Here is a 71293-nt window from a genome sequence, read left to right as displayed (position 1 = left end):
CCAGGTAGCTGGCAGGGCATGACATTTATCTGAGACAGTCACTTCAGATGTGACATCCTTGTGCCTGGCAAGACTGCTTTGGAGGAGGGGAGGAAAGATCCCTAACTTAGAGCAGACTTTGCTCCTAAGATTGTGGGTGAAGTGAGAAAAATTTAAAACAAAGAGGGCTTTGCCTTTGGGGTGTGGTGCCAAGAGCAGCTCTGTGTTTTGCAGCCCACAGAAGAAGGAGCATTTTGGGACAGGAGTTATCACTTCGGACTTCCTTAAAACGCTCCCATGTGTGGAGAAAGCTCTGTATAAACACTGTGCCCTTTCCAGCAGGGATTTTTGCCAGAATCCTCTGCTAGAGGATGGTGTAACCTAGGACTGCAACTCACAGAAGTCTCAGAGTCATTTTTTTCCCCTCTGCTATCTGGAAGGAGACATTTGCCCACCCTGCTCGTGCAGCTCCCACCACAGATCCTTAGCAGCACACCTAGATGCAAAAAAGGATTTTTGTTTTTCCATAGGCTTCTTCTCCCATGCCTGCTCCCCACAAACCACTACTTCTTCTCCGACTGCATTATTAAAAAGAAGTTATTGCTGAAACTGAAGATACTTGTCCACAAAAGTTCCTTCTGTTCTTAAAAAAACAAACCAGCTTGAAATAGGGGCAATGTGATGCATTTTCTTTTAAAGCTTGTCTGCAGAGTGAAAAAGGATCTGACATCCCTAGAGTAGCATCTTTGGATGTCTAAGTGTTGAATGTACTGAAAGAATAGGCAGGTGACATAAAGGGATCATGAAGACCTCTGTTAGTTAATCGCTTGGAGATACCTTGCAGCAAAAGTCAGCAAATCAAATGTGCCTCATTTATTTTTGACAGCTGTTAGCATTTGCAAAGTCACAGAAAATATTAAAGTCATAGGAGAGATAATGAAAGCACAAAGGCCTAATGTGATTTTCTTCAAGGTTGTCGTGAATTGCTTATGAAACCAGCACTGTTGCATCTGATAGAAAGCAGCAGATGTTTGCTGTCTCCTTTGTACACACAGATGTGGTTCTGCTCATCAGGTACATTTAGAACCTAGAAGGACTTGACACTACTCACAGGGATTCAGTATGAAGTATCTGCAGATTCTTCCCTCCTAATTTGTAGAAATATAATTAAAATGTAAGATAATACAGTTGTAATGATATGGCTAAAATGAACATAATTGTGGCAACTATTTAATGCTGGATTAAGGTATAGGATTATTAAATACATTAATTTGCCTAACAGAAAAGTTACTGTTTTCTGCCTACTGGAAGATGTCATGCCTTTGCTAGATGCACGTTCTCAGCAATCCATGCTCCCATAATTGCACCTTTAGTCACCGTCACCGAAAGATGGCAGATGGCCTGTCTCTCAGTAAAGATATGAGATACTGGGTGACTGGGACATGACTCATATTTCTAAAAATTATTTTGCAAAATATCTTACAAGGTATCACATCCTGTAGTGGTCAGCACTGAAATGTCAACATCTATGGTTTGAACTTGGTTTGATTTCTGCCGCATTTCAGTTGTCTGTGCTATTGTGCCAATGCTGAACACTGTCATGGTCCTGGGGCCCCCCAGCTGTCCCCAGGAAGGTGCCAATTCTCAGGGTTGTCCCACTGCCTGGCTGGGGTGGTGGGGCAGGTCTTGCCTGCAAAGTCCTGCCCTGCTGCCTCTGGGTAGCTCCTGTGGTCCTGGACCTCAGGGAGCACCCAGCCCCCATGATGTCCTGGCAATTACTGCATATTGACTATTAAAATTTATTGTACTATTTAGTTTTTTAAATAATAAAAAATAACTACAGCTTGCAAAATAAATAAGCTAAGAGTGTGAGCTGCTTTTGGCTGGGATAGGGTTAATTTTCTTCATGGTAGCTAGTATGAAGCTATGTTTTGAATTTGTACTGAAAACGGTGTTGATAACATCGGGATATTTTTCTTATTGCTGAATGGTGCTTACGCAGAGTCAAGGTCTTTTCTGCTTCTCACACCACCCCACCAGCAGGGAGGCTGGAGGTACACAAGAAGTTGGGAGGAGACAGAGCCAGGACAGCTGACACCAGCTGACCAAAGGCATATTCCATACCATATGATTTCATGCCTAACATGTAAAGCTGGAGGAAGCAGAAGGAAGGGGAAGAATGTTTGGAGTGATGGCATTTGTCTTCCCAAGTAACAGTTACATGTGATGCTTTCCCAGAGCTGGCAGGACACCTGCCTGCCCATGGGAAGCAGTGAATGAATTCCTTGTTTTGTTATGCGTGCATGCATGACTTTCGTTTTACCTGTTGAGCTATTTCTATCTCAACCCATGAGTTTTCTCACTTCTACCCTTCCAATTCCCTTCTCCCTGGGGGAGAGTGAGCGAGTGGCTATGTGATGCTTAGTTGCCAGCTGGGGTTAAACCACAGCAGAGTGTTTTCCAATGCACTATCCTGGCCTTACTTATGTGTGTGTGTATGTGTCTTTGCTGAATTTTCTGAATTACAGTGAGAAAAAAGAACAATTTACAGCAGTTCTTCGTTACTTGTGCCAATTAGTCTGTTTCTAGAGAAGCCATTACTATGACAAAAGGATGCATAAAGGCAAACTGTGCTGGCTTTGTCCAATAAAGGCACATAAAAAGAAGCAATGTCTTCTATCAAATAGTTCATATTTGTGTATATCCCAAGAAACTTTTCCCTGTCCCTCCTGCATCCACCTGATTTAAGAGAGATCACCTAAGAGGCTATCTCTCTTAAAACCTCTTGTTCCTTGTATCCTACACGGGGACCTCCATGAGACATAGTCTGTCATACGTGTTATTTATAATGTTTGTACAAAGCCCAGAATAGTGGAGCCTGAGCGTTGGCAGCCTTTTGTCACTGAACAAAATGCTAAATAAAATGTTACACCCCCTTGGAAATCAAATTGGGAAAAGAGCATCATTGTGCTACTGCGTAAACCACTGGTACTGTGTGCAGAAAGATGTGGAAACAGGCAAGAGGGTGGATCTAAAGTATGGAGTAGCTTACATGAGGGTTTGGACTGAGGCCTGTAAGAGTACAGCCAGCAAAGCAAACACAAACAAGAAATGTTGGGGTTTTTTTACTGTTTCTCATAACAGAGATCATATGACATAAGTGGCAATTAATAAAATGATCAGACAGTAAATTGCCCCAAGCAGAGAATGAGTACGTTGTGGAGATCTAAAGTGAGAATGGGTTCCAAAAGGAATTTGATGAATTCATAGGAAATAGACTCAGTGAGAGATGATGAACATGATGGCCCAGATGCAACCTCTGGCAAGGGGTGACCATGTGCTGTGCATTGCCAAAAGCTGGAAGGGCTCAGCAGAAGAAGGATCCTGCCCTGCTCCTTATGCTCTTTCCTTCAATACTGGAAATAAGGATATGTAAGTAATGACGTAGTCTTGTTTATAGGCTGCAGTGATCCAAATACTAAATAATAATAGCTGGAAGTCCACAGTGAGTATGTGAAGTAGATCTTTTTTCTGGTCGAGTCCTAGTGGGACACTTCCTTGCAGAACCTGCCACAGGAAGCTTCACACAGAGGCAAAGTGCTGTGAAACCCAGGTGACTGCTAGAAGCAAAATATCGGAAATCGATCACCACTTGGGATTAATTCCAAAGGTTTTCAGACCCCCCTCTGTGACATATAACTATTTCCTGCACCACTAAAGAAATCTTTCACTTCCTTTTGTGTGTGAATTTTCATAGAAATTGTAAGTTGTTTCTTAGACAAATGAGATGCTTGAGTCAGTCCTGTATCATTTTCTTTACCAGCAAAATGGAATTTGTTGGGCTTTTCGGAAAGAGGGAGGCATAGTTTTGGTAGCTCTTCCATGAAATCTCCTGTATCGCTGGTTGAAATTTTCAGAATCACACCAAATAAAAGACCAGCAAAACTGTCCATTGTAGACCAAGAAGTGTATTTCTGGCTCTAGCTGTGATGACAGTTGTTTAGAATTTAGCTATTGCATTTAAAAAAATCAGTATAACATCATATACAAATGCAGTTTATAAATAGACACATTTGGGGAAGTGTCTTTACTCCTCATTTATCCAGGGCATATGGACTAGTATGATGATAAACTCAGTACATGCACATTCAGGATCTCTGGTTAGGCTGAGTGTTTGCCTGATTCAGCATAGCATGCTTTAATAACGTAATTCAATTCTTCCTCATTTTTAATGTTATTTCAGCCCGTTAACATAATTTGGTGTGCTATTATAGTTGTTACAGCTGCTAGTTTTGCCCTTAATACTGATTTCACTTATGACCTCAGTCAGAACTAGATTTAAAGTTTGAGATGATGTAAGTGAATAAGGATTATTAGATTTATTCATATGGCAATTTAAATAAGAAACTGCCTGGCTTAGAATGAATGGTAAATGAAAAATGCATGTGATTTATAGACCTGTCCATTTTAAAGATTTATACATAGAGTAGGATGATTAAGTAAGAGACAGACCTGATTATATGAAATGTGTAATTTTTGTAATGCAATATTGGAAGCAAGCTGCTAAACAGCACCAGCATAACAATGATTGCCCAAACAGCTTTTATTACAATATTACTGTACAGCTGGTATGCAGACACGTAAACACAAGCAGCAGGCTCCTGACCATTTCTTTTCCTTGACAATTGGTAGATGGTGTTATGTTCCCATGAAAAGCATCTTCCCCTCTCAGTGACTGCAGTACCATCTCCCATATGCAGGTTGTGGGACTGCAGTGCCGTCCAGGTTTTGTCTACCGCTTCCATTTAAGAGTAGAGTTTTCCTCTGTGCCTCTGCTTTCCTATGCTCAAGCACTTCCAAGGCTGCATGCCAGGATTACTGACCTTCTTGCATCAAACTTTCCTCTATCAGAAATATGTAGAGATTTCTGAGACTTGGCAGAAGCAATCATGCCTCTCCCATAGGACATGAGAAGGTCCAGATGTGTCATCACAGAAACCACAGGACCAGCAAAAATCCTTCCACTCTTCTACAACATACCAGAAAGAACAAGCTCTTCCTTTGCTCTCCATCAAGCATGAAGGAAAAAAAAAAATAAAGTATTTCTTTCCATAGGTTTTAAGGCTGGAAGAAGCTGTTGTAATTATTTAGACTCCCAACCTGTATAATGCAAGTTGCAGACCTCCATTCAGCAGTTCCAGCCATCTTCTCCTTTAGTTCAGGACTGGATGAAGTCCTCTAGCTCATCATTAATACAGTAAAAGGCTTTGTGAACAACACAGTCAAATGATGCTTTAACATCCCTGCATCAGAGCATTGCTACAACCTGTTGTGTCTCCTAAGGCACTATCTGATCACATAAGAATAAAATAGGAATACTACTTGCAGTTATTGTGGCATTTTTGTGCATATAGATGCAGAGATTTGAAGACCACATGGTAAAAATATATACACCCTGTGTAAGGATACTAAGCTCTGCCACTCTGCATGAATTAATACACTTTTTATGAGAAAGCTTAACAAATGTGTTCCAAACCAGGGGGTCTTCTATAACATAATTTGCATGAAACAGAATTGACTCAGAAAATTTTAATCTAAATCCCAATCTGATTTGTATAAAGTAATTTAATTTCCTCCCTAGTAGTTATATGGATTTTATCAATTATACCAATTAAATTGTCAAGCAGATTTATTGACCAGTCATCTACAAGACACTTTCCTTGATGTACTATTCTTATATCATCAACTGACCATGCATGTCTAGTCTTAGTTTTTGGTGTCATTATATGCAGCTGAATACTCAAAAGATAAGGTTCTAATAAATGAGGGGTGTGAACCAAATTGTGAAATGGGGATGGAAAGCTTCATATTTTGAATTGCAGACACAAAATTACAGGTAACAGCAGATGCAATGAATTTAAATGCTTAGCTGCCCTACATGGAAAACACGCATTTGATTTCTGACCTCAGAGTTAGGTCTTAGTTAGAGATCTCCATGCTAATAGCTACTATCTAAATGTAATTATTCTTGCAAAAATGCACATCCAGTTAATTTCAAATATAAAAGCTGAGGCATAAAATTAAAGATTGGTTTTGAACTTGGAAATTCAGTACGTTGGATTTTCTCTATTGCTTGGGTTCTAGACAAGTGGTAAATCTTCCTGAAATAACCCTATTATCCATCTTGAATAATTTCATTATTAAAATACATTTTAATTTGTCAGAACAGACTACTAGAATCAGACATCTTGCTTCCATTGAGTGAGTCACAGTACAAGTTCTGATTTATTTGTAACCTTTTCTTAATTTTCTTCTACAAGTTTGCCAAGAAAATGAGAACAATACTGGAAAAATATAAAGGGTGAGTGTCACAAGGATGGAGTCAACCTCTTCTCAGTGACAACCAATGATAAGACAAGGGCCAGTGGGTACAAACTGAAGCACAGGAGGTTCCACTTAAATAGGAGAGGAAACTTCTTCACAGTGTGGGTGACAGAACACTGGAACAGGCTGCCCAGGGGGGTTGTGGAATCTCCTTCTCTGGAGACATTCAAAACCTGCCTGGACACCTTCCTGTGTAACCTCATCTAGGTGTTCCTGCTCCGCAGGGGGATTGGACTAGATGATCTTTCGAGGTCCCTTCCAATCCCTAACATTCTGTGATTCTGTGAAAAAGTGTCAAGAAATTACTGAGCTTTGTAGCCAAGGAAAAAGGTGAAGTATGTAGTTGCTCAGTAAGGAGATTGCTCTGAAGAAGGTTCAAAAGTCTAAAGAAAAAGGCAAATGCAAATAATGAATTTGATGTCCACTGGAGTGTTTGGGTCCCCATTTGTTTATTGTGGCTAGAAAAGGCACAATGGCACGCAGCCTCCTCTCCCATTAGGTGTTCAGAGAATGGGCACCATAGCCCATAGCATGTTTGGTCTCCTAGAATAGTATTCTAGAACTAAAGGAGTTTTCAGAAATACTAGGCACCCAGCATAAATAAGAGCAGACAGGGTTGTCTACCCTCAATAAAACTAAGCCTTGTGGTGCTGGTTGCAGGGAACCACAAGTCTGGTGGTTGGTGTTTTCTCCTATTACAACTAAACCTAAGATTTTGCTTTTCACTAATGACATAAGAAGCTTGAAGTTTTGGTCCATGCTTACACTCTAGTCCTAAAATATTTTGAGAAGTTTGTAAAAAGCAATAAATGGCATGAGATGGTAAACAGAGATGACATGTGAAAGACAAAGATCTTTTGGAAAGAAAATAACTTGTCGAAGCACTGAAAAGCCTCTTGGACCATTTCAGAAATACTTGGCTACATGCATAATCTTGGTATTTTTGGCAAGCCTGACTGTGAATGAATGCTTTAGCTAATAGTTCTTTGTCACTCCAGTGAACGATGTGATTAAAGATATTTCATGATGAATATGAAAGATAAATAACAGCTGGCTATGTCAGTGCCAAATACAGACCAAATGCACCTCCTTAAATGCTTGATGGCTCAGGACTGTTGCTCTGTCACATTTACCCTTTCCCATTCTGCAGCCATGGTCCCTCCTTTTCTTCTTCGAAATCCCCAACATTTCTTCCGCCTTCACGTACATTTTAAAAATTAAGAATAAGGGAACCAAAAGGTTAACACACAAGCAAACAGTGTGAGAGAAATTTCTTCTTTGGACAGGTAGCTGCTTGCTGACTGTGAGAACAGTTCTGCTAGAGCCCAGGACAGCAGATACAGCTCTGGCCAGGACTATGCTGAGGGCAACAGCCCAAGTGTAGAGCTGCATTAAACCATGCTAAGCAGGATAGGAAATAAAATAAAAAGTTGATCCCAGAGTAATGGTTTCCCTTCATAGGACTTCAGTCACCAGTCTGGTCTCCAATGTGGAGTAGCTGTTTTGCTCATGAAGCACCTGAAGCTGATGGGTGGAAGTGTGCAGGGCAGCGAGAAGTCACACTTGCCCCAAAACAGAAGAGAGCCGTGGTAACGCATATTCCACATGACTCCCTCCACTTTGCCATCTGCTTTGCACTGCTGAAGGAGCAGAGGTACCTTTGGGCCTGCACTGGGGCAAAATGCAGCCATGATATTGTGGAATTAATGACTGTTTTGATCCCATCTAGGAATCCTCTATATATTTCAGGCTGCAGAAACTTAAAGTAAGTGGCAGACAGGCAGTGACTCCATCTCCCTTGCTCCTGAGTCAGATATCTCACTTTGTGTGTAGCAGCAATGTGTTCACTGGTTAGTTTTGTGATGCTTTCCTACTGAAGTGCAGGGGCAGAGAACCAAAGCCTACATGCCAAAATGCAGGCAGCAACTGAGCTCTTGTCATGCAGAAATCCAGGCACTGCACCAGGGACAGCAGAATCAAAAATGTCATTAAACTAGCTGGAGGGTGCCCCACCAGAAAAATAATACTTTTCATTATAAAAACAACACTGTAGCACCCTGAATTTTAGGGAATATTATTTTTTATCTACAGCAATTGAATAGTCTGGGTTTGATTTCTAGCCTTTGCTACTTGACCTAGCTGTAATTACCCAGGACTGTGATTTAAGGAGACAGTATCTCATTCCTTTCTCCACATCTAAGAGTAGCTAAAAAAAAAGCATATATTATTTAAAATGTAGTCAAGAACATACTGATATAATCTGAATGATCCCAGGAGAAGATATGGCAGAGAAGAAAGGACCATTAGTAAATTAACTCTTTCATCAGGTGGGTCAGCATCTGACATGGTGGGAGAAGGAAAGCAAGGTCAGGAGTAAAGTCCTTATCTTGGCCATGAGAACCTACTCCAGGAAAAGACTGACAGATCTCATTCAATCCCAAAGTGATGTGAGGGGTATGAATTGGCAGCAATTCACATCTTGTGCTCTGACAGCTCCTTTTGGCCACAAGCATTGGTGATGTTGCCTTTTGGGCCGCGGAGCTGGCACCACCCAGCAGTGTCTGCTCCCTGCACCCACTCACAGTTCCAAAAGGGACATTTCCTTTTTTGTTGCCTCCTGTGAAGACCCATGCTATTCAGAAATATAAAAAAACCCCTACCAGGTGACCAATAAAAAGGCCTGAGTTTGAAACGGTGTCAAGTTTTCATTAACATTTCTTTCCTTTAACTCTTTAAAGAAGGACAAAGGTTTTGAGAAGTGCCTAAGAAAGTACTGGTTCTACTTTGATTATGGGATTCAGAATCAATTTTATACTCAGGAATAACTTTTACTCTGTTTATTCTGTGGGTTCAATACACACTGAGACAGAGGAGAGTGGTTCAGCCAACATAGCATTGGCACATAAATGCAGGTAGCAGCCTCTGTCACTAGCAGACCCTGGGGGCTTTCTTGACTCTTCAAATATTATTGTTGTTGCTAGTGTCATCATCCTTGTTGGTATTTTAGCAACAGAACCAAATTAAGGGTTTTAAAAGAAATATGAGGTACAGGATCCCAGCAGATATAAGGGGTTTTAGCTTTTTACTTCGGTGTGCATAGCTGGTGCCTTCCCACATGTTCATCACTTTCAGGAAGTGGTGCAGATGCTTTGCAGAAGGTTTTCAGTCTGGCAATGGTGAATTGTGTTGTGTAAGTCATCCCGACCATAAAGGATGCCAGGGGAGAAGACAAGAAGATGCTTGAAAGAAACTGATACTGATGCTGAAAACATATGACAAAACAGATTGAAAAAAAAAAAAAAGAGAGATGCTACCCAAACAGTGTCCAGGTAAACACAGCATTAGCAATGCCTCTGTTTGCAAACAGCTTCCAAGAGAAAAGGCAGTATGATACACACCCAGCTTCAGCATACATCGAGTCTAATCATAGTGAAGATCCAGTCATTGCGAAGGTGGCAGCTGTTGTGCTAATTTAGATCAATACAACATTTTCTAACTTTCCCACCCTTCTTCTGGAGGCGTCCCAAAGACAAATGAGTGGGATACAGTGCATTGTTGGCACACAGCAACCTAGTATGAGACATCCATGAGCCATATAGATTTTGGATATCAAAAAGGAAAAAAGATACAGAAAGAGATTTAGGAACTTTCAAAACATTTTAAAGATACAGTTATGAGAATTTCTAAGCACTAATAGGCACTGAGGTAAGTTTCAAAAATTGGTTCAGGCAAGTAGCAATAATATAAATGCAACTTGAGTAAGGAACCTCAGAGATGAAATTTTTTTTTTTATATGGTATAACAAAATATTTTCTGACCGATGTAGATTTCTAAATGCCTAAGAATCAATCTTTTGAACTGGCATAGACCTCTGCCTAGGAGAAACTCCCACATTCCAGTTGAAATCTTCAGCCTAAGATAAACTCCTAAAATTGCTAAATCATTTAAGATTGAAGTAAGTTTCAGAGCTACACAATTCTTTCTGTTTCAGCAAATCCACCCAAGTCAAAACCTATTTGTCACTTAGCCGTGAACTCCATTGCCGGTTGGATACTATATTTCTAAATGCTGTGTCTGTAAAATACAACACAATCTCCCCTTTCACTTTGCACTATCTTGCCTTTCTACCCTGGGTTTCTACAGTCTTAGTGACAAATTGTTCCTGGCATACCACTGCAACTATAAGTAAAAAGAAACCAAATATAAAAAATATTCATTTCTTCCGAGAGCTTTAGATGTACCTCAAATAGATCTTGAAAACACCAAGTGCTTTTTTTCTATTTCCCTCTGCTTTGGTAGCTAGTAGCCAACAGTAGCTCAGCACTTTGGGTTATCAAGATTATGAAGATCTTGACTGTCTCCAACAAGTCAGGACCTCTTATCCCATCACATATCCTTGTATCCCACAGATGTTACTAGCATGTGACAGCTTCAACTGAAAAATAAATGGAAATGTATTCCCTTCTACTGGTAAGTGTTAGCCATGTGTAGTAAGCAATGGTTTTTGTCCTCTTCCCTTCCCAGTTCCCAAATATATCCGACTCATTCCTGCTACCTGTATCAAATGGTTTTAATTTCTGTATTTTGGTATGTTTTATTCTGTTTGTGACTGTTTAGGGGGTTTTCTCCTTGCATTTTTTTTTTTTTCATCTTCTCTTCCTCATCTTTCAGCTGGTGTCCCTGCTGGGGTTTTTGCTGTAGTCTTTGGCTTGGGGTGTTGGGTTCTTTTTTTTAAGGATCAATGGCTTCTCATTTATCACCCTCTCCAGGAAGAAGGCAAGTGTTCCTCAGGTCACAACTGTTATTTCCACCAGCCCTGCGCTCCGAGTGCATGTCTGTACATGTGTGCAGTCTTTTGCTTTGGCACACGCCATTGTGACTGTGTTGGTAGGAGGAATTCCTGCTGAGCCGCGGCCTCAGCTGGTCCCCAGCTACTATCTGAAGAAGGAAGAAAGCATTAAGGCACAGATTCAAGCACCCATCTGTACAGGGCTGCTACCAACTGTCCTATCACTGATATCCACTGCTGTAATAAAAAGATGCTCACAGGAGAACAAAGAGTGGATTTTCCTGAGCTGAGGCTACTGAGTCAGGGCAAATGGCCTTCCCTTGGAGGATGGAGAGGCAGCTGCATCCTCCCCAGGCACACCTCAGAAAAGGTAATGCTGGACTTGGGATGTCTGCTATTTTTTATCTGTATATCAAGGAGGGGAAACGAGATTTTCCTGGTCTTAAAAGGAACTGACATTTACTTTCTTTTCTCCAGATGGCAGAGAGAAATACGCTAAGTAGGTGGGCAGGGGTTTGGGTCAAAAGAGAAAACCGGGGCCCATCACTTTTCTATGGGATACTGCTGAGCATATGCAAAGTGCCAGCAGGAGTGGGGCAGTTCAGGTAGGGGTTTGGGGGAGAATTGGCAGCTTGCTTCAGTTGTCAGGATGAATCCATGGGACAGACTGCAAAAAGCAAGTGAGTGCAGCTTCACATCACTTCTTGTTGCACGCTTAGCTAGCTGAATCTGTGAATGGGTGGCTTGATGTTCAACGACAAAGCTTTTTACTTTTTCAATATCTTGAACATAATGTCTTTCTCCGTTGAAACATAAGTGACTTCCCACCCCTGAGTATATATATATATATCTGTATAATCTCTTGCAAGGGCATGTACTGGGAGACAAGGCATGAAAACATCTACATGTTACAGACCTGTTTAGGTGGATTTCATGAGCCACTCTCCCATAATCTGTGTCCAGCTCTGTAAACCATGGCTTTGGCAGCACTAATGCAGCTATTTCAGAGCCCTGCCAAAGGATTTGCAGTAAGAGCTTAATAAGATACATCATCCATCCAGTATTTACACGATGATTCACCTGCGTAGTATCTGTGTATCTGACATAAAGGAGAGCTGATTCAAGCCATGCAATAAAAGTGTGATATGTAGAAATATAGGTCCCAGATGTGTGCTCAGCTTGTGCCATTTGATCCAGAATGTGTCAGATCTGGCCACTGTAGTTTCATTCTTTTTTTCTCCTTTCTGACCACACAAATACCTTTAATGAATTACATTTATTCAAAGCACAGAGCAAAAATTTGACAATAAAGTAGCAAAGCAAATATTTTTTTCTATTTGTTTTAAAGTTAATACTGCTAGAACTGGTAACTGAAGCCCCTTATGCATAGAAGAATTTGCAAGACAGTGGTTAAAACCAGTACTAGTTGTAGGATCTCTCATGCTGCAAGAAATATGAAAGTAAGATTATAACAGGGGCAGCCATGAGGAAAACAATTCAAATGTTACTACTTGGTCACACACAGAGTGACAAGATAATGGAATAGCGGGAAACCAGACAGATAATAAAGTAGGAAAATGATCACAGTCTAAAATTAGGTGACAAATTCTTGACATTAGTGTGTTTGTAACTGACAGTACTTGCCTGCTCTGAACAAGGGTCTGAACTTAAACACTGACATCATTGTAGATAGATGCTGCAAGCTTTTCTACTCTATCACAGCTTCCACCATAAACACTTATGCTAAAAAATCCATTTCTCCTTTTCAGTACTGGCATGAAGCACAAAGGCATTCTGGGGAGCAATGCACCCGTCTAACACAGCAGAATCAATACCAAGTAATTGAGTAACATATTTATTAAAGCTGATGTTAATGCTTCTCTGAGAGAAGATTATCTATGAATTGCTTACCTTGATTAAAATTATGTCCCACAAGAAGCAGGTTTATAAATGGAAATAATCAGAAATGATGCATGAAATGTCCCATGGAATTAGCCTTGCCGATGTGTTATTAAAACAAAATAAATTCTTATCAGAATTTAGCAGAAAGGAAAAAAATGAATGGCTGTTTACTAGACTCACTGGATGTAAGACTAGCAGAGTACTTGAAACTATCAGGAGACTTCTCTGGAATAAATGAGTACAGATGTATTTAGGAGCTGTAAACAACTGAGATGTAACCTGACCTTACCTGTAGCTTTATATACAGACACATATGCACACTTCTTTGCCTGGTAATCCTGAGCAGGAGTCTGGTGAAAACACTGTGGTGTGGCATAGGGACCAACACTCCTTTCCTTTTGAGTAACTCAGGAGAAACTCTGTGAAGATACTCTTTTGCAAATTGAGGTAAAAAAGAAGAAAGAGGCATTCTTTATTTCATTGTAGCATTTTTCACAGAATCAGATCAATCTTTTAGTTAGGAGTAGGGAAGTTGGTTGTCTCTTTGCCTTCATCAATGAGCTGCCAGAGCAGAGTGAACTGATATAAACTGTGACATTTGCAGTTCTGCTGAGCTTGATTAGGAGGTCTGCAGACATCTCTTGTTTAAGGGGTTCAAGCTAAAAGAAGCATTCACACTACAACATCATTTATGTAGTGATCTTTGTGTTGATTTATTGGTAAACACACAGAAAATAATACTGACTTTGCTGGTGAGGATGAGGGGCTGACTGCCTTTGTGGACAGACAGAGTGTCTGACATGCAAACCAGCCACAGCTTGGAGAAGAGAAGGCTGCTTGCAAATGTCTCAAGGATGGGTGGCAAGAAGATGGGACCAGACTCTTTTCAGTAGTGCGCAATGATAGGATGAGGGGCAATGGGCACAGACTGAAGCACAGGAGGTTCTGTCTGAATATGAGGAGAAATTTCTTTACTCTGAGGGTGCCAGAGCACTGGAACAGGCTGCCCAGAGAGGTTGTCTCCTTCTCTGGAGACTTTCAAACCTGCCTGGACACATTCCTATGTGCTCTGCTCTGGGAGAACCTGCTCTAGCAGGTGGGTTGGACTAGATGATCTCCAGAGGTCACTTCCAACTACAACCATTCTGTGATTCTGTGATTGTCTGAGGGAGGGCACACAAGCTCCCTGGCACCCACATCTCCTCTGTGGGACACTGCTAACTGAGCTCATCCTCTTTCATTTTTGTTTGAGCACAGGATTTTAATGCTCTGAATCCTAACAACATTCTAAATCTACCACCATAACCTCTCTTCTGAGTGAAAGTTGTCTTTGATTTAAGGTAGCTGGGCCAGCCTGACAGAGGTTTCCATCCCTCTTGTGGCCTGTATATGCTGCTGAGGATCTTAAGGACCATGACTCAAAACTCAGTTCAGATGAAAAGCTGACAGCTAAAAGCAACTGCAACAGTACAGAGCCTCTGTACCCTCTTAACCCTTTAAAACCCACCATCTTGTTAAAGGAAAAGACTAAGCTATTAAATGGCTCTCTTTAATGTACACCATAGTGGCCTGCAGTGGCCAGAAAGAGGCTCTTGTCTCCCTTGAGGAATAGGACATGCCAAGTGCTGTGTCAGGCTGTCACATGGCAGCTCTGCTTCAGGTAGTGCTGGAGGTACACTGGGCATTGTTACTGAAAATATAAAGGAAAAACAATGTTTTCTAGCCCACAGGTGTGTCCAACCACGTGTCTTCTCCCACAGCATGTGCACCAGCACCTTCAAACACACGGCCCTTTTCTTCTCCATTTCTTGCAAGAAAGTCAATAGGCTATATTCAATTGTCATATATTTTCTCATCGTTAGAAGACTTAATCAACAAACTTAAAAGCTAAGTGCAAAGATTTTGGTTGTGCTGAAAAAAAAAGGGTTAATGCCAATGAACAATGTGGAATGTAAGGACTTGTGTTAAATGTCTGTCATGGTATTCAAGCAGTGAATTACAGAGTGTAAATGTATTTAGCCTAAACCACATTTCATTTCTTCTTGCAACAGCAAAATCAACATTGTTACCTTCAGTTACATTTCCGCTTTAAAAACCAGAGATCTTACTCTGACATAGAAAAAATAAAAGTGACAATGGAAGACTGTATCAGATTCCAGATTATTTGGATTTTTTTAAAGAGAACTGTTATTTTACTGGAATTCAAGAAACAAGGTGCAAGAAAATGCTGGGACTATTGTAACACACCCATTGGATAGTATCACACTGAACACAACAAGAAAATGGAAACGTCATCTGTGATACCAGAGAAATGAGAAACTGCACCCATTACATACACAGTTGTCACGGAATAATTGACACTTTGACGGTCTGCCCGAACAGCCTTACACTTTGTAAATGCCAAAACAAGCCTGAAACAGAGAAGTAGAAATGATGAGGAGTGATAAAAGGCCTTTTCAGAAGACAGAAAGAACAAAACAGCTGGAGAAGAGTATGTGAGAGCAAGTTCAAGTAGTGCTAGATATATGTTTTGTGGAAAATGCAGTTCAATAGGTGGGAAAGCAAAGGCATTGGATAGATATTTAGATTCCACATTGACTGTAATTAAAACTCGTAGCTGTTCTGTTGTTGTTTTGTTTGGTCTTCAGGTTTTTAATATTTTGTTTGCTTGTTTTGGTGCGTGTGTTTTTTTGTGTATTTTGTTTTGGTAGGTTGTTTTGTTTTGGTTTTTTTTGAGGGGGGTGGTTTTGGTTGTTTGGGTTTGTTTGTTTTGTTTGTTCCTTTTATTTTGGGATTCTAAAAAACGGGGGGCGGGAAGAGTAGAAGAACAGCTACCACCAGAGGCGGGTGGAGAATTGCTTTACGGTTTAACATTTCTTTTTTCTTCCCCTAGCTACCGTGCTCTCTAACTCGTGTCCTTTATGTCCAGCTCGCTCCAGCAAGAGAAGGCTGTTCCTTCCCCGGGGGACGCAGGAAGCCCCCAGGTCGGGCGCCCGGCCCCGCGGAGCGGCGCTTGGCTGAGCGGCGGTGGGGTGCGGGGGTGTCCGACTGCCCGTGTCCCTGTCCCCCTCCCGGGGGAGGGCCGGTGCGGCGGCAGGAGGGAGGCTGTGTGCGGCGGGGGTAGCGGGGCGGGATTGTGCCTGGGCGGTGGGTCCGTCTACCCCCACGCACCCCAAGAGGCGCGTCGGCTGCGGGGACAGCGGGCCTGCCGACGGGCAGCCATGGGTCACCGACCCCCCCGAGCCTCCTCGGGCTCCGCTGGCAGCCGGACCTGCCCTGGCGGGTCCCGCCTCGGCTCTCGGCCCCGGGGAGAGCGGCGGCGCCCGGCGCTGCCCGCCCCGCGGCCGTCAGCGGGAGGAAGATAGGACGGCGGCGGCCCCATGGCGGAGGTAAGGGGGATGGCCCCGGGGGCGGGGGAGGCACGGGCTGTCCCGGCCGGGCACCGGCAGGATGGAGCTCTCCAAATCTGCCCCGCCGCATCTGCCGAGCGAGGGGGAGGGTGAACCCCGGAGCGGACGGGCGGTCTGGGGATGTAGGGGCGGGCTGCGGGGACGCTTTTCTGAGCCAGTTCCCTCCCTGCAAAAAAAGTGAGTGGAAAGACCTGCAAACGTGTGCGGGACTGGCCCGTGCATTCCCCACTCCCTCGGTGGCCGTCTGTCCCGGGAGAGGCTCACGGGCAGCGGGGGGCGATCGCAAACCGAGCGGCTGGTTCGTTCAGTGGAGTAAAAGCATGCAGCCTTCTGCTAACGGAGCGACCGCCGGTGGTTCCCCAAGCACCCGGGCGGAGTGAACCCTTCAGAGCTGCCCTGGCCAGGGCCCGAGCGTGGCCCCAGCGCCGTTTGTCACCTGCAAGGCAGGGCTGCAAGGACGAGACTGTCGCTTCTGCGTGGCATTTCCTCCTGAAATGAATCGCCTCCGTTTGCTTTGTGTGGGCACACAGGCAGCTCAAGAATGTCATCCGGCTACAGAAATGGAGCTTCTCTGCAATGCATCATGGTGAACATTCAAGGGCAGGCTGGACGGGGCTCTGAGCAGCCTGATATAGTTGAAGATATCCTGCTCATTGCAGGGGAGTTGGACTAGATGACCTCTGAAGGTCCCTTCGAACCTGAACTATTTTATGAGGAACAGAACAGCACCACTCACTTTGGGGAAGGGCACATTTATGTCGTAGTCTGATAACTACACCTGTCAGGAACATTTCTTATGCCTTGGGATTTTTCCTATGCCAGGGCTGTTGTATCCAGCCTTGTTGTATCTGCCTCTGTTATCAGTGTGGCACCATGAACTATATAGTCAGGCAAGAAATACCCAACAGCGATGGCGGATTTCCCTCTTTCAGTCACACAGCTTGCAGTCCGTACCACAATTCTGTCTGCATGCACCTACTCAGACCCTCGTCTGGCGGAAGAGACGTGCATGTCTGTAACGAAGATTAGCCGAGCCATTCAGCTGCAGGGACTGCTTTTCTGAGTTAAGTCACTAGTAGGCATGGAGTTTCATTTTGTCTTGAACAGTTAATGATCTGAGACTTTTGTGATACACTGTGCAGATAGAAGATATAGTAATGCCAGGATGGTGGTTTTGTGACTCTGATGTTTAATATGTTTTGAAATATCGAGTGGAACTACCAACATTTTTCAAGGTTTTTTTTGAACCAGTATAAATGGCTGGTTCTTCTTATGAATTAAAGGACCAGCATCAGCTATTAGTTATTACACTTGTCTTACATGGTAGGTTTTCTTTTTTATTTCTTCCTTTTACCTCTTTTTCTTGTTTCTTTCTTTGTTTTTTTCCTATTTCCCCATGTGTTAGCTTGGTTATTTTTGTAAAGTCATTGCAAAACTAGTTTCTACACCCCAACTGTAAGTGACCACTCATTTCTGTGGAGAGATTATTCATTTCTTTGCTAAATGTAGGTCTGGGCCTCCCTCGCATTTTGTTTAAGTGAAAGAATGATTGGAGCAAGACAAGGCAGTGTTCCGTTCTTGACCTAAAATGTAAACGGACTTCTAAGTGAAAACCCCCATGTCTCCTCCATCAGACTTCTTTTAAAATACACAACAGGTTCAAAATATGAAACATGAGAGGAAAAAGTTGATCTTAAGGCTTAAAGGTGACCTCTGTTATTTGGAATAACTCTACTTGCGCTGTCAAAATGTTATTGTAAGAGTATAATGTATTTCAAAGTGGTTTAGCTGATTTATAACCTTCATTTTGCCTTTTGTAAAAATAGACCCGAGCTATTTTTAGCATTTCTCTTATTCACAATAGATCAGGATGAGGGATCTGTGTAAACAGATGAAAGCGATTGCTTTGTTCTGCTCGGTATTGTGCGATTGTGTGGTGTTCTGAACAGTTCGCAGCTGGATTCCTCTGGGTTAATTTTATTCATTGGGCTTCAGTCCATGCTGAGAACATTGCTGGCAACACAACACGAGTTGTTGATCCTCGTCCTTAGGGAACTGGTATTTAAAACCACTCTGGAAGACAACTGCAGCTGAAAAAGAAAATGGATTCAGTGGCTGAGGTGTGCTGTCCGAGCATGCTGAACTGTATGGGATTGCCTGGCCTATTTTTCTGTTCTGTGCCTAGATGAGATGTAGTGCAGTGTTAGGACAGCCTGAGTACTTAATCTTTGACAATGAATAAAGCAAACAGGTGGGTTCCTACATCCAACTTGCTGCGTGACAGACTGGGGTCAGCCTTAACCTTTGTATTCACTATGTTCCCAGCAAACTATTTCATTCAGTCCCTTTCTGTAATTACACAGAAGTTTGCTGATGAATTGTAAACCACACAATATTTTGTTGCCTTAATAATAAAAATAACAAAGTATTTTTCTTCTGGAATACACCTTTTAAGAGACAAAATAATCAAAAGTTCTGAGAGTCTTGCTACCTGTTTTCTTAGGCAGATGTGTGTGAAAGAACCAGGACTGAAGAGTGCTTGTACCAGAGTAGAGACTACATTAAAAAAAGAAAAGTTATTAAAAAGTTATTTGTTCTGAATCCTATCCGTAATTCACTGTCCTGCATTACCTAACAGCACTTCATAGGTGATTGGTAGAAGATGCGCTCCTGTGGCTCCGTGCTGTTCTGATCCGGGTCAGCTACAGAATCAAGGCTTGTAGGTTTGGTTCTCAGGGATGTTTGAGATTAAGGTACCAGGGTTCCTGTCTGGCAACCATGAGTTACATCTTTAGAAAAAGAAAAAAAGAAGGCAATAAACTTTTGGTTTGAATAGCCAGGAAAACATGCATCAGTTCACGCAGGGAAATGAAGTAATTTGTGTAGTAATGAAAGCTGATTCAGGTCCTACCATTTGCAGAATACATAGACCAAGATTTTAGGCTCTAGTGGGCACGTTTGCTAGGGGGACAGGTTAAAAGGATAAGTGAACTTTGTATTTTCTTTGGAGTGATTTTTTTCTCATGGTACTCTTTTTCTTTCCAGATATGGCAGTGTTTGTGCACCAGCTGGTCTTCCTCATCACAGTTCACTGGAAAAGAGAGATTGCAATCTTGATTTCTTAAGAAAGGATTTATAATGAAAGCACCACTTATTCCTTAAATCATAGAATCCTGACAGTATATTCAGCACCTATTTGAATGCTGACATCTGCTATTGAAAACATAGGTGCCTGACTTTTCATGGCCTACTCAAACCTACTCAGCACAAGTAGGTCACAGTATGTAGGCTATATGTGAGTAGGTCACATTGACTTACACAGGCGAAGTTGGGCATGCCCGCTTATTTTTTCTCAATGTGTTGTAAATTATTGTTGGGTTGCTCAAGGAATGCATTTTAAGGAAAATGCTGAATTGAGACACTGTGTGGCTGTGTAAACTTTGAAGGTTTTAGCATAGAAAAAACTACAAAAACTACAGAAAAAAATACATGCAGCTGGCACTGGATATAGGTGTGACAGCAGTAGGGAAAAGAGAGAAGGCACAGGCACACAACCTGGGGTACAGTCTGTGCCGCATTGTGCCAGCTGGAAGCTGCGTTTTCCTGAGGCTTCTTGCTGTAACCCTGCCCTGACAACACTTCTACAAGCTGTTGTGTTGAGCCTTAAGTCCATATGTAAAACAAACAAGGCACGTTTTCCAAAACACCTTAAAAACTGTGTGGGGAACTGGGAGGCCTCTGTGCTGCAAGGTATGGCATCAGTCCTATGTATATGGTAATAATATTCACAAATACATAGAAAGTCTCAAGAAGCTTGTGATACAATGTCTTAGATGAAGATCTTGAAAGAGTTAAGAGCTGCCCTACTTGATTCCGTGATTTTCTTCTCCTTTTCGCTCTGTGTATCAGTATTTCTATATGTGTATGTGTGTGTGTGTGTGTGTATACATGTAGACATTTAAAGCAAGGGAATATAAAAATTGGATGGGCTCTGTATTTTTCACGGAATATACATGGGGAATTATTTAGATTACAAGGAATGGACTATGTAGCTCTAGAGTTTCCTGTCTGTGGCCTGAATCTCACAGTAAAAACATTCTCACTTTCCAAATCACGTGAACCCCAAGCGCAGGTGCTGCCCACACCAGCAGAAGAGGCGGCACCTGAGCAAGGGCAGCAGTCGCTGTGCTGGCTCATCACGCGGTACGCGGGACGTGCTCCAGCTCGGGGTGGGACGGAGAAGGAAGGCTCTGCTGCCACCCAGACCAAGGGGGTTTGTTACATGTGGATGTGTTGCGTTCTCTATGACAGATTTTGGAGCCCTTCCCAACAGCTCAATTAAAGAACACTTACTCTAATTAATAACTAACAGCATAACATTGGTGGTGTTTATGAATTACAAAAGTGAAGGAAGAAGATGCCCAGTGGATAATTTGTACTGTTTGTACTGTAGTCACTATGTTCATGTTTAGAAAGGGCAGTTTGGGTCAGGTTATGTAAAACTGTTATATAAAACTTGGAACACTGTTAGAGGCAGAATTTCACAGTGTTAAAGCACTGGAGGGGATGAATCCATTCTGGACTTGGGGCACCAATTGATGTATTTACACTGAGTGAGAATAGTTAGAGTTACGGATTTGTTTCTCTTGCTGAGTGTTGAAAGTTTGGTAAAATGAAGGTAAATACAAACCAAGTAGGCTTTTTTTTTTCACTCCAGTCTGTTTGAGAGCAGTCCCACTGAAGCTGTGTGCTTAACTTACAGAACTTGGTTTGTTTAGTTTGGTTTTGTTTTTTTCCGTTTAAATTTTATTTTGAATTCACTGGGCAGTAGGACATCACAGTATTGCTGTGGGTGGATGTCTGCAAATAGGTGTCTGCTCATGGATGGCTCTTACCTGTTAGCCAGAACTTGCCCAAGTTTAATAAGAGGGTGTGTGAAGGACTGTGCGGTGTTTCAGAGAGAGGTGTGGTAAGAACCTCAAGTGTTTGAGCCACCCGTTGTCTTGAAAGACCATGATGTTTTGTTACTGTGTGCTGTGGGAGGCACAAGGGTTTTGAAAAAGCCAGGTCAAATGAGTGGCCCAGAAGGGCGTAGATGGAGTCAGTGGTGCAGGGTTGATCAACACCGGGATTTTCTTGCTCCCTGAAGAGTGGGGAGGGTACTCCCGGTGCAGGGTGTGCAAGGGACATGTACGTAGGAGGAGATGAGGGGAATATCTGGCATAAAGAAGACAGAATTAGAGTGTGGTAAATGTGGAAAATAGAAGAGGAATTACATACGGTGGCAGAGGGAAGGTGAAGATACTCAAACCCCAGAGGAGGTAAAATCTCGGACTGTGGATTTTAACAGCGCTCTCTACTCAGAGCTGTGAGTTGGCAGCATTTGGTATCACCACCAGGCTGGTGGCTCGAGAAAGGTGGGAGCTTGATACCTGAGGAAGTGCCTTTTACCTTTGCCTGGGAGGGCTTAAAAGGAAGACGCCAAGAAAAAAAAGGAACTGAGTTGTGGACAAAGGTTTAGCAGAAAGGGTGGCCCATGGATACTTGTATGTTTATTCAGTGTATCATTCAGTGACTACACCATACCAATGAGGATATATTACCAATCTAGCCTGGATAAAGGTACAGAAAGAAAGAAGTCTCTTGGAGAACTCTGATGTTGGGTAGTTCACTGACCACAACAGAAAGCATCTTGAGACAGCAGAGGCATAGAAAGAGCTTTTTCATTTTAGTGTGCTCACTCTGAAAGGGTGACTAAATAAATTTAATAACCTTCGTCAGTTTAAAAGGTTAATTTCTAAGGGGATATTAAACCATCTTTGGGATTAAAACTGATGTCTTAATTGAAATTAATGACAATTACTATTTGTGTCTGTGTCTTCAACTTGTATCCATCTCTGCTTCCATTCAGGAGCAGGTTGGTGTTAATTCTCTATGTCTGCTGAGCGTGTAGTGCATGGAGCATGCGTGTTTCATAATAGCTGGAAGAGCTGAGCCATGCTACGTAAAGCCCTAGCCCTTTTGTTTCTGAAATGCATGTGGCCAGACAGATGCTAATAACTAAGCACAACATGCAGCAGTGCCTTTAGCCGTGTGCGTTTGGTTGCAGACCAGATGGCATTACTGCGATTTGGAGTTGTAGATGTTTGACAGGTGCCATATTTGGAGTCACAGTTATGTACTGTTTGATTTACTTAATTGCATTGCTTAATTAGCATGGCTTAGTGTGCTTTGTAAGCCTAACCATATATAACATAAGTTACTTTGATATTTGGTGTTTCCTTCCACTACTCCACCCTTCATGCTTTCTAAAGCCTGGCTGCATTTCAGATAATAAAGTACTCTTCTGTTCCTGTGTTTCTGGGATATTTTAGGGCTCATTATGAGTATAGAGAAACAGCAATAAATATTTTGCTTTTTAGCTGAGATGAAGTAGGTATCAATTGGTAAGATCAATTATCACCACATATTTAAAGTACACAGGCAAAAAAGCAACATCAATAACATTAGAGCTATATGATAACAGCTATGCATCATTATATTTAATTTTGAATCATATTTAATCCTGCAAAGCACTAAAGTGAAAATACTGGTTATGTTATTAGAAGCTGTATTTCTTTTGCCTAACTCGTACTGAAGTGGGACAATTTTCTGGAAATGCTACTTAATCAAAATGTGGCAAAGATCACTAGGCCTGTGCTGCATCTTTTCAACTGGTAGCAAAGAGAGGGCCAGCTCTACAGAGAAGTGCAGTTAATAAAGCAGCTTGCAGAAAAGCATCTCAAAGGTTAACGACAATAATGGAATAATTTGAAGCCTGACAACTAAAATAAAGGTAAAATAGAGGAATTAACAGGCAGCATGTGAATGACATATGTGAGTAATCAGCATGCAAAATTGTTTTGCAAATAATGGTGGTCATATACCTATGCTCTGACACTGGGATTTGTAAAAATATGTGCAGAAATACCTGAGTCTGACTGCAGTGACACAGAGTTTTGCAGGGGCTGGTAACCCCTGCCCCTCCGTCCTGCCTGCACACCCTGGCAAAACACCCCGTGTGCTCCGTTCTGCTGCCATGAGTGAGGCCTTTCTGTTATTCCAGAACCAGTTCAGATGTTTCTGTGCACTTGTAGCACTGAGCTGTGTAGTTTTAGCCCTGTTTGCAAACGACACACTGATTGATAGCTGGAAACAGCTTGCCTATGTTTTCCACTGCTGCTAGAAAGGGGTCTTGTTCACCCATCCACTGCATCACGGGAGACCTACTCATATTTTGATACCATTACATGTTCTGCTCCCTACATATTGTTTGATGGACCACAAATAGGGAAGCAAGGGGAGAAGATACATGGAGGGATAATCTGATGTACAGTGCACCAAACTTATGCTGAGATCTATATTCTGATGTACTTAATTGGAAACCGAAGGCTTTTTTTTTAATGTAATAAGAAAATCTGCTAAAGCCAGCAGTGTCCTTCCAATTAAGTATAGGCTGGGGCACTCGCAAAATCATACTTTCTCCCACCTCCTCATTGATTCTTGGACCACCCCGAGTGGCAGATTTGACATAAATTACTGTTTTTCATATTTCAAAGACTGACAGACCGAAGCTGATAGTTGACCTGTACTTTAGGGAAACCACGGATGCACAGTTAGAGCCCAGGCCTCCAAAGTGAAAGGCTGATGGATAATTGTGTTTTCTAGCCCAAGTGAAACTAGTAAAGGGCAGAAGTAAGATGAGAATTTGAGATATTTGTTTGGTTTTTTTTTTGTTGGGTTTTCTGGTATAAATCTCCTGCCTTGTGCTTGCACAGAAATCCTTCCAAAGGCAAGCTGAAGGTTGTCATCAGGTGGGGTTGTAGCTTATTGTTTGGAAACAACCTGCTGTGGGCAGCGTGAACTTCCACATTCTACAATGGTAGAAGCAGAAAGGCTGATGAAATAGATGGGCTTGGTAGCAATAGCAAGTCTTCTACAATCAGCAAGAATCGGTCTTTTTCTCTCTACAGACACGGCCCATGTGTAGTCCTGATCTAGCTCTGGGGCTCATAATGGTGTTACTGTAACTCAATTACTGTTTCTTCTGCTACCATTAATGCAAAATAAGCAACAGGACAGAAACACTAAGTGTGACTGTGCAGTACTGAGTAAGTAGTATTTACAACACCTTATCTTTTCTATCATGAGATGTATATTCAGATTGTTCATAGTTGGGTGGAGCCCCTGAACAACTTAGTTATTTCAACTAATAATTCCCATTCTGAAATCTAATGCCAATTTGTATTTATACAGCAGCTCTTGGCGTGTTTCTCTAGAGCAACACTGAGTTATTAAGCAGTAGCAGCTATTAAGCATTTGCGGAGAAGAATTACAGTTGTCATAAATATCGGGTTAAGTGCTTACAAGGGTACTACCCCCAAGAAGAACAGACCCATCTTTGCTGCAGATTAGGTCAGTCAGCATTAGCAGCAAAACTTTCTGTTTTAGAATTTTCTGGGCTTCTGATATTATTGTTTACTTTCTGGGTGCCCATCTTCACAAAAAACCACAGTTGTTATCTTAATTGGAGTCCCCCTTGTCTCCCCCAGCTCAGAGCTGCAATCATTAACCATGAAGCTACTCATTACATTGCTTTTTTGCAATACTCTAAGGGCATCTTATATACACTTCCTGTTGTAGGAGCCTTCCAGGGTCATTAGTGTTTTCAATATAACTTCTTCCTTATCTCTGGAACACCTCATTTTGGCAATCGCTAGGCTGGGCAGTGCCTCCTAGCCCATAAATTAGCCTTCTCCTCTGTTCAGTTTGGTAATGGATTCCACGCTAACAGGGTTCAGAAGTTCATCGGTTCAGTTTTCTCTGTTCTTTTCATAATTTGAAAGGAATTTGGCTGTGGTCTTTGTGTAGCTATAACCATGCATGGGTGCATATTTTATTTAACACTATTAACGCACTGCCATCTTGTGACAACCTATCTGTTGAAAATGGATTGCTTGTTTTTTCCAGGCACCACGTCTTTACAGCATGTGGGATTTTTTGACAGTTAACTTCCTAAAAATATTATTTTCAAGGGCTTAATTGAAAATACCAGCCCTATCTCTCAGAGTACAGGTAGTCTTGTACATGGTAACTTCCTAGGAGAAATAAGGCAAGACTTTCTTCTGTTACCTGACCTCCCAGCAAGTATAGTAAAGAACTCAGGACCTTCTAGTCTTTATGGTACATCCTTCCTTCCCTGTGGAAAGTGCTTTTCAGGTTGTTTGTTCAATGAAGTGCAGTCAGAAAAGTCCTTGCCTGCACCACAGTAGGGATGCTCAGCTATAGAGGAACCATATCATATGCTTACTTGATGCATTTATATTCTCACTTTTTTTGTATCCATGTATTTTATTGACTACCGTACTTGTCAGCAAGTGCTCTGACACAATCTTGGTCAGTGGCTTTGTACCCAGCAATGATACCCCATATAAGGTGGGCCTCAATGCTGCTGCAGTACCTACCATTTGGACTTCAGGGCTGAGGGGTCATACAACAGTGGAAAAACGGAGTAGTAACTTAGAGTTGAATGACATCCACAGAAAGTGTGATTTGGGGAGGGATTTTTCCTGCAAACAGAGTAGTAAAGGAGTTGAAATGTGAACACAATAGACCTTGGTTAAGAAGGAGCTAAGCCAAATGTGGCAGCTCACAGCCTCAAAAGCTTTCATAACCTGTGAAAGAAAAGCGGTGAGATCTTAAAGTTCCTGTCCTCCTCCCCTCTTTTCTTACACCACTGTTCTCACCAGTCAAGTCCTGCAGGTGAGCTATGTATCTTCTTCATAAGGTTAATTTTCCAACAACTTAGCACTTTGAACCAGCTCACCCTGTGACCGGATGATCAATACCGCTACCAGGGAAGGCTCAGAACCACTTTTCTTAGGACCTTTTCTTAGACCAGATCAGATGTACCATACAGGCTATAGTTTGATGGACACTTAGCAACAGTCCCATTTCCACCTCTTGATGCTCATCAGTCCCACACTGTCCTTCACGAGTCCTCCTCCTCCTCTCATCCCTCACCCACTTTTCCTCTGCACCCTTCCTGCTTCCTCTTGCCATATGTCAGCACAGGTTGTGCTTTGTACAAGTGGAAAACAGTATTCAGGGTAGCTACAAGAGTTTAACATACAACATTTTTAATAGATTCAAATATCAGAACATTAGAAAATAAACTGATCAAGACTGTGCAGGTGAGGAATGTAGAGGCATTCATTGTATAAAAGATCCTTTCCCCCACTCCCCATCATCTTTTAGGTGAGCTTACTGGAAGATACAGAAGTTGCTACTTCTAGTAGAAGCGGAGATCCATCACTATCACACAATATACATTTCTCCCAGACACTTTGCCACTGTTTCAGTCCTCGTGATGCCACGCTACTAAGAACAGACTGCCTCTCTCAAACAGACATTTACACAGGCAAGAGTATTTTCCTCAGTCAAGTTTTAACAGCACAAATCCAGAATCACTACTTCATGAGTCAAATTTGACAGGGCCACTTTCAGCTGCCAGCATTAGAAACCAAACAGCCCACAATGAAAATTTTGATGAAATTAAACTCATGTCTTTGGAGGAAGGTTTTGATCCTATGGAAGTTTCTCAGCTCTTTGAAGAACCTGGCTCAGATTCAGGACTGCCTTTTGAATTCAAGTCACAGCACCACCTCTTTCTTAATCTGCAGTGAAGGTGCTGTTGGGTAAAGCAGTGATGCTAAATCTGTTTCTTCACATGGCTGAGGAGCTGTTGGTAGCCATTGCCAAGAACATGGCAAATATGGTCATGTGGAATATCTAGGTGATTCAGAGTGTTGTAGAGAAGCCACACTTCAGCAGTTTCTTCATAACCACACTTAAAATCAGCTGCCAAGTCAAGCAGCATCTACTCTGGAGCATCATCAGCAGATGTAGATGCAGAAACCAAATGAAGTAACAAATAGGTGCCATACTTGTACTGATACAAACCTTAGCAGTGACAAATGTCATGCAAAAAATCTGAGAACACCATTTTTAGTCAATGAAATTGTGAGCATGCCTGTCAACTCATTCAATACCATGCTAGCATCTGAGGAAAAAACAAAGTTGCTGCCCAAAATTGTTGTAAACGCAAACTAAATGCAATTCTTAACTTGGAATCTTCAAATGCAAAAGGAGAGCCTTCAAAGGAGCACTCTCAGTGTAGCAAATCATCTGGATGAAGGAAAAGTTAAACAACTTGTACTGTGAATTTTCAGTAGATTGATGGCCTGTTAACCTGTACCAATATGTCATTCATTGCAGTAGTGATGGCAGTATTTTCATAATGCTCAAACACTTGGTCAAATCAGAACAGAAACAAGGTAAAGGGCAGAAGCAAAAATAATCACTTAGGTTTTATTACTCCTGAGAGAACAAGGATATCTGCATGAAGACTGGAGGTCAGCGACTACAGTAGTACAAGCAGAAGAGATACTAGAGAAGGAAGTCTGTGTTCAAGGGTCTGACAAACCCAGCAGATTATCTATTAGAAAGTCTACCTGAATGAGCAAATCTGTTTACCTTTAATTAGAATTAAAGGAGCTAGGCCATCAGTGTAAGCAGAATCAGAAATACTGCATTTATAGGCCTACGTAAAACTACGAATTTAGTTTTAGGTGATGGGGGGCAGGGACACCAGGTCAGTAGGGGAAAAAATAAACAGCGTGCTTTAGATCAAAGCTACAGATGAAAGAACAAAAAACAGTTCAGTCCCAAGTACTTGATTCTTCATATACAAAATGATCATATTTTTTTTAGCACTGAAAGAAAAATTGTAGCTCACGTTCATCTTCACCTTAAATTCAGCGTGAATTTATGTTCCTAAGAGATATACCGTGCTTCGCATTTGTTCAGAAGTGTTCTACTTTTCCTACTTTTCCTTTGAGGAGAGAGGCCCAGGAGGCTATTGCGTTTTTTGCATTACTTTCGCCATCATAGGTCTAAGCAAACATAATGTGCAATTTCACAACTCATATGGTCAATATTATCTTACCTTCATTCTCTGCAACTGAATCATTCTCAAGTGAGTGATGGTGAATGACTTCCTACTGCTTCCCAGTCTGTGATATATTTACTTTTGTGACCTTCCTTCACCCTCCCATTTGGATACTTCCCTCAACAAGTATGAAAGTGTTTCATTTTAGCTTTTAAAAATGAATATTTCATAAGTATCTTCAACTTTGTAGATTTTTTTTTTCTCCCCAAGACTTTAAAGCAAATGACATAGCACTAAATTACTATTTATCTATACTTCTGATAAATGAGGTTACACTCTAGTAGTGGCTTTGACTAAGAACTTTTGGGTTTGATATTTATTTATTTGTGCCATTAAAAAGAAAACATTTTCTTCACCTACATGCTGCTTCACTACAGCTTATTCTTTTCTATTTAATAACTTGAAAAGAATCTGCAAAAAAGATGGCCTAAAAGAGAAATAAGAATGTAATATGGTTAAGAGGCCCACTAGTTTGTAAGGTATTAAAATCATTACAAATATGAGCAAGTAGATAGCAATAAATACTTTTTACATCTTTTATAAACAAAACCCATGCAACTGGTATACATTAAAAAAAAAATCTCATTGGTCATGGCACGATTACAATGTAGCAACTTTATGGTTACATGTTTTAAAAAAAGAGCCCTCGCACCAAACACATGAAAACTATGCAATAAAATTTAAATGCCATTTCAAGATACAAACTGTGCCATTAGTAGGTAAATGATGTTATTTGTTTGCACCTGTGTTTACTGGTAGCATCAAACAGTATTTTCTAAAATAGAAGCACTGCCTCAGAGTGCAAAATGCGCTGAGTTATTGATATTATTGATATTGAAACCAGCCATTTCAAACAATTTGCTCTGCATATTTAAAAAAATATTTTAATGTGTGCATCTGTTCCTTCACTTACCAGTTTCAACACAGCCTCTAATTGCTAAATTCATAGCAGAAACTTTCCTTAATGAAGCCCTGGAAGTCACTGCTATTAGTTAAGCTTCACTGGAAGGCATATTTATCCTAACTGGTATTCACAAGGAATTCATTTCATTGCTAGTTTATGAATTTCAACCAAAACATACAACAGGTAACTACATATATATGATGAATTGTGAACTGTTCTTCTGGCTCTGGGAAAAAACCAAACCAAACCAAACCAAAAAATCAGTACATTTGAGGCAGCATGAATGTAATCTTCTAATTAAATCACATCATCATTTTAAAGTCTATGCATGTAGCTTTTGTAGGACCAGGGCTTTAGGTCTACTTCATGGCCCCTGTGCACAAATTCTGATAAAGTCCATAACTGGTAAAACCAGAAACCCAAGTGTTTATGTTTTAGGGCTTCACAAGTTTCTACAGTCCTATGAGGGAAGGGTAGGAAGAGGAAATAAAAAGAGGTGAACCCTCTGTGTTTCTTCTTTGGCAGCAGAAGGAGTGCCCAGAACTCATCTGGGTGATGGTTACATGGTTAAATTCTGACACATGCTGAAAATAAGCAAGCTGGAACTCTTTGAGAGAGCAATCTCAAGGGAAAGCAGCATACTACAGCTGAGTCCTATGAAATGAAAATATCAGCCCCAAGCCCATCTAGTTCTTTTAGCTATAAATCTGAAGACCAGAAATAATGAACTTCCATCAGCTACTTCTACTCCCATTATTGTTCTAAAACTGTATTTAAGAAGCTTATTTATGAAAATCAACTTCTGAGAACTCAAGTAACAGCTATACCCCTACAAAATCACTCAGGTGAATTATTAATTTGGGGGGGACTGAGTTATGACAGTGTTGACACAGACACTGAGCACCAGGTCTGGGTGTCCTAAATGATCTTCTCAAACCTTTAGCTACCTACCCACAGGAAAGATAACTGTAGGCAGACTTCAGAACCATGTCTCTTTTTTATTTTTTCTTCAATTTTAATAGACTGCCATTCCACTCTACCTAAAAACTGTTAATATGTAATGGCCTTGGACTGTCTCTTCGACCTATATACAAAAAGGAGACATTGTACAGCAGTGGAGGAGCTATTAATGAAGAGTATGGTTAAGAAAACTTACCATTGAAATGGCTGTAAAAGGCAGAGACTCCCTCACTGAAGCCTATCTTGATTCTGTTACAGATTCTAACTTTCAAGAAACCAAAATCCCAAGTGTAGAAACCAGGAACTACGCCATGTAAAAAGACAGGATGTGGTATCAGACTTAGTCTAGAGCCAGATGTCTTGTAAAAAGCTATTAGGGCTGCATTCTACCTTACTAAATACCAACATGGAGAAAAATATCTCTCTGAAGTACAAACTAAAATACTTTAAAAAGACTTGTTATACTGCTAGAAAGTTGCAAAGCTGAGGATGATTTAGCTGTTGATACAGAGAGAAAAAACCACAAATACCAAAGTGGGAGTTCTCATTAAAATACTGTTCCCATGGTAAAGCCTTTAAGTAGTTCACATTTGAGTGGTAAACCCTGTTTCTGTTGCACTAATGAAGAGATTAGAAAAGGTCAGACTGAGGAAAGTACAGAGGATAAACAGTGGGTGGTGAGGAAATTGCAAAGCATACCGACTGCCTGTCCCATTATCACTGGTAGTGACACACACAGACACTATGAGCAGCATTAGCCACTGGCTCCTCTCAGACCTGAACCTCTTCTAGAGTATTCATCGGACTTTATTAGAACACAACACCCTAAGCATTGTTTATGAAACGTAAGGCTGCACACTGACATACAGGCACACTGCCAAATAAACACCACCCCCTACCCCCAAAGAGTCATGGCATACTACGGTAACATACACATTGAATGATCACTAACAGCACTGCACTCATGTGCAGCTTCAGCTTCGTGTTTGGTTTTATTCAACACTTTGCTTTTCACAGAAACTACATTTTACAAGCTACAACTGTTCCTGCTCAAGAGCTTACAATCTAGTTTTAGATGGGGTAAACCACAGTAACAAACTTCAAAGAAGAAACAAAGGACAAAGTAACTTCATTATTGGTTTGTCAGTTTTAACAGCTCTGTATTTGTCCCTATATGCACACTACATTCAGATCTTTTGGCAGCCCCAAGTATGGCTTTAACGAGAATCTTGAGAACAGAGTAGGTAGAGGCCTATAAATGACGCAACACTCAGCACCAGGTTCTAGTGAAAATTTATTATTTACTAAATAAACCAAATGGAGATGACACATGTAACCATTACTGTAGCGTACCTCATAAAAGCACTGCAACTTGTTACCTGCTACACAGCTACTAGAACTCCAGTAAATGCCATTAGCCATTGATTTTTATTACAAGTATGCCCAAAAACAGACTACAAAAGAGACCAAAGGAGCAGCAAAGGATGGGCTGTGGAAAGTCCCACACTGGGGAGAACTCTACAGGAACAGCATTTTTCTAGGACTCACCCACAAAATCACCCTGTTCATAGAGTGAAGCAGCACGGGAGGTCATAGAAGTTTGTAAACTACACAGTCCCCAAACACTGTTGACCTAGTAGGTTCACAGCATCTTTGGGGCAAGTCAAACACCCATTTAAAGATCAACAATTTATTTTTACTGTTGATAAATAAACCCATTCTTGCTGACATTAACTGGAGTAACTTCTGCTGCAATGCAAATCAATGCTAGCTGCAAAGCAAGAGTACAACTGTTAAGAGAGACGGTATGACTTCTGGCAAAATGGATCAACATTACGCAGGAACACCCCTTCCATGTTACACTCCTGTGCATTCCTACCAGTACCACTGCACCAAAGAGGAAAGAACCTAGCATCTCTCAGGAGAAAAAAAAAATTGACAGCACTACTACAGGATTCTGCTTCCATCATGTGCTCAGCTTTGAAAACAAATTGGAACACTGAGACTATAGGGAACATCTTGCTTCAGTGTCTTCTCAGCACATCATCATCCTCTTTCACAAATATGGTCAAGTTGCCAAAACAAACTCAGCTGACATCTTAAAATTCGTATCTGTTTTCTGGGATTTTTTTCTTCCCCAGAAATATGACTTCAACCCCAAGATCTTATGTACATTTATAATAAAACCTGAAAGAATGCAGTCTTCCCCACATAGGACAAAGTTCAATTCCTGCTAATTTTGCAATCATAAGAGCAATTTCTCACATTTTCCTGAACGCTTCTTAGCACTGGAAGTACACGTAATAGAAGTGAATAAAATCCACCTTTAATGTAATAGAACACGAAGTCTGAGTAGTCAGAACCCTATTATTGACCTATTTTCACCACCTTTTTATAAAATGCAAGTCATACACTGTGGGTTATTTTTTTCTCCCATACCAGTTACCAGTAGGTTGTCTTTCACATTCTTCCCTGTTTGCTGGGAGCAAGCTGGGCTTAGTACCAACAACCTGATCCTGAGTTCCTAATACACGGAAACATGCTTACCAGCAATGTTACCCTTACTTCAAAAACAAAGTCTGCAGAGCAACATAAACCAACCTTCTTAGAAATTAGAGGACAAGTATACGTTCTCTACAAATTGAGGACCAGTAACTGACCACACACACGCTGTTGGTTTTTATTCAAAGTTGCTAACTTTCAGTATCAGGTTGACTCAAAATAGTGACTTCTCTTACTGAATTAATCAGTAAATGTTGTGATTGTCAGTTGTTTTAAGAATATGCCAAGAAAGGTCATGGAAGTTCAACAGCAAGACAACAGGAAACTTACTCAAATACTCAAAACTTTAAGACTTTAAATATCCAATAACTTAGTTTTTACATACTGCTGGCCTCTATACACACCCTTCCCCCATGATGAGCAGATCAAAATTAAAATATCCTTATTATGGAAAATACACTTAAATAAATTTAAAGCCTTGTTGCAAAACTACTGAAAGAGTATAAGTATCTCAAACAGAAAGAGAAAATTACTCCTCATTGAAGTGAGGCTTTTTTATATCATATGAATGTAGTCTTGGCAACTGCAAAGAAAAACATCCATTAACTAAATCTCTAAGTTCCAGGAAAAACAGCAAATTCCTTATCAACTGGTCAACTCATTCTGTTGGAAAGAGGAAAGTAAAGCAGATTTTGTGCGTCTTCATTTTCTGCTTCCGTTGCAGCCCACCGGTTACCTATGCAAATATTTCAAAGTTGAACTTAAGAAACACAGGAAAAAAACCGTATGTGAATCCTTAAATAATATTTTTGAATATAAAGAAGGTTAAATACATTTGAACAGTACAGACTGAAGATACGTTCCCTCAAATACATTCCCCACTGAAGCTTTGCCAAGCTCACACTTGCAGGTTTGTTTTTTGTGGGTGTTGTTTCCCCACCCCCAAAGATTATGCTATCAGTAATACAGTTCTGGTACAGCAGGAACTCTATAATTTCATTCAGTCTTTCTTTCTTGATGCTAAAAGCTCTTTACTGGTGAAAAGGATAAAGCTATTGTCCTATCATATTTTGACAGTCTGTCTTAAATGCTAGTTTAATTAACAGGAAAGGAGATATTTTTATAAAGTGATATAAAACACAGCCAAAAAGCTATTTTAAAGCAATTGTGTCCAACAGCAAAGACATCAGCATTTTGAACTTGTAGCACTGTTTCTCCCAGCAGAGAACAGATGCCTACAGTCAGAGATACAAGTTCTGTGAATACACTTGCCAAGTTGACTTTGTTTTAAATCCACCTCAAAATGGAACGTTTCAAATCATGAAAGGGTCTAAAAGCTGCACATAAACATTATTTAATGTTAGACACACACTAGGTTTTATTTTATTAAGCATTACACTAGAACTACGTTGGTATAAAAAATACTTTATTTTAAAGCTATGAAAGTTATAAAAATATGTAGTTAAACTTTCTACTCACAGAGTGTTCGCTATTTTAACATTAGTGATTTGTTTCTCCTAACGAATCTGAATTTTATTCGAAAGGTTTACAAGACATTATTACTATAATTTTAAAAACCCAGAATTACAGGGAGCTGTACTAATTCTGATGTTTTATCAGTATTCATTTAACCTCTAGATTTTTAATGAAGGCAGCAAAAACAACTATTTTCTGATGATACAGAATTTCTTATTTCTTGAAGCGTTTCTGTGGTTGACCACTTCTTCATTAGTTACCTGCAGCATGGCACCTTCCTGCCAAAGAAAAAAAAAGTGTATCTGAAGATGTTTATCACATATGTCTAAACCAAATTACCAATAGGGGAACTTCAGCCATTTTTTTTAAAAAAGTATAAGCAGTTCACTGGTGTGTCTAACACAAAAAGGAACAGGATTTTTTTCAGCTGAGTCCACGCTCTTAAGTGGGTAGCCTTTTAAAGGCAATGAAACTTTGAAATCAGGGCTTTTTTGGTGGGTTGTTTTTTTTTCTTTAAAAAACAGATCTAGAAGAGTATGCCACCCTTACTCTGAAAAACTCATTACTTGATGAATTTTCATTAATTTGAGGTGCAAAAATTGAATGCAGTGAGAGTAAGGCTGACTTAATTTGGCACTAAGGTTTATTAGCTGCAAGAACTATAAAAAATGGTGGAAACCTCAACATTCTAGCCAAATTCCAATTTACATAATTGCATTATACACTTATGAAATACCACCTGCAGTTTCATTTGAAGTTTTCACTTCCCTTCCTAAAGAACTGCTTATGCAGTTAAAGAATGGACGACACATTCCTTCACAGAGGCAGATGTATTCTGTGGTGCAATTTTTTCCTTACACGTAAACAGTCTACAGTTACTTGGGAACCTTCAGGATGAAACACGTTATATAAAATAGATTACAGTAGAAAAGACACATAACATAGTTCATTTTCAACAGCACACAACTACCTTCATTGCATTACCTTGCAACCACCATAATGCATAGACTCCCAAGAAAAAATAAAATGTTGCAGGATGCAAAAATAAAGTTGTATGATTTAATTAACTTGTGACCTACCATTTTAACTACCAACACCAAGGATGGAACCCTTGCAAAGCTTTACTAATGGACACTTGCAGGTCTCATTTGTTCAACTGTAGCAGTGTACAGTGGCAGCAGTCTATGCTTGTCCAGGGTTCATATCATAGCTAGATTCCAGTAGGAAAAAAATATGTTAAGTAGCTGAAATTAACAAAAATGTGTTTGTAAAAAATTTAATAATACAAGAAAACAGGATTCACAATTTTTTTTTTCAATTGGTAAATGTTACTCAATCCATTGCTATGTTAAACTACATAACGGTAATCACTATACTGAAAGAATACTGTCATACAACATTAGTTTCTTGGTTTTCAAACATTAAAGAAAGGAAAAGTAAATAAGATCTTACCTAAAGAAGTTTAACTGAAGCTTAGAACTATTTTGCTCTACACCCTCAGCCTTCGTTGGCATCCTTATCAACTACTGTGGTTAAAGCTTTGCAGAAATACAGCGCAGCTTTTTAAGACTGGCTGAACTTAGTGACGTTTTCAAGAGTTCGCTTGTACTAGACCTGCGTCCCTGGAAGAGTAACTCGCTGGGGATACTTCCTTTCCTTGCATTGAAGAAGCAGCATCTAAAAGATCTAAAAAGGTGTTTCTCCTTGCAGAGATACCCCTTAAGTTATCTATATATTTTAAACCTGATCATTTACAGACAACATACTTTTTTCTGACCAGCATTTAATTTTACATGTACAACAATAGCTTCATATTTTTGTGGGACCTTATGCTACCCACTCCTTGCCTTATTTTACAATATTAAAAAAAAAATCTAAAATTACACAATATTTCCTTTAGAATTATTTTATTAAATCATAAATGTACAACAGCTTCTTAACTCTACACACGCACTTAAATCTTTAAAAGGAAAACGTTATGTCTTATTACACCATGATCCTGGCTAATAGCTTTTCAAAACTTTGAGAAAAATCTTAAAAAAGGTTTCACATGTCACCTGAAACTTACAAATTTAACATTATCAAAGGAATGCTTCTACACTTACAAAGACCACTAGAAAGAAACAACAATTAAAAAGCTAAGAAACTGTCTTAAAGGCATTTTTACAATCCTTCCTCCACAGTAAGGTAATGTTATTAAATAATCCAAATCCATTCACAAAATGGCTCTCTGCATCTGCTCTGGTGTCTTCTGCCATATCACTGCATATTTATGCATGACTGAGATAAGTGTTTCCTTAACATTGTTATTTCGATAACCTGAAGCTGTTCTGTTACCTCTGGGCTCTCATCCTCTCCTATTTATACAGTGAAGCCTGTTTCAACAGAAGTAAAGAGTAAAAAAATAGGTTATGAAATTATTCATCTAACCATTTTTTAAAGGAAAGATAATATGATCCTAAAAAGCTTTTAACTCCTGCAGCTACTCTCAAGAATCACTGCAATTTTAACACTTATAAACATACTTACCCATGGCATGCTTGCAGAAACTCAATAACGGCTCCTCCCTCCATATCCACCACTTCCTCCACTGCCCCCTGGACCATAGTTTCCTGCAATTGTAGAAAGACACAGAACGGCTACATCAGTACGCTTTATAAATCTAGCAATCCTTCTGATTACTGTATGAAGATTAACATCTGCTTTACTTCCAGAGACTGCATATACAACAAGTATTTTTAACATTTCACTGTCTTCCTCTAACTAACTTCAAGAACTGCCACAAGACCTACATGCTGAAACCTTGGAAGACTCAATGTCACATGTCATTTGATGCACTGTAATGTCTTGAGCCTGCAAGGGCTGACTTCATTTGCATGCTAAACCTTACAAGAAAAGGCTTCATGTTTCAGTTTCCATGTCACAAGCTTTAGAGGCCATATTTAGTAACATTTAGACAACAAAAAGCAGAAAACGTCAGAGAAAAATGACACCACAACAAGAAGGGAGATGAAGAAACCCCAGCAAGTTTAGTGGACATAAAGTAGGCTCTCTACAAGTACTGTGAGCTGATAGCAAAGAACATGAAACTTGCCTAAAATCTTTTACAGACTGCGAAGTGCTAAACATTTAATAATACTCAGGGAAAAGTTAGTACCTTGTCATTCATCTTTCACAAAATAATAACAAATTTTGTCCCAAGATAATCTTTACAGTCTCAAGAGCCTAAACTGGAGCCAACTTGCAGAAAAAACATGGGCACTGCAGTCCATCTATTGCAGAAGTTATCCAATTTCTATATATCAAACTTCGAATCATAGAATGGTTTGGGCTGAATGGAACCATAAAGATCATCTAATTCCAACCTCCCTGCCATGGGCAGGGACACCTTCCACTAGACCAGGTTGCTCAAAGCCCCATCCACCCTGGCCTTGAACACTTCCAGGGATGAGGCATCCACAAACTCTCTGGTCAACCTGCTCCAGTGCCTCACTACTCTTACTATAAACAATTTCTTTCTTGTATCTAATGTAAATATACCCTCTTCTAGTTCAAAACAGTCACCGTTTGTCCTATCATCCCTTCCACTTCCCCAAAAGACAGAAGCCCACCCACTCTGGTTCCAAGGAAGGCCAGGACATATACAATACCTCCACCATATGGTCCACCCATGTTTCTGCTGCCACCAAAATTTCCACTCTTCATTGGACCATAATTTGAAGGTTGTTGGTTGTAGTTTCCAAAATCGTTATAGTTTCCACTTCCATAATTGCCTGCATTATCAATACACAAGTGGATAAATGCGCAGATGAGCTAAAACGCCTGTAGCACTCCCAAAGTTCTCTCATTACTAGAATTTGTGTAAAAGTACAACAATAACACAGGTATTCCAGGAGTTTATGCAACGAACTACTTTTCCATACTATTTCATACTGTTTAAAAAACAAGAGCTTCCTTAGACAAGGTTTACAAACCCCTCCCCTCAAAGCGCAAGTGACTGGCACTGATTTACAACTTTAATGCTCTGTCATTTCAGGCCAGTATGTTACCTCCTCCATAGTTGTCATAACCACCTCCATAGCCGCCACCCTGGTTGCCATAGCCAGGTCCTCCTCCACCATATCCTCCTCTTCCTCCTCCGTAACCAGGACTGCCACCAAAGTTGCCACCTATAACAATACAACAATTTAAAATAAACTTTTCAGTGTATAAGGCAATCAACTTCTAGAAATCTGAAAGACATTTTTCTGTTTTGATGTCTACAGGGGAAGAAAAGGGTAGGAGTTCTGTAAAGAAATTTCTATAAACACTACTTCTGAAGACACATACCAACTTCCACCCTAACTGAACTGTGACCAAAACCCAGACTGTCTACAGGACTCAATTAAGAGGCTTAATTAAAATCCTGACTTTATTTTTTCCCAGGAAATTTAAGAAACACTGCTATTCTAAAGAAAAGGGCACAGACGTCAAGATCTACCCATACAATTTGCCATATAAAGGTTTAACACAAGCCAACAGCTATGTGTAATTCTTAAGGCAAATAAAATGACTTTGGCAATTAATATAAATTTTATAAAAATTGTAAGTGAATGTAAAAATGTTTCTGAATGAGAGAAAAATAAGAGCAACAACCACCACAAAAAAAGTGAACTAACCTCCAGGTCCTCCACCATAGCCGTTATAGCCATCACCAAATCCGCGGCCACTTCCATACCCATCTGTTGGAGAAAACAAACAAACCACGAAGTACTTAAATTCATCTGTAGCCAACTAACTGAATTCTCAAACCCTTATGACCTTAAGGACAAAATCTCAGAGATTAAGCACATGTACACTCGAATTCGGTATGTGAAATAACACATCCCGTCCTTACTCTACATCTTCTATTTTTCTTGCATTTGTAAGCCACACAGTTTTTATTTTGGACATACCCCTTTCACACTGTAAAAGTCAGCCAAGTGTTGCATACAATTATAGAGGAGAAATCTCTGAATTCCATAATGAAATTCTTTAGGTTAATTTTGGATTTTAAGAAAATCCTTAAAAAAAACCCATCACCTTGTTTTACTGAATATCCACATAAATCAACCTGTATACTACAGATAAGTTTGCAAGTTATCTTTTCCTAAAAATTCTCTAACTGCATTTAAATCAAACAGCAGCAGATGACAAAGTAACCCAGAACCAGAAAGTTGATATAAATAAGGAAAAAAAAAAAAAAAATGCAAAAAGAAAAAAAAAAAAAAGAAGCTACAAACATGCCTGTCTTACCAGCTCCTCCTCTGAAATTGCTGCCAGGTCCTGGACCAAAATTGCCACCACCTCCACGTGCATCAGCGAAACCGAAGTTCCCTGTAACAGTTTAATGTTAGTAAGCGGTGAGATCATGGAAGGTGAACACAAATATCAACCACGAAACATTAACTGTTACTTGTACGTACCTCCTCTCCCACTTCTGGAATTTTGAACTTCCTGCATTTCCTGTCTAGAGAGAGCTTTCCTTACTTCTGCATTATGGCCATTGATGGTGTGATACTTCTGCACTATAACCATAACAAATAAGATACGATCAGCATTTAAGTACTGATCTGGCAACAAATAGAAATATCAGTCTCACTATAATAATGAAGTAATTTCCAAATTAATCCACATATTCCACATAATCATTCTGAAAACCCAAAATACCACAATTTTTAAGCAAAGAAGTCAATACGTAATTCACCAAAACAACAATGTAGCATTCCAGTCTCTCTTAAGTTTAACTTTACAAAATTACTGAGACTGCAAGGATTAATACTATCAAATGAAAGAGTGAAATTAAGCTTACTTACATACGATTTTATCCACAGGATCATGGTCATCAAATGTAACAAATCCAAACCCTCTCTTTTTACCAGACTGTCTGTCAGTAATGATTTCAATAGTGTCGATTTTTCCATATTCCTCGAAGTAGTCACGAAGGTGGTGCTCTTCAGTGTCCTCTTTAATACCACCGACAAACAATTTTTTCACAGTAACGTGAGCACCAGGTTTTCCAGATTCCTGTTAAAAAAAAACCCTTTAAATTATCACAACGAAAAACAATATCACAAATCACTATTTTTCCGGGATTTCAGGAATGGAATACTGATAAACTAAGATTTTTTTTTTTCCAGCACTGAGGTAGCCCTTGTAAGATGCATGTCCCTGCAACTTTACCCGAGGGGCACTCTAGGAAGCAAGTAACATGGTGTAATTTGAGGTTTTTCTTCCCCATTCAAAGCCTTAAGCACTCTGAAAAAAAGTTAAAAGCGCTATGAAATGTATAAAAGTAAATTAAAAAGCCTTTAAACGTATTTAAACATGACATTAAGATCAACTGCTTGAAAGAAGCATGATTTTTGTAATTGAAACAAAGATGTGTCAGCCTCCTCTGCCCATTTCTTCAATGGCAGTGAAGGCAACATCCCACTTTTATCAACAGTAAAGGTCCTTCAACCTTCTCAGCGAGTGCACAGCTATGCATTTTAACTTCTATTCAAAATATGATGACAACTCCTCACATTCGTGGGTTATTTTTGCACTTTGAGCAGGGTATCAAAAAGGCTGCACTAGGTAAGAATGACTTATTTGTAAAGCTTATAAATAGCTTTGTCTGTTTAAACAGTACATAGGTATGCTGCTTTAAATACCTTTTTCCAAATGCTAACCAACCCTGCATTCTGCATGAAATGGAACAAAAACTGGGATAACTAACAGGTAGCTAGTGATTACAGCTTTTGTTTCCCTTGACCACTGGGACAGCTCATTTGATTCCAGTTCATCAGTGCAAAAGCATTGAACACCTGGATCCAACCTTAAACTGGTAAACCCTGCTAGAGCTCCCACAATGTGGTGAACAGAACCCACCTAGAATCTGCAGTTGCTCCTTAAGTACTTCTGTGCCACACAAGCCTGGTTGAAAAGTTTACAGGTGAATTGCATTCCTGTGCATACACCTAACTTGTACCCTTAAGTTAAAAACTATACCTGGGGCTAAAACCAAAGTAGTCCCAAGATGATTTTGTATACCACCACTAGGGAAAAAAAAAAAAAAAAAAAAAAAAAAAAAAAAAAAAAGGTATTTCCCTACATTCTCTATTTTTAGTCATTTCAGTTACATACCTTTCAGAAATACCCCAGGAACAGAGCCAGGAGTGACTGGCAGGAGGTTATTTATTTCAGGTTTGGTAACAGTTAACGACTCCAGAGAAGAGTTAGTTCAGAATGTGCATAATTACAGGCATTAGACACACTTTTGCTAGCAGTGTTTTCAGATCCCAGCTGCATCACCTGCAGACATGATTCTGTACCCAGAATAACTTAATAGCTCACCATAATATTCGACATGTATGTAATAGGGTCATTTAACAGATGAAAACTGTGGGGAAATAGCACCTCATCTGCAGCCTTTTAACTCAAGAGTTTCAACCCATGCAATTTCAACAAGAACAAAGCTGTGCTGGTTTGACTGAAAATGAGTTAATTTTCTTCGTGCAGTTAGAAACCTTTCTTTTTCATAGCTCGCACGCTATTTGGACTTAGTCTGAGGCATCAAGGAAGGCAAGAGTGTTCTATCCCATTAGCATCATGCTTCTTATTTAAGACGGACTGGGGGATCTTCCGGTATCTCTCTGGGGCGTGTTCTCACTCTTGGGTGTTTTTTTCTCTCCCATGTTTTTCCTTAGTTTTTTTTTTTTTCTGGAGTCAGGGGAATTTTAGTTGAGGATGCTTAGCTCGGCCCTTTGCTGTTTTGCAGAGGCCTTTCTGCCTTTTTCCCTCTTTTTGAGACCGAGGTGTGGTTTCCTGAGACTGGCTGCTGAGTTGTGGATGGAGTTCGTTTGGAATTGCTTGAGTATCTTTTATTTCTATTTTATATATATATTTACTAGTAGTGTATTAGTATTTTGTTATTTTATTGAACTGTGCTTATCTCAACCCAAGTTTGTCCGTTCCCTTTCAAATCTCTCCCCTATTGGGAAGGGGGCGCTGGGGAAGGGATGAGTGAGCAGCTATTGTGGTTGTATTGCTAGCTCGGGTTAAACCATGACAAAAGCATGTCTGACCAAAACAGATTCATTTTTCAAAACATGAGAATTATCTACTTTCAAAGCCATACTTACCTCTCTAGCCACAGCTCTCTTAGGCTCAACCACCCTTCCGTCAATCGTGTGAGGTCTTGCAGCCATGGCTGCATCAACTTCAGCCATGGAAGAGAATGTTACAAAGCCAAACCCCCTTGATCTTTTGCTTGCAGGATCCCTCATTACCTAAAAACAATAAATGTTTAAACCATGTCTCCCTGTCTCATGTTAAGAATAACAGTAACAACTTGAGAGAAAATGCATGAACTTAATTTATATTTTCCTTGATTTGATTTCAAAACACAATTATGATAAAGTAGCGTGCTATGATGCTTAAGTACATGAACAGCACTGCTTGGCATCACAGAAATTTAAACCATCATTGTTTTCCAATACTCATAATGCAGAAATGCTGATGTATCACTGACATACACTTACATTTCTTTTCTCAAAAAAATGGAACACATAATTATTTTAAGCTTTCCAAAGACCACAGATTTAAAATCTGTGTTACGAAATATGTATTTACCCTTCACAAAACAAATCCAGCAGAGGAACTTCTGCAAGGGTCACTGTCCCTGGAGTAGTTAAAAGATGTACAGAAGTGGTGCTTAGGGACATGGTTTACTGGTGGACTTGGCAATGTCAGGTTTACAGTTGGACTCCATAATCTACCAGGTCTTTTCCAACCTAAGCGATTCTATGAAGACATCCTTTTCCAGCTTTATTGAGGATGCTTACCATATCAGCTTTCTGCCAAAGGTTACCAATGACACAGATGTAACAGTGCTCCATGCAAGCATCCCCTAATGCACTTTCAGCCAGTGACACCCAAGTTAAAAGTGCTGAAATGAGTGGTTAGCAATAATTTGAGAGATTTTACAGGAAACAGATTGTGAATGCTTCCTAATTCTACCAGAGTTTGCAACGTAAGGTCTGTGCATAGCTTCAATTAACTGAATTATGTGAATTATGGACCAACCACCTGTACACTTAGGAAAATATTAATATTCCATCTTTTCATTAAGCTATCCTGAAAACAAACCCCTCACTTCTACATTTTCTAAACATTCACTGCCATCACTGCACATTAGTACGCCAAACTTACCACACAATCTGTAAGTTTTCCCCATTGCTCATAGTAACTCCTCAAGCTTTCCTCTGTTGTTTCAAAACTTAAGCCGCCAATAAACAGTTTGCGGAACTGTTCCTTTTCCCTCTATCACAAAAAAGAAGATTATATTAATATAATTAACAATACCCCCTTTACATCAGCATAATTAGATACCATGTCAGATTTTTCAAAAATGTCAAAAACTTTCGGCAAGACATATTTTTCAAAATTATGCTCAGCTCTTCTAATTATTCTACCACTTTTGAAGAAATTAAGAAGTTTATGCAAGTCTATGTGTCTACTTTTACAATACAGATTTTACTGTTAAGAACAATGAACCACAATCAAAGACTTCCAGAACAGTCCTCTCAAAGATCTTTGGGAAACGTTTTTAAAGAAAATTAAAACAATCCCAAAAGTTCTCATTACAGGCAACATAAATTCATTCATAGTTGGTTTCTATTCCAGACAGTATTTATTTTTAAAAACCATCCCGGCTCAAATTGTCTTACATGGATACTACCATGCTCTCTACCCAAGGCACTAAGAATAAAAATAAAGGAAGGTACACTTCAAGATGTTCTAAAATGGGTTGACGATTCCTATTTTCTCATTAATTATTAAAATGAATGAAAGCCAGAGCATCTGCCAAATTAATCTGGGATCCTGCACCACTGGAATCAGCAGTAAATCTATCTGCCCTCAACAGCAGCAGTATCAAAACTAAGTGGATTCCCTTTAAAACGGAAATGTGAATAATATTCATGTTACGTATCTACTATTATAAATTATGCTTTCAGTAAGACTTTGCTCTATTACCTTTTGGAGAAATTACCACTGTGCTTGTTTGCAGAAATTTCTGCTGGGATGACAAGTACACCATTAAAAAAAAAAAACCAGGACCAATAAGGCATTAGATTTACTGTTTTGTATGGGGCATTCTACCCAAGCAGGAAGAACCTTCCCACCTCTACCAGTTAAAGATACTTTTATATGAACTCTTCATACTAAGTATGCATCACAATTTTCCTTTTCTGCACAAAACAGTGTGACTAAATCACGTATTTTGCAACTTCGTATGTCACACAGCAACCATTTAAAAATGCACTAAAAAGTAAACCCCTCCCACAAAATTTAAGACGTCAGAATGCTGTCTGAAAGAGAGCTGTCTTGCTAGGAACAAGAGAGCTCAAATGCAATGGTTCCTTCAGCTTTATACAGCTAAATAATTTTAAAAATGAAGAAAATCTACTTGGGTGTTTGGTTTTATGTTTTCTTTAGGGTGGTAGTTGTTTTTTAAACAACTTAAACACTACGTAGTTAGTTAAAGCTGCCAAGCATAATACAACCAACTATGCACTGGACAAAAAGTTAAAAGATGAAAACTAGAAAACCAATGAGATTCAGAAAATAATAAAAGTAGTTCAGTGCACAAATGCTTTTGAAAGTATTAAGCCAATGTGCACTACAGAACAACATTTTTCTCAGGTTGTCAAAGGCAGGCCTGGATATAGATGCATGTAAGACAATTACTGCACGTAGTACTGAATTGGTTTTTGTGCAAAATGCATCACCTTATTACCAGCTTGAGATACAGCAGCCTGACAAGGAAATCAACCATTATCAAAATAAACATTTCCCCCAAATAAAAATGAGAAGTTTAAAATGTCTCTTAGGAACACGTGAAAATTGGCTGTTTGATCTAGTATGCTTACTTCTAAGGAACACAGGAAGTTAGTACTGCCTCCTCCTTGTACAGGCAAAATTAGAAGAGTTTCAAACCAGCAAACCCATGTTATGCCAAGTTTCCTTTCATCTCATCTCTTAAAAAGAATGAAGGAAAGGATGTTGCATACCAGTCTTGGACTAAAATGTCATATGCTGCAAGCCACGCTATCATTTATGATTTTGAGTAGGCTAGCAGAGGAATAATTCTAAGCAACAATATTGGAAAAAAAAAAAATTCCTCCCTTCAGATTACTTCAGTTCTGCTTGAAAATCAGGGACTACTTAGTATTTTAACAGGCCCACAACAAACACTTTTTCCTATACGATCATCATGTGTCTAATAATGGACATTTATGTTCTTAGGAAAACATAAGAATCAAGGAAATTTAGTAGGCAGGTAGGATTTTTCCAATAAGCAATAGGTTTACCTTTGAAAACCGTTGTAAACAAAACTCAAGGATCTCTAACAAATACATTTGCTTTTTAAGAGACATACTACCCCTTACTAATAAACATTAAACAGAATAATAACAGACTTAATGTATGAATTATTAGAAAGTGTAATTTACCATGTTTCAAGTTTCATACAGTACATGCCCTACCCAGAACAACATCTAGGCACAACACCAGTCAGGTCACACAAAAACAAGTCACTCCCAGTTTTTCAATTAAAATAACTGTGTGAAAATACCATACATGTATTGCTGCACTAACACAGGCACAGCCAGGGAAGAAGAGAGACTATTTGTCTTAAATGTGCTGGTTTACCTGAAAATGGGTTAATTTTCTTCCTGTAGTTAGAAACCTTTCTTTTTCATAGCTAGCATGCTCATTATTTGGACCTAGTTTGAGAACAAGAGGTAACAGAGACCTAATGCTTTTAATTACTCTGGTCTGAGAGCCAAGGACACTCTGCGCACTCTGCCCACAGGTGTGAGACATTGAGGAAGGGGTGCACGGATGAGACAGAACATGATTGATATCCAGACTGATCAATAAGAGTACCACATCCCATTAGTGCTATGCTTCATACATAAAGAGAGTCAGGCCCTTCTGGTTGGTTCTTCTGCTTTTTTCCTCACTCTTGCTTGCTCTGGGGCACAGCCAGGGCAGTTTGGATCAGGAGTTTTAGTTTGGCCTTTTGCCGTTTTGCAGAGGCCTCTGAGCCTTTCTGTCTTTTTTCTCTTTCTTCTCTCTTTGGGACTAGGTGCTGTTTCCTGGGACTGGCTGCTCAGCGGGTTCATGAGGAATTGCCTCGAGTATCTTTTATTTCTTCTACATATATATATATATAGTTACTAGCAGTGTATTAATATTGTTATTTTATTAAACTGTGTTTATCTCAATCCAAGTTTCTCCTTTCCATTTTGATTCTCTTCCCTATTGGGGGGGGGCAGGGGGTGGGCAAGGGGGTGAGCGAGCAGCTATTGTGGTTGTATCGCTAGCTCGGATTAAACCACAACATGTGTCAATTTTAAGCAACTCAGTCTACCATTAACCTCCCACCATGGTCCAGAAAGCTCGGACCATCTGAAGTTTATACTGAAGCTGTAAAATATATGATAAAATTATCACTCTGGTTCCTTTCAGAATCTTGACAAAAATCCTCATTTGGTAAAAACAATTGCCTTTCCCCCCACACAACCCACCTCCACAATATAAGAGCTGGAAGAAAAACCTCTTTCAAGATTTCCATAGTACACTCTGTGGTAGGAACAGAGTGTGAGAGGAAATCTTTATGAACTCTGCAGAATTTTCATGAGTGCTTATTTTAAGCCTCCATTCGCAAGCTTAAAGGAACACTTTAAAGGACTGGAAAACACGTAGTCTGTGCTGAAAAAAATAATCATTAGAGCAAGGAAATGTGTGTTATACAGCAATAAGGTGTGCACAAATACTCCGAGCTGACTGCAGGCTTCTCTGAGTAACAAGGACGGTTAACAAAAACAAGCTAGTGGGATCTCCAAACAACTATGGCTAGGCCTGCCGAAAGGAAAGCTGCGTTTATTGATCCCAAACGAAGGACGCTACTCTCTCCGCTCACTCTCTCAGCTCCTCTCCGTTCTTTCCCCGCCCTCGCAGTCAGATGCTATCCCGAGCCGGCTCCGCCATGTGGCGGCTACCAGGAACACAGGGCGCCCGCAGCCAGGAGGGGAAAATGGCGCCCAGAACCAGCCGCCGCTTCCAGGGACAGCGATGAGGCGGGAGGGAAAGAACTCCTGCAAGTACCGACCCCAGGCAAAAAAACAAACAAAAAAAAACCGCCCAAACCCGAGTCCTCAGGCTAAGCAGAAACCAAGTGGTGCAAACCGCTTCTAGGGTGCATCTGCACACACGGTACCAGGAAGAGTCTGCCTGCAAACGCTATTTTACGCCCCCCCGCAGATACTAGACGATTACGGCTGCCATTCCCCCTCCCTTAGTCCGTTTATCGCTCCCAGAGGAATCTTCAGTCTCACGCACCAGCGAGTCTCGGCGTCGCCATTTTAGCCCTCCCCCTCGCCACCGCCATTACCGGCAGCGCCGCCCCGGCCGCTCATGGTGCCCTCGCCCTGGACCCCGCATTAACTGACCTCCATAGTCGCGGGTGCCCCTCCGTTCTCTCCCCGCTTCAGCGCCACCTTAACAGCAGCTCGGCTAACGGGCACGTCAAGTGATTCAAGAACTCGCCCACCCGCCATGCACGGCTACCGCAGCTTCCGCCGCCCCTCTCGGCTGCGCACCAGCCCCAACCGTCGCTTCCAGAACCTTCCTGCCCGCTAACGCTTCCTCTGCGGGCAGACAACCAGCCGCCCCCCCACCCGCAGCGGCACCGACCTGCACTGACAGGGGCTCAACCCCACTCGTAACGTCCACAGCCGGAAAATTTCACTCCGCACCCATAACCAAACCTGCCGCCCTCCTTAAAAGCAAACCCTGAATTCTCCCTTTTTTCACGTACCATGTTCTTCATGGTTTACCTATTCCTGCTCGAGAGTAGCGTACAACTGGTCAGTAATGGCTGCCTTAACTGTTACGCAATTTGAAATTCAGCTCCACGTAGTGCTAGCGCCCTCCTTGTCCAAGTCAGACTCCCTTCCCAGGTTTTCGTTTAAAAAAAACAAAACAAAAACAAAAAAAGCTTGGAGCCGGAGCTTAAATATCTCCAAACGGGCAACAATTCTGTATAACGCCCCTGCGTGATTTTATCACGTAATAAAAAGTCATCAACTCCGTTAGTAATGGCTGTCTCCGGAATGAGCCGAAGGAGCCGTCGTCGTCGAGCTTATCCACTTCGACAGTCGCCGGAAAAAGCCGAAACAGGAATGGAATCCCGTTCGACTCGCTTCGGCAATTTCCGGAATTTGCCGAGGCAGAGAAGACTGGCGTTCAAAACCTGTTCGGCAATTTCCGGAGAAAGAGCCGCAGCAGTGATCGACCATCCAGCGCGTTCGGCAATTTCCGACAACGGAAGAGACTCGCGATACGTGCCCGAGCGGAGCCGAAACGGCTCCGAGCTCGATTGGCACCGTGACGCGCCTTTTTTTTTTTTTCCGGAAAAAGCCGAACGGCACCGAAGGCTCAACCCTCCGAGAAGGGGGTTATAATTAACCGAAAGCAGCCTCGCATCTCCCCCCGCTGCTCTCTCGGTGGCCACCTGTGGTACTGGTAGGGAGCGGGCGTGAGCAGAGTAAAACGCACCCCCGAAAACTCCCCTTGCTGCTGGCGGCCTGGTCCCTTCCCCCTCTGCCCGAGCAGGAGGAAGTGAGAACGACCCAGATTTTGGCGCCAGCACCGACACAAAGCTGGGGGCCGGGAGCCAGCGCAGGGAGGCGGGCTCCACCGCAGCCTGCGCCGCTCTACCCCACACGGCCGACATCAGGCCCACCGCCCGCTTCGGCACTCTGTTCTTCTTTCCCTCCTTCCTCTCCTTCCTCCCTTTTTCTCTCTTCAGCGGCACCACACGCACCGCGACAAAGGGTGAGTGCTGCTGCCCCGCGCACCAGGGAAATGGCGCTGGAGCTGCTCCTTTCTTCCCGCCCCTTCTTCTCCCTCCCTCCCCCCGCAGCTCTCGGGGAAAGCCATCGCGGATCCACCCGCGGCTCCTCACCCGGAATGAAGCCTTCCCCAGCCGACTCCAACCCCTCTCCCCACTCCTAGAGTTTTCCAGCTTCTCCCTCGCACTGCTTTCCGAGCCCACCTCCCTCCCCTAGCGCCCTAACGACTAGGCCTCCCCGCCGCAACGCGGGAAATGGCCGCGCTCCAAACGCCCCCCCTCAGCCTCGCCGCAACGAGCTTCAAACCCACTCCGCCGCTCGCTGCCCGCCCTCCCCGCTCCCGGGCCTCGCCGGGGCCGCCCTCCCACACCGACTAAAGGCCTCGCTCCGTGGCGGGCGGCGCCTGCTCCGGCCCAACGCGCCCTCATGGCGGCGGCCATCATGGCGGCTGCAGTTACCGGGCTCCGCTGGCCCGTTCCCCCGCCCGCCGCTCCCGGCTCACCCAGTCGCTTTCTCTGTCGCCGCGAGGCATCTTCCTTCTTTTGGACGCCTGACGCGGTCCTGCGCTAGCCCCCCGTTGGAGAGACGTCTTGGCCCCCCTCCTGTGCTGGCGGCGACGACGGTAGGAGGTTGCAGCTCGCGCGTAGGCGGCGTCGTGCGCTCTGCCCCGTCAGCCGCCGGCGCGCAGTGCTCGGCCAGCCCAGCCCCACCAGCCGCCGCGCCCGCCCTGCGCCGCGCTGCCGCCCAGCCGCTCCCCACCCCCTCCTTCCCTTCCCTCCCTCTCCCTCTCTCTCTCCCTTCCCCCACCCCCCGACTCAACCCCCCTTAGATATCGCTGTTGCGGGCGCTGCACAGTGTGCGCAGGGCGAGAGGCGAGGAGGAGGCGGGAGACCGGAGCGGCTGGGCACCATTGAAGTCTGTATCCTTCTCTCTCTCTCTCTCTCACTCTCCCGCTTTCTCTCCCTCCAGCCGTCTCCTTCCTTCCCCAATTCCCCCTCCCTCCGCTCCCCGCGGAGCGGGCCTTGGCTGCGGGGAGATGCGGGTCGCAGCCCGCCTGCCTCCCTCCTCCTCTCCCTACGCTGCCGCTTCCTTGGCGGCTCGGGGGGCACGGCCCCGGCGCTTGCACGGTGCTTCCCGGCCCGCGCGGGAGCGAGGGAGCGGGCTTTGCGACGGGGAAGGAGGGCTGCGCCGGGGGGCGGGGGCAGCGGCACCCGCGCGGTGGCGGACGCGCTCGGGAGACAAAGCCAGCCTGCCACCGCCGAGGGGCGGCCTCCGCCACCGGGCGTCCCTGCTCCGGGAGGCGGCGGCGTGTGCCGGGCCTGGGGGAAACGTGGCGTGGTGGGGGAGGCGGTGTGGAGGGGGCCCCGGTGGCGGGGGCGCGGCGCACAGGGCTCGCCGGACGGCGGCTGCCCGGGGCGGGAGCGGCGGGCCTCCCTCTGCAGGCCTCGCCGTGAGCGGCGGGCCGGCCCCGCGCCGCCCGGGGCAGTCCCGTTAGCTCGCCCAGGGCGTCCCCGCCGGCCTCACGTGCGCCCACCGCAGGCCCGAGGCGCAGCCTCCCCTGTTAGGCCTCCGCAGGGCTCTCTTTATTTTCTGGTGGGAGTGGCACGGGGGTTTTATTATAATTATTAATATTGTTATTGTTTGTTTTCCCCTTTGTCCTGCCTTTCGAATGGGGACAAGACAAGCCCTTCTGCACTGGGGCCCTAGCGCCTGCCTTTCTCCCACTCCGTCTACCCCACTGCCCATGGGATTGCCAAAATCCACCTTCCCTGTCAGGGGAGGATTGGGTGGGATTGCCAAGCCCGGGAGGTTATCTGGCCTTGAAGGACTCTTTTGCCTTGCTCAGGCATATGGGGAATTATAATAGTTCGATAGTTTGCAGTGGGGTGGGGATAATATGTGCCCGAGGAGGTGGCCAGCATGAGAAATGACATGGAAAAGGGGATGGATTGTGTTCAACATCATATGCGTAGGTCAAAAAAGTAGTATATACAGCTTAGCTGAGTTAATATTGCTCTAGGAGTTTAACCTCTGCAAATTTGAGAATTAGAAGGCAACCTTGTAGTTAAGATTAATAGTTGCTGTTTATAAGCATTTACTACATGTAAGAGCAATGGGTGACTCATTACAACACAGATATGTAGCTGCTCCCCACTAGATATGCAGTTAATATACCTAGGTATATCTTGATTAACTGCTAAAATCTGAACTCCTGTTCTGCTGGGTTTAGGGAAATAAGCATCCCTGATGGTCCTCCCCCTTTTCCCTAGAAACGTCTCTGTGCCTTAGAAGGCCTTATTAAAAACCTTTTTTCAAGCCTATATGCCACTCTATCGTTTATACTGGCTAGCATGATGGTGTGTTACTGGGTTATGCCAGACAAAGTAGTAGCCTACTTTTTGTTCTGGATTTAATCCGTTTTAGAAATGTTATATGCAGGGAATATATGGGGGTTGGAACAAGGACCATGCTTGTATTGGGATGCCTTTCTCTGAGTAATGTAAACTTCCTTTTAATTGTCATGCATTTTTCTAGTAAAAGCTCTGCAAGTCTGCAATAAAAATGGCCTCCAATAAAACTGCATTGGTAAGTTCATGCACACCTAAAGTATATAAGGATTTAATCAACATATTTTTTCTTCAAACTTACAACTTGGCATCTCCATTTAAAAGATACATCCACATCTCCCCTCCCCAGCATTATTCTGACCAAAATTTCAGATCCAGAAAGTAAGGCTACTAGAAAGGACATTATCTTTGGCTTTAATGAATCTGCCATTTCTAAAGAGACTTGTTGGGAAAAAAAATTAAAGGTCTCTGCAGTATTTCATCTGTCCTACAGTAGAAAACACTAAGCATTTTATTAGCCTCCTTTCAGTACACCATGTAATTCATCATATATGTAACAAAATCAAAATCATGTATTCATTTAATTTGTCCCAGTGTATTTGGGGAAAACTAATTGCCTGAGAAAAGGCAGTCTTTACAGATGAATAATAACATTATTGGGAAATGATGTGGCATAGTTAAGATGCCGTTTGAAATGATTTTAACAAATAACAGTTTCTTTGAATTTCATAGGAGCAGAGATTATCAGATGTCAACCCCTCCTGGACCGTTTTAATGATGCATTCATGGATCTCAAGTCCTATAAAGCTTTGCTTGACATTAAAAAATGGACTTCTAAGGGCAGTTGGTTGCTGGTTACCATTCAACTAATAATGATGCATAGTTTTGTGAAAGACAACTGAAAAAGTATAGTGTGAGATGCATCTGAGGTTGAGGTGGGGAAGTAAGCAAAAATACACATATACAACTCAAAATTTGGAAAGCAGAACAGCTGATCTACAATGCATTCAAAAGGCCTTTTCTTAAATCTACTGAAATTATTACTAGTTGACCCAGATCAAAATATATTAAAAAGTTGTATTAACCCCTGGCTTAGAAGTGCAATGGAGTAACTTCCTTTATATTGTATGATAAACTATTTGAGAAGATTTCACCAAAGTGAATGTCTGAACTTTCAGTTAGTAATTGATTGCCCACTCTTCCTTAATTTGAGGAAGAGAAGGAGTTAGCCAGGCTGGGGAGGGGGTGCCTCAGGGAGAGGAAAGAATCGGTGCAGTATTTTTAATCTTTTGATATTGTTGAGAATTTTACTGCACAGGTCAGGAAAATCAGTTATGGTTCCCATGGGAACCATAACTAATTCTGCTTCATTATGTACTTGCATGCAAAACCTAAATATATGGAGCGATAGCATAGCTGTGGAACTGTAAATTCTGATTTTGTTGCCTCTTGTATGTTAAAATCCTTCACCAGAGTGTCACATCAGTGTTTTAATCTTGCCCCTCAAAGAAAGAGAGATTATCCGCTGGAGAGCATCTGCATCTGTCATACTTGACTTCTGAATGCAGAAAGGGAAATGAGCCATAGATGAGCATTCAGCGGTCAGATGCCCAAGTTGCAGCTTATAACCCTAGAGGAGGAAGCATTAGGGGTCTAGTGGACATTCAGTAGTCAGGTACCACATTCACTTGTGGGCTGAGGCTTACATTGGTTTGTGTGATCTCAGAATGTACAGGGTTTTTAACAAGTGTTCAGTATGTCTGCAGGCTTTGTGATCAAGTATTATTTTAATAGGCTGGAAAGGCTAAGGGGTTTGGAAGGTGGTGCTGATGCACACAAGACCTAATTCAATCTCTAATATTTAAACCAAAAAGCAACATATTGTTGATGTTGTTATTTCTTACTGCACTGCAAGAAAAAAATACAGACCCACATGGCATTCGTTTTCTTCTGTGGAAGATTATGTAGATACTTAAGTCTTAGAAAGTAAAAAAAAAAATTGTTGCTTTGATACAGAAATCCAAAACATTTAAGTGACGAGAATTAGTGAAGCCGAAAAGAGTACCAGAAAACAGTCTTCCATTGAATCAAAGAATTATAGTCCAACGGAGAACACAGATGGAGATGTTCCCCACTTGTAGCCTGCTTGCCTCATCACCAGTAATTATAATGTTATTACTATGGTATAGTGAGTCTTTGTCTTTTTTTTTTCTTTTTTCCTCTGCTTCTTTTTGTTTGTTTGTTTTCCTCATATCTACCCATTTCTCTTTTTCACATTTCCGTTTTCTTGAAAGCAGCTGCCTTCATAGAAGCGTTGGACATCTTCATGCTTCTATTTTCCTTCATTTCCAGTCTTGCGTTCTTTTTACTATGAAGGCAAAAAAAGCCAGTGTGCTTAAGTTGACACTTTTCAGACATGAATGCTGTGGTCGAAATATACCTGGGATATGCAGGCAGTTAAAATCTAATTGGAAATACATGCTCTGTTTTAGATAATCTCACTTGTATGATTCCAAATCAAAACAAATGTCACATGAGATACAATCATATACAGAAATTTGCTGTTTGAAAGAGAAACTTGAAAGTTGTCTTCACTGTTTGCACCTTTAATTTATGGGTTGCTAACTAGACTAAAGCTATTTTGAGCAGGGAAGGAAAAAGTAATTGTGAAAAATAAGGGGCACAAAAATAGGGCTTTGTAATGAAAGAATCTGCTTCACATCTTTGGTCTACAAAAAGAAGACAGTTTTTCTTCTGACGCATACCTTTTTTTTTACCATTCACCACATCAGGACAAAATTCTACAAAGTCTAAATTGGACAGTTTCAAAATTGCTTTGCAATATTCTCAAAATAACCTGCATTAATTCTAGAGAGGACTAGAGAAAGGCCATCGAGCAAATAGAAGTGCTCTGTGTTTTTGCTTGTCTGTTTTCTGTTCTATAGGAAGTGCATTAGTGAGGAATTAGTTCTGTCCACTTTGATTTAGGGTGCTGCATGACTATATGTTTTAAGAGCTTAATACTGCACCCATTAGTTTGTGGCTACCACTTTAATAATTTCCTTATAAGGTGCGGTCCAAAATGACAAGCAAACTGCTTTTGGTCTGCTAGTGCTCCAGAAATGTGATATAACAACATGATAGCCTTGTTCCAATCTTTTTAAGATTACAAAGAAAGAAATTCTGAAACGTGTCCTTCAATTACTATTTAATTGCGCCTTATTAAACTGGGAATGCCTTGAGGATGATGTGGATGTAATATTTGTTTTAAGAACTTAAAGAGTATTACTTAAGTATCGAATGTAAACTTAAAATATTTATAAAGTTCTTCAAGTTAGCAAAATTTCATTTACATGTTAAGTGCTGTACTTAAGTGTAGCTGTTTTAAATTTTTGCACCTTTGTGACATCTGTTTGAATGTAAGTTACATTGGTGCGTGGCTAAGAATGAGAAGGGACTGCACTAATGGAACGCTCCAAGCATGCATCCTGTTCACTAGTTACGGGTTATTGTTGAGTATTTTGCTTATTGTAGCAATACAGCATAAATTTTGCTCCCATCAGCTTCTTTTTTTTTTTTTTTAAAAAAGGTAGGAACCACCTTTTTTTGAGTAGCATCCCTTTTCTATTTTGTGCATTTTCACCATTCCCTTGTTACTTTTCTTTACTTCTGCCTTATGCTGTTTCTTGCCATCTGCCTTTTCATAGGCATAGAGTTAACTTCTAGAAGCTTCATAATTTTTGAGCATGTAGCACTCTGAGAATTAAATTTATAACGGGACTGGAGGCACTAAGTGTAAGGACAAAAATCTTTCACCTTTTAAAAAACTGGTGTTGGGTATCTCATTAAGCAACTGAAAAAAACCCAAAACATTAACATGTCTCGCTCAGGTTACCTGACCACATGCACTAACGTAAAAGGGGTCTGAGCTTCTGGCTTTAGTGTGAAAAAGTATGTGATTCTTTGCTCTTCACTGAGCAAAGTTGGATTTGGCCAGTGAAGTAACTGTGTCAAGCAAAAGAATGAGTAATGTCATTCTGAATTTCTTTTGTAGCACAAAATGGGAAAGAAACAGAATGGCAAAGGTAAAAAAGTTGAAGAGGCAGAGCCTGAAGAATTTGTTGTGGAGAAAGTCCTGGACAGACGTGTTGTAAATGGAAAGGTGGAATACTACTTGAAGTGGAAAGGATTTACAGAGTAAGGCATTACTTTTTTTTTTTTTTTTTTTTTAAATCCTGCTAGAATGCTAAATGCTAACCATTTATTTGAAATAACTGCAGAGAGGGGATTGGATGATGGGGATACATTTTAAAGAACTTGAAGAGAAGGACATCTATAAATGCATATTCAAGTGGGGCAGTCAAGTATGAAAATAAAATAGAAGATATGTAGCTTAGTGTTTGTGCTACATAAAATGTTCCAAGATTTTTGCCAAGTCCTTAGTAATTGTTCTTTTACCACTGTTCTTTGATTGTGTCAGTATCTATCAAGGTGAGCAAGGCTGACAGTTGTTATATGTGTGATGGAATGAATGTTACTTCTGAGGAAGAAATTTTGCTGGGATTTAAACTGCAGGCAGATCTGAAGTGATGAATTTGAAGCAGATAATTTGCTTATTATTCACTTTTCTGAGCTACTCTCAAATTAGATGAGTTTGCATAAGGAATTCTGTGGCATGGTTACCTTTATTAGGCATACCCGAAAGGTATCTTTTGAGTCTCTTTCCCAGGACTTATGGAAGCACAAAAAATATTACAGTGGACTTTAACGAGCTGATTGTTAAAGAAGGTATGTAGTTGTGCCTCTTCCTTCCTATGGCACTTTCTGGCAGACTACTAGCTGAAAAAAGGTGATGCACCTAGAATTTGGACATAAGCAGTTACATATACAGTCACATTATTGTTGCATACTTCCCAAAGTGTTTGCATTGCAACGTTCTGCATTGTAGCACTTGACATTTCTGTAGTGAGAAGTACATAAGTGCAGAACACAACGTGTTTAGTATTCAAGGGTCTGATCTGAAGTTGTAAAAATACAATTTTGTAGCTGAAAATAATTTGTAGGCATCGTGCTTGTGCAGTAGGGCTGTGCAGTGTTTGTGCATGAGGACTTCTGAGGAGGTGCTTAGTTGTTGCAGGGAACATTCATGGACTTATTAACATTTTCGTTAGTAAAATGCACACTCATTGGAACATCTGCGGTGCCTGGCTTGGGATGTGGAACCTTTGTCCCCCTCCTGTAGTCAAGTGAAAGAGGGAGATAGTTCTAGACAGGGTTGATCTCAGTGCTTGGAGAAAACTTTTGAGAGCATTCCTCATATATAGAAGCTCGGACATATATACTTAAGCTGATTGTAGTGTATGTTGTGTATATTCTGTTCTCTGTCAGTCACAGTGCTTGTATCTTATGGTTTGTTTGCATGGACAGCCTTTAGAGAAACGAGGGAAGGGAGTTAGTTTAAAATGGACAGGTATGTTTTGGTAGGGTGAGGATTGCTTGTTTTAACTCCTGTGATCCCACTCAGATCATAGGAGTTAATGGAGCTGCTTATTCTGTATCTCCAGTTTAAGAACGTTGTTTTTCGACAATAGCAGAGCATACTTCTTTCAGTCATCAAATGCAGTACATGAAAGTTATTAAAGATGGCAAGACAAGCATCCTTAGGTTTAAGAAACCTCCCTTGCATAATGAGAAAAAAAATAACTTGCTTAAGGTGAGCCATGTGGCTAGTTTTACATTTTTCTTCTTTTCCTAGTTTTACATAAATGTGTGTATATTTCAGTGCTGACAACACATGGGAACCTGAAGAAAACTTAGATTGTCCAGAGCTAATCGAAGCTTTTCTGAACTCTCAGAAAGCTGGTAAAGAAAAAACAGATGGTGCCAAAAGAAAATCTTTGTCAGATAGTGAATCTGATGATAGTAAATCAAAGAAAAAGCGTGATTCTGTAAGTATGTGTTCATGTGCTAAGCTTTATTCTGCTGTGTCTCTTCCCTAACTCTCCATCCCCATCCCCCCCAAAATCCTGTTGTGACTTTGAGAATGAGACCAAACATGGGTTTAAAACTGTAAAAATCACACGACATCTGGAACTGTGGTTTGAAATCATTCATGGCGGTTAATGAGACTCTCCAAATGGTGGGTAAAAGATGATTGATTGGTTGACATGATGACTAAAAGTTCTTGCATTGTCCCATGGTGCTTAAGGAATAATTGAAAGTAAGACTGCTTGAGAGTTATTTATTAATGATATTAAGTGGTCAGTTTGTATTAGAGCAAGAGATTCATGAATGGAACAAAGATTAAGCTCTATTTTGGCTTTCATATTTAGTATATGATTTTAAATAGGTAAGTGACAAGATGGCAAAATGTCAAGACCAGGCAGTTACTCAGTTTAGGATTGGACGTGATGGTGGAGCGGGAGTAGAAAGGGTGACTGAAGAAAACCTACCTTTTCTTAAAGGTCTGGGTTTCTCCTACAATTTAAATGAACAATGTGACAAATTTAGCACTGATAAGTAAAAAATAATGCACATATAATAATGTGCTCCATAGTGTACATTTTTCTCTATAAGCTTCCAAACTAGCAACTTGAAATGAAACTGGTTGGCAATGTCAGTGGTTTGCTGAAGACAGGTATTGGATGTGTGGTTACTGTCAAAGAATTTGGAAGGCATCAGGAGGAATAGTTGAAGAGTAGTAAAAAAAAGAAGTCGTTTCTCTATGAAGGTAATTGTGTGCCTTTATCTGGTACAGTAGTGGCCACTTTCTCAAAAAGGATATTGTGAACCTAGAAGAACTAATACAGGAAATAGTTGTGATGTTCCTTACTGCCAGTGCAATCGCAGTGAGCCAAGAAGAGTTGAGATATCCCCCAAGGGTGCAATTTCATGGTTGGCTTAAGCCAACCCAAACCTGGTTTTTTTTCTGATAAGGATGTGTTTTTCCCATTTCCAGGAGTGCATTTTGGCTTTGTCTCTTTTGCTTTTACTGGCCATGCTGGTTTGTTTATCTGCTATGAGGATTTTTAGATCCCTTGTTTTGTGTATTGAGTTTTCAGAAAGAAATGATAGAAACATTGGTGTAAAATTCATTAATTTTTACACCTAAATGAACTCAACAGACATTTTAGAGGGGTGGCCCACAGACTAAGGGAATGATATCTGTGTGTATATATCCAAAGACACAGGAGAAGAAGGCAATTATTTTGAATGTATTGGAAAGCGTACGGCCTGGGCATGATGTAGATGGTATAGAATAAAGAGTGGTTACTGTCCTGATTTTGGATAGGATAGAGTTAATTTTCTTCTTAGTATCTGGTATAGTGCTGTGTTTTGAATTTAGTGAGAGAATAATGTTGGTAACAGACTGTTTAAGTTGTTGCAAAGTGGTGCTTATACTAAGTCAAGGATTTCTCAGCTTCCCATGCTCTGCCAGCAGGGAGGTACACAAGAAGCTGGGAGGGAGCAAAGCCAGGACAGCTGACCCAAGCTGGGCAAAGGGATATTCCATTCCATACCATAGGATGTCATTCTCAGTGTATAAACTGGGGGGAGGTTGGCCAGGGGTTGGGATTGTTGCTCAGGGACAGGCTGGGCATTGGTCAACAGGTGATGAGCAATTGCACTGTGCATAATTTTTTTGGTATATTCTGTTGTTCTTAGTAGGAGTAGTGTTAGTATTTTCTCTTCCTTTGCTGTCCTATTAAACTGTCTTTATCTCAACCCACGACTTTTACTTTTTCTTGATTCTTCTCCCCATCCCACCAGGGGGGAGGAGTGAGCAAGCGGCTGCATGGTGCTAAGTTGCCAGCTGGGGTTAAACCTTGACACTTGGCCTGAAGATCAGTCATGAAAAAATAAAATCAGTGTCATCTTCAAACAATTATATGTAATTATAGCTTTTATAATTAAGTAATGCTTTAGTTTTGTTATACTCACATTGTATATACACAAGAATGCATATATATAGCTCTAATGCCAAAAGAGAATTTTATTTTAAACTAGATAACAATCTTCTAATTTACTCAATAGGTTGATAAACCGAGAGGGTTTGCAAGGGGTCTTGATCCCGAGCGGATAATTGGGGCTACGGATAGCAGTGGAGAGCTTATGTTCCTCATGAAATGGTAAGTCTTACATGCACAGTTCTCGTCCGTATTAAGGGAGGGCAGGCAGTTGCACTTAGGTTAGTGAGACAACTTCATTTCAGGAGTAAGGCAGAGAAGCTGGTAGTCTGCTTATTAACCTTGTATTCTTAAAAAACAAGGCTTCTCTAACCAGTTAGTACTTAATACCTCTTCCTTCAAAACCCAAATGACTTCAGTTTCTATTGGTCCAGTTTTATGTAAGTAGAAATTTGAAAGGTAAATTCTGATAAAATGTGGAAAAATTTGCATTTGTATGGAAAAGCTGGATCTTGGTAGTGCTCTTGCTAAGGGAATGGCAGGCAGAAATGCAGCTTTGCATGTTTCAGTAAGCAGAAACCAGCTGCTGGATAGCCAACTATTTAACCAACAGTAGTGCCAGCTGTTCTGCATGCAGCTGTGGAACTGGAAGCAACTAGTGGAGAAAGCTGAGGTTGAGATGAATAAACAGTGTGAAGGAGAGGTTTATCTTTATGGGCTCATAAAGAGGGGGGGAAAGTGATGGGGCAAGTTTGTGGTGTTGGGAGTGTGGGTGGAGACCAGCTTCATTAGCTATAGTGTTGACAGGAGGACTGCTTCCCTTGTGAACAAGTAGGATAAAATTAGTGTTTTTTCCCAGTGTTGAGAATACAATAAAATGAATTAGCATTTTCTGGGGCTTAGATTTCTTATGGTGGGGAGATGGCAAGGATGATAGCTTTCCACAGCCTTTGAGAAGGGGTCTCCAGATAAATGATTAGTCATGTGATATGCCTTGGCTGCTGAAAATTAGTGCTTTGAAAGATTCTGCCTCCCTTCTGCCTTTTCAGTTTCTCTATACATTTTATGTGAAATTTAAAAGAGTTGCAAAGTATAGATTTTGACTATTTGAATTTCTGTAGTGATAACTGGCAACACCAGACACAAAAGAAATGTACAAAAAGCAGCTTTTTTTTTTTAGTTCAGTTGCAGTTTATTAGTTTTTCATAATTGTAGTCAACAAACATAGATAATAATATGTATGCATAAAACTGACTTGTAAAGGCAGCATACACTTAAAAATGGAAACTGAAGCATGTCAGACTGACAAGTTTATTACCCCAATACAGCATCAAGAGTAGCAGTATGAAATACAGCAAGTTGACAAAATTAGCAAAGTTTTACTCCTTTAATTACATAATGCAGTAGGTAACCATATAAAAGATTCCATTTGAATAGAGTTTTCCTTTCAAATAGACAAAAATACAGGAAGGGAAGAAAAGGAAGATGCAGCTATGAAACCTTGCTGTTAGCATGGAAATTCCTGGTAGCTATAGTGAAAGGTATACTGAGAACTGATTTCTAGCTAATATTCTCTTCAGAATTTACAACCTATCAAGAGCTGTTAATCTTACTGAATTACTGATGATGTGTTTTCTTAAATCCCTCTCTCTTCTACATCAGGAAAGATTCTGATGAGGCAGATCTGGTGCTGGCCAAAGAAGCGAACGTGAAGTGTCCTCAGATTGTAATTGCTTTTTATGAAGAGCGACTAACTTGGCATTCATGCCCAGAAGATGAAGCACAATAATTGTTTGCATTGCTTTTTTTATATATATGAATATTAAAACCTGAAATTTGATTTATTAGCAATGTGAGAAACATACATTCTAACAAGAATCAAATTTGATATTTTTTTGAAGTAGTATGTTTTGCATCAACAGCAAGTAAATAAAAGCTTTCTGCAACTTGTTTCATTTATCATGAGAGAGCATTTGATACTACTGCTTCCTCCATATTAGGTAAAAGCTTTTATAAAACATTCATAAACTTCCATAGTTATTACAAAATCGTAATGAATGTCTAAACAAACTCACAGATGTTTTGTAGTCTTCTATACTATTGATGTGCATGTATCTTCTTTACCCAAACCTAGCCCTTTAAACCTGTAGAATCATTCTTTTTAGTATTTGGGATCACTTGGCCTCAAGAAGACCAGGTGAAAACTAACTTTGTAGTAATTTGAATGTTATCAGACTGTATATTGTTTACTTTATTGTAAATACTGGTGAACAGTGGTCAATAAAATAGTTTTATATTCTTCCTTTATACTGATAGGCTGTGACTCTTTTGAAGCGATATGATATTTCTGAACTTTTGATATGTTAAGCTCTGAATTTGTAATATATTTAACTGTAAGTTGTTTTTTTGGAGGTTAAATTAGTTAATTGATATTACCCCATTGCTTCTCTGTAATCACAATACCAGACTCTCATTCTTTGTATTTTTTTTGGAAGGACCTGTGAAGTGAATATGGTTTGGGCACTGAAGTTTAAGTCACAGGCAGCAACGATACTGCCTAGGTATGGTTGCTGGTCACAAGGTGAAGTGACCTCTGCAGGTGTATGAGGAAATACTTGACATGTGTTGATGGTATCAGCCTTTGCTTTAATTTCTGGTCTTAATACAAGGCTATAGTATAACTAGCAGTGGTTTCAGACCAGCCTGAAGAATACTTACATAGTTCTGCCTTTAAAGTGGAATATTTTAATTAAGAAACTTAAGTCATATACTTTAAAAAGAATAAGACTTTGTTTCTATTTCAGGTTGAATTTTAAAATGAATCCTATAGATTAGCTGCTTGGAGAATGCCTTCAGAACGGCAGAAGGGGTGGGGAACTCAGGAGAAGGAAAGTTGCCTTTTTCCATTCTTAAGTTGCCATTCGTCTTCACATGCTTTCATCAACATACCTTTTGTTGGTGTTTTGACTACCATGGTGTGGTTTGCCTTGAGCTGTGCCTCTCCATGTGTCAATGGCCACTATTACTATTTGCCCTCACATAGCTTCAAAAGCCATTTACATTGTGAATCAAAACTTGTCATTGTAAAACGTTTATTTGAAGTTAAATGCTGCAGTGGCTAAGCTGATGCTAAATTACCTTTTTATGTGTCAAGATTTTACTGCTGGGTTTGGGCAGAATTCAGTTGCCATCTATTTGTGTCTCTAGGAAATACGAGATATTGCTATTAGTGCAGGGGTTCCCTTGCACCAGGGTAATGACAATTTCAGAGCTTAGCTGGCTTCTCAGAGAAATTACCCCAGCTTTGTCATATGTGTAAGTCTTCTACAAAGTTCATGGCTTAATTCTTTGGGGCTTAGAATAGAAATATGTATATACTTAGTATATAGGAGTCTGAAATGCTGGGGTTTTTTACCCACTAGCTTGAGAAATATACGAGCCAAACAATTCCAAAGCAGCTTGCATTCTCCTGCCTCCTCCTTCAGTGTGGAGTGCTTTTCAAGGAGTCTTAAAACTGTTATTCTACAGTTTGTGTTTTATTGTCTGAAACTTCACAGTTTCTATACTTTCTTCCAAGTGTGGTTATCAAGTTTATATGAAGTTGCTGATTTGAAGCAATACAGGTTGAACTATTTAAATTACCAGTTAGTGGTAGACTAGAGATTTTGGTTGAAAGGTTGATTCTCCTCAATTTGTAACCCTTAAAATACAGATTTGCAACTAGATACAGCTTTTACATTATACTTGGTTCTTTCCTCTGACTATCTGTAAAAAATGCACTGTATTCACATTTAAACAACTTTACAGCTTGTTAGACAATTATTTAGATTTCTGATTTTTTACTTTATGACAGTAGTAATGCTTACTGGTATTTGTTTCCTTTTTTTTTCTCACTTTGTGTCAAACTGCATTTTAATAGTAATGAAATGCAACACTTAAAAGTTACAAGTTATGTAAAATTATGCTGAATGTGCTGCATACATATGCAAAAAGTAACAAATGTTATTAATTTAAAATTAACTGATTAAATAAATGAGATATCTTCTGTAGTTAGTGAGTTTTGCGAAGGTTTCTGGTCATTGTCCTTTTTAATACCAAAACAAATAGATTTCAGGTTGTCATTTCATGATTGGTCTTGGTGGATGCTGCTGTCCTGAAAAAGCAAAACAACCCAAAACCAAACACCAAAACAAAAAACCCGGTTGTGCTCGCTCCAGTACTACTCCTCGCTCTGGCTGAAGAAAATACTCTTGAGTTAAATTTAAGCAGGTTACACAAAATTCAAATTGTGATCAGTTATGGCATCATCCTCTCACAACCTGGTTCTTTGCTAGGAAAGAATACTACATTTTGCGTTTCTAAAACCTCCTAATTTGTTCATTAGTCTTGAACTAATTGCAAATTAATTAAAGATCAATTGATGTTAAGTGGAATAAAACAAATAGCTGCAGAAGAAGCCACCAGCATTGTGAGTTTTATCAGTTCGGCACAGATTCTACATGCTTCATTGTTATTTTTCTAAACTCGTGCTCCAGTTCTCTTTAAAACCACTTGACAATTTCTTCACAATAGATTTTAGTACATTTAGGGCTCAACATATGTTGCCATAATTTCAAACGTAACTTTACTGCTAATTATTATTTATCTTATTTACTCACCTGAATTAGGCTCTTGCACTATAGAAGATTGCCCTCCTTTCCTATCCAAGAGTTTTCTTGAACATCCTCAGCACTTTCCTTACCTTTGGTGTCCTTTTTCTGTTTGGAATTTCTTCTCAAAATGCCACCTTTCATTCAACTTTTGAATTTAGCTGCTTGTGTTAAGATATATCTACTCTGCTGACAGAGACCTCCAAACTTGGGCTAGCAGCCAAGCCAGATGCCCCCAAATTTGTTTCTGAGGTGCCTCCCCCAAAATGAAAAGTCTTGCTGTGCCTTACAAGCTGAAGTGCAGTACCTTATGGCTGAATGGTTCCTGGACCAAAATGGTGCTGGGTCAAATGGAGGCACGTTTTTCCTTGTTGATTTGTGAAGCTGTGTCTCCACTAGCTCATTACATAGTGCTTTGTTTAGCAGAGTGCATATGCTGATCAGCTGTTGTGGGGTTTATCCTGTCTTGGATGTGTACTGTTCACAGGCAAGTTCCTCCTGAGAGTGTTTTGCTGTTCTCCCATCCTTCACTTGTGGCAACACTCGAGAGGATGTGCAGCACCTGCAGTAAAGTGTTTGGTGGTACCTTCATCTTAGCAGGACCTGGAAAGAGGCTGCAGAAGGTATGAGCTTTGCTTCTGCCCCTTCCTGTTGGAGGGCAGTCCCAGCCATCAGCTTGGGTAACATCAGGTCCTTCTGAAATTCAAATGGAAATCTTCAGTCTCCAAAAATCCTTTATAGGGACTCCTGTCAGAGCAGTCTGGGCTCTCATTTCAGATAAACTGAAGATGGTTTAAGCTAAAAAAAAAAAAAAGTAGGCCAAGCAAAACTAAAGCACTTGTACCAGAGAAAGAGCCTGTAATTGATCCACCCCCATGCAAGCAGGAGCGGTGCTTTTCTTCCTTGTAAAGCACTTTGGGATTTATTAACATGGTGAGAGAATTGGACACGACTCTCAGGGGTCCAGATGGCACCTGCCAGATGGGAGCTCATATTCTTATGTCTAAAGATGCTGGTGTTGATGACATGGTGTTTGAGAATGCAATAGCCTTTTGTGATGGATTTTCTTACTAGATAATGGTTTTAGCTAAGTGGTCAAGTACTTCCATTCATTGCCGTGTCTGCAAAATTATTTTAATCTGGTAAAAAGATAGCCCCTCTGGGTATGGTATTAGATGACAGGGTTTGGTTTGTTTGCTTGGTTGAATGTACAAATGCCTCAGATTTGCAAGGCCAGCAGAGGCATCACTGGGTTCTATGTCCGATTCTTCCCCAAAATGAGTATTCAAAATGAGTATTCAGGTGCACTCTGCATAGAGTTCCTGTTTGAAATCTCTGTGTATTTTTTCTTCAAAGTCTTTGTCAAAAAACACTGGGCCTTGCTGTTTGACTTTATAAGCAGGCTAAATAATCAGAAAGTTCTGTCTTTATAAAGAAAAGGCATATTAAAGAAACTTAGGATCAGCTATTGGTATTAATCTAACATTACCAAGTCTGCCACATCTACATGTCTTCTAAACACCTCCAGGGATGATGACTCAACCACTTCCCTGGGCAGCCTGTTCCACTGCCTGGCAATCCTTTCTGTGATTAAATTTTTCCTAATATCCAGTCTAAACCTCCCCTGACACAACTTGAGGCTGTTTCCTCTCATCCTGTCACTCGCTACTTGGGAGAAGAGACCAACACCCTCCATGCTACAACCTCCTTTCAGGTAGTTGTAGACAGCGATAAGGTCTCCCGTCAGCCTCCTTTTCTCCAGGCTGAACAGCCCCAGTTCTCATCAGACTTGTGCTCCAGCCTCTCACCAGCTTTATCACCCTCTTCTGAACTCTCTCCAGCACCTCAGTGTCTTGTAGTGAGGGGCCCAAAACTGAACACAGGATTCAAGGTGCAGCCTCACCTTGACAGTGAACAGGACGATCACTTCCCTAGTCCTACTGGCTACACTATTCTTCATGCAAGCAAGTTAGGCAAACAGGATCTATCTTTCATAAACCCATGCTGACTGGGCCTGATGGCCTGGTTGTCCTGTATGTGCTGTGTGATGGCACCAAAGATGATCTGGTCCATAACCTTCCCTGGCACCGAGGTCAGACTGACAGGCCTGTAGTTCCCCAGATCCTCCTTCCTGCCCTTCTTGTAGATGGGTGTCACATTTGCCAACTTCCAGTCAAATGGGACCTCCTCAGTTAGCCAGGACTGGTGATAAATGATGGAAAGTGGCGTGGTGAGCACCTCTGCCAGCTCCTTCAGCACCCTTGGATGGATCCCAACTGCACCCAGAGACTTGTGCATGTCTAAGTGGTGTAGCAGGTCACTAACCGTTTTGCTTTGGATTATGTGGGCTTGATTCTGCTCCCTGTCCATCTTCCAGCTCAGGGGGCTGTGTACATGGAGCACAACTAGTCATTATTAGTACTATTAAAGACTGAGGCCCAGAAGGCATTAAGTGCCTCAACCTCTTCCTCATTCTTTGTCCCCATGTTTCCCCTCACATGCAAAGGATGGAGGTTCTCCTCACCCCTCATTTTGCTGTCAATTTATTTATAGAAACATTTTTATTGTGTGTTATCACAATAGTCAAATTGAGTTCTATTTGGGCTTGGACCCTTCAAATTTTCTCACTGCTTAGCCTCACAGCATCCTTGTAGTCCTCCTGAGTCGCTTGCCCCTTCTTCCAAATGTCATAAACTCTCTTTTTATTGCCACGTTCTGTCATGGTTGAGATGGACAAATGACATAGACCAAGTTCTTAAGTACAAACAGCTGTCTCCTTTTATTGCCACAAATGCTTTTTTATATAGTCTTTACCAGCTCATGTGTCTTTTTGCTATCGGTTACAAGTTGTAGTAGTAACATCTCATTGGCTAATTTTGCTGTCATCAATGTTACTCTTTTACAACCTTATCTCTCACAGGTACACCTTAATATCTCCAGATACTCCTTTACTCCCTTCTTTCTCACAGGTACACCTTAGTATCTTCAAGGCTAATTTCTGTTCCCATGCCCTCCCTCAGGGAATCCACAGACCCGCCGTAGTTTCCCACAAAGTTCCAGCCAGAACTCTGTTCAGCCAGACCAGTCCTCTTCCCCACCAGTTTGTCTTTTGGCACACAGGGACAGCCTGCTCCTGCACCTGGAGTATTTCCTTCCTGAAGAATGTCCAGCCTTCCTGGACTCTTAGCCCTTCAGAGCTGCCTCCCAAAGAATTTTGTCAGCCAGGCTCCTGAACAGGCCAAACTCTGCCCTCTGTGAGTCCAAGGTAGCAGTTCTCCTTACTTCTCCAATAACCAAAAACTCTCTCATTTCATGATCACTATACCCAAGAAAGCCACCAACCATCACATCACCCACAAGTCCTTCTCTGTTCACAAGCAACAGGTCCAGTGGGGCACCTTCCCTAATTGGCTCACTCACCAATTTGTCTAAGATACAAATGCACTGATACTGCTTAATTTTCTCCAAGGAATTTTTAGAAAATAATCCTAAAGATAGTTCTCATCTCAAGATAGGATGTGGAAACTTTTTGCAACATAATACCACAGGACTGTAAGCGAAGCACCATTGCCCAACCAGAGCAAAGACACATTTTTTTCTCTTTGGATGGAAGGTGAGCAAATCTCCACCTTATTCCCAACTCAAAGGTACTTTGAATTCCAGAACTGAGAATATTTGTTTGCACATCTAAAGGTACATGTCTGCTCTGGGAAATCATAATGCAAAGAAGATCGTGGTGATTTGTGTGTGTGTTTCTCAATTGTTTCTATATTAAATGCTTTCAATCAGAAATGGTCTCTTTCAGCTAATGCCTCTGCTGTGTACTGTGGCACAGAGCCGCTGCCTTCTCTTTCTCCGTCATCTTCTTCATTAGGCTGAAGGTCCTAGGCTCAGAATTGGTTTAGTTTGTTTGAGTTCTTTATTTGTAGGAGTTTTTACAGACTGAAATATAACCTTGGTTATTCTTCTCATTATTTTTATTTTTATTTTGAGTATCAACTAACCTGCTCCTAATGAAGTAGAACTTACTTTTCATCCAAGATGTATTCCTTTTTTGTTTGTTTGTTTTCTGCATTGGTTTGATATTTTGCGATGGTTTATATAGAGACAGCTATTCAGAGACACAACATACATATCGAAGCAAACTGATGCTCTGCCTGAACATTTTTCATACTGGACCACTGCTTTTCAGTCTTAACTTCTGAAATTGTTTGTCACAGCATTTCTACCTGAAAGGAGAAGGACAAGGAAGAGAAATCTCACAGGAGCACACTTCTCCTGCCAGTCACAGCTCAGCTTTTCATACTTAGCAGATTTGAAACAAGAATTTATACTTTCTACATGTTTACTCAAGCTAAAACTTTAGACCTTCCAAGGCTCACTTCACTTGGTTTTATCCCTTTTAGATGCTTCACAGGACACATTCAGTTGTAGGGGAAGTAGTTTCTCTGATCAGTACTGTGCTTAGCCCCTGTACACAGAATTCCTCCAAGCAGGAAGGTCTAATAAGGAGCATCATAAGAGACTCATCATAATATATTTACATGCTGAGAAGCTTGTGATTTTTGTTCAATGCCATGATACTCCAGAGTTCACAGGCTTAAAGCTTATGTTTCCATTCTTGCTGAAGAGTTTTTTAGCAGAAGAACATAGGTGGTGGAAATATTTCTATCCCAACTTCTCACCAGCTTGACAGGTAGAACGGATTTATGACAATCACCAAGGGGATTATTTGTAGTTATTTAATGCGTTTTCTTCCTGTATCAATGCACGGCATCAGTGTTAATACAGATGTTGACAGGAATGGTAAGAAGAGAGGCAGATGGCATGGTGAGGAAAACAAATGATACCTGAAAACCTCTTCGAAATGTATCCTATGCTGCAGAAACCTCTGCATATCTCTGCTTTTGATACTTATAGTGTGAGTCCATGGGTAACCATGACAGTGACAGAACCAGTTCTACATCTCCACAGTAAAGGAGCTGTTATAATGCAGTAGGTGAGGTGTAATCATTCTACCAGACCCCACGGATCACTGCACTGTAATTCAGAGCTTTTTATTCAGTGGATTGTTTACCATAGTTTTAAACGATTGACCTGAAACAAACAAAAGAAGAACCTCTGCAGATAAGCATTAAGTCTTAATATTTCAGAAAAGTGTATGTTGGTGAAATCATAGTTACATAAAGAAAGTCTCCTTGCATAAGTAAGAAATCATTTAAGGAATTCATTTTGGATTACATGAGCAGAGTTGCAGTTTGGGTTTTCAGTTAATTTCCATTTATTTGACTAATTGAAACAAACAGTTGTATACCTGTAAAACCTGAAAGGAGAATTTTTTCTCCAGGGCAAGGAAAGCAATCACTTTATATGCTGAACCTTTAAACTCCATACTCCGACTGCTGTACTAAGCCTTAAATCCTGTTAAGGCAGCAAAATCAGATATTCAAGGGAGAAACAGCATCTCACCCTCTTGTCACAGACATTCTGCAATTGTTGCAAGAGCATCGCTGGCTTTCAGTGAGCAGCATTTCTGATTACTCTATATGATTCCATCTGTTGTATCTGATTAATCTAAAGTTTTGGATGCTATTGGTGAACACTTATTGATTTTGATAAGTCAGCACAGTTGATTTTTAGTAAATGCACCTCTCTGAATTCAGGATTTTGTATTTGGCAACCACTCCATTACTCTAACTGTAATATAAAACCCGATGAAGAAATAGGTCAGTGCAACTCTACAGATGAGGAAATTTAAGGAAAAAGATGCTACAAAGATATACATGAGACATATATAAAGGTGAATAAAAAGGACTTGCTTCCTTAATAAATTACAAATTACAAATTGTGATTTTCAATGCAATTCCCAGTGATGTTTGTCCTACTAGGCTAAGTTGCAAATTTTCAAGTATTCTGTAATCGATGATGGAAAGCTGGTGTTTTTCTCTTTACTTAATGACATCCAAAAGCTAGTTTAAGCTAAATAGCTACAGTAAACCCAAATAAAACAGAGGAAAATACTGAGAAATGCATCAACACATTTCTCAACTACAGGCAATGCTAACACTTATTATATTAATTTGTATTGCCTTTTGTTGTCCTGTGGGCAATAAGAATTCCTCCTTAGTGTGTACATACTGTGGTCAGCAAGCTAAAAATATATCTAATTTTTGTGGACAAGCCATTACAAAAGAGGCCAAGAGAATTACACCAATCAGGATAAATACAGTTACAGAGGCTACTATATGGGAACCAATATGTTTGGACAACACAAGACTGCTAAGTTTATTATTTTCATGCACTGTCTGAAATTCAAAGGCTGCTTGAACTTCTTCATCCCATCTTTTAAAACATCAACTGAAAGGCAGGCAATGAATTGTGACTTTGGTTTTCCCAGAACTTCAGAATGCTGTTTGTACTAAATGTATTGGGAGGGTTGAGAACTGAAAACCCATTTACTTCCTCCATCATTGAGCACCAGAAGTAGCCTGGACAAGATGAAGCATTTCTGTAGAACAAAAACCAGCTGAAGCAGCATGCAGCCATCATGCTTCCAGTCACCTGAGAAACACTTGTGTCCTTCCAGTGCCAGTAATCATAGTGTTAAGGATCCAAGTGGAGGCGCCTAAAGCTTTTGCTTTTATAGAGTAATACATGGTGGTCCTTAGATAAAAAGCAGAATTCATGGGCTTCCCTTTGAAATTCTGTTGTGTCTTTTAATTGTCACAGACCTGCAGGTGCCATGCCTGTTATTCTGCACATAACTGCTTAGAAAATGTATGCTATCCTCTCAATTTAGAAAAAAAAACTAGTTAAACCTACCTTTTTTTAATTAGTTGCTGGGTTACAGCTGGTGTATTCCTTCATGGGTAGCTGAAGACAGAGTTGCTAGGCTTAAACATTTAAATGTGTTGTTAGATATAACACACAATGAAAATATCTCACGTGTAGCTGCTTTTATTTCAGATGCTGTGCCTAGATCTGCAAACCCTGACCAAATTGCCCTAGGCAATGGTGGTGGTGATTCAGTAGGTGGCACTGCAGGCTGGGAGTCAGGCAGCTGCCCGCACCCAGCCCTGCCAGACCTGGCAGGTGGAGTGGCCACATCTG

General features: G+C 40.8%; 3 protein-coding genes across 20 annotated transcripts; 2 read left to right on the top strand and 1 right to left on the bottom strand.

Annotated features, from left to right (window-relative positions):
• Window positions 1-26142: 26142 nt before the first annotated feature.
• Window positions 26143-27862, top strand: NFE2L3 (NFE2 like bZIP transcription factor 3; the record flags this gene model as incomplete). Its single annotated transcript, XM_080364198.1, is given in 12 exon segments — window positions 26143-26193; window positions 26761-26893; window positions 26896-27140; window positions 27142-27201; window positions 27205-27237; window positions 27241-27354; window positions 27358-27408; window positions 27412-27564; window positions 27570-27690; window positions 27693-27721; window positions 27727-27743; window positions 27745-27862. Coding segments are annotated over 12 exon segments (1125 nt in total).
• Window positions 27863-33033: 5171 nt separating this feature from the next.
• HNRNPA2B1 (heterogeneous nuclear ribonucleoprotein A2/B1) lies at window positions 33034-49914 on the bottom strand. Of its 8 annotated transcripts, XR_013921872.1 has the most exons (14): window positions 47876-47998; window positions 43569-43679; window positions 42500-42646; window positions 40190-40400; window positions 39800-39901; window positions 39630-39710; window positions 39014-39076; window positions 38405-38524; window positions 38006-38128; window positions 36885-36967; window positions 36693-36730; window positions 35808-36041; window positions 35435-35565; window positions 33034-34633 (listed from the first exon to the last, which is right to left on the bottom strand). XR_013921872.1 is itself a non-coding variant. In XM_080340282.1 (11 exons), exons 1-10 carry the CDS (start codon window positions 47981-47983, stop codon window positions 36906-36908), a joined length of 1128 nt encoding a protein of 375 aa, XP_080196408.1. In that variant the 5' UTR covers window positions 47984-47998; the 3' UTR covers window positions 33034-34633; window positions 36885-36905. The 8 variants fall into 8 exon arrangements, 1 of the variants encoding a protein (XP_080196408.1); XR_013921869.1 differs by lacking the exon at window positions 47876-47998 and adding an exon at window positions 49782-49914 and having other exon boundaries at window positions 35808-36730; XR_013921870.1 differs by lacking the exon at window positions 47876-47998 and adding an exon at window positions 48244-48661 and having other exon boundaries at window positions 35808-36730.
• Window positions 48894-61836, top strand: CBX3 (chromobox 3). Of its 11 annotated transcripts, none has more exons than XM_080340286.1 (7): window positions 50176-50194; window positions 51815-51865; window positions 53644-53787; window positions 55682-55824; window positions 57410-57575; window positions 59662-59756; window positions 61197-61836. In XM_080340286.1, the coding sequence occupies exons 3-7, from the start codon at window positions 53746-53748 to the stop codon at window positions 61321-61323; spliced, it is 573 nt and encodes a 190-aa protein (XP_080196412.1). In that variant the 5' UTR covers window positions 50176-50194; window positions 51815-51865; window positions 53644-53745; the 3' UTR covers window positions 61324-61836. The 11 variants fall into 11 exon arrangements, with proteins under 11 accessions (XP_080196411.1, XP_080196414.1, XP_080196410.1 ...); XM_080340293.1 differs by lacking the exon at window positions 53644-53787 and adding an exon at window positions 52360-52570 and having other exon boundaries at window positions 50179-50194; XM_080340288.1 differs by lacking the exons at window positions 50176-50194; window positions 51815-51865 and adding an exon at window positions 49152-49262.
• Window positions 61837-71293: the final 9457 nt, after the last annotated feature.

The sequence above is a fragment of the Nesoenas mayeri genome (assembly GCF_963082525.1).
Source record: "Nesoenas mayeri genome assembly, chromosome: 2".
NCBI lineage: Eukaryota > Metazoa > Chordata > Aves > Columbiformes > Columbidae > Nesoenas > Nesoenas mayeri.
The sequence above is the reverse complement of the archived record's forward strand: the minus strand, read 5'-3'. Positions and strand labels throughout refer to the sequence as shown.

What these genes read in the sequence shown, in the direction of transcription:
- HNRNPA2B1 (XM_080340282.1), bottom strand. Translation starts at nt 47,983, where the DNA reads ATGGCGGGTGGGCGAGTTCTTGAATCACTTGACGTGCCCGTTAGCCGA. An exon ending in TTATGACAACTATGGAGGAG is followed by an intron (nt 38,129 to 38,404) that starts GTAACATACTGG and finishes TTGATAATGCAG; the next exon opens with GCAATTATGGAAGTGGAAAC. An exon ending in GGGTGGACCATATGGTGGAG is followed by an intron (nt 36,968 to 38,005) that starts GTATTGTATATG and finishes CTACAATTGCAG; the next exon opens with GAAACTATGGTCCAGGGGGC.
- CBX3 (XM_080340288.1), top strand. Translation starts at nt 53,746, where the DNA reads ATGGAGATGTTCCCCACTTGTAGCCTGCTTGCCTCATCACCA. An exon ending in GCCTGCTTGCCTCATCACCA is followed by an intron (nt 53,788 to 55,681) that starts GTAATTATAATG and finishes TTTCTTTTGTAG; the next exon opens with CACAAAATGGGAAAGAAACA. An exon ending in CAAAGAAAAAGCGTGATTCT is followed by an intron (nt 57,576 to 59,661) that starts GTAAGTATGTGT and finishes TTTACTCAATAG; the next exon opens with GTTGATAAACCGAGAGGGTT.